The following is a 72,089-nucleotide window of genomic DNA, read 5'->3' as shown; positions in this document are numbered from 1 at the left end:
CTGTATTGTATGCTTTTTTGAGATACTGGTGATGGTTTCATTGACTTCATCATACAAGCTGCTCCACCAGTTGTTATTAATGAAGTCAGTCTAGGATGGTACCAACTTGGATGATGTATCTGCCACATCATCCAAGTCCATGCATCTATTCAAAATGCTGCTCCCCGAATACGAGATTTTCGATGCAGAATTCGAAAGGTTGTAAGAGAAGATGTTCATGCCTCGACAGTAGTAGGTGGGGAGTCAGATGTAGGGCATGTTGGTGATAATCTTTGGGTAGCTGGACGATAGGGAGCTTGTTAAGGCGGCATGAAAGGTATATGCGATGTAGAAGTTCTTCATATACAAGGCCTCCTTCTTCTATTGTTGTGGGAATGGCTTAGGCCCTTCAAATTTAGGCAAATTTGATATAAACGACCCACACCTTTTGATTTGGCAGAATTAGTGCCAGGACAAGATATGATTTCCCAATTTCACAGCTTTTGATGCTTAGACATTAGGCTTCTTCATGGTGGTTAACTTCGTGGCTAATATGTCGGCCAGACCGACGTGTGACAAGATATTATTCCCAAATCTCACAGCTTGGATTGGGCTTCTTCGTGGCTAATACATGGGCTAGGGCGAGGTTGTGTTTGTGTTGAATCCAGAGGTTGTATTCTTTGAGTCAAAGCTTTCTTTAAAACTCAACCAAAGATGTACCTAGAGGGTTATCGTTGACAATGTGTCTATGTGTGATGTATGTAGGAAAAAAATGTGATGCCCTTACTGAAATATGCAGTTGACGTGTATGGGAAATGGGAGGAAGGTGTGCCCCTTGTATGTATGCCTCCAATCTTGAAGATTTCTCCAACTCAACTACTTTCTTTGACTCTCTTTACTACTTTCTTTGACACTCCAACTTAACTGCTCTCTTTGACTCTCTTGACTACTTTCCTTGATATTTATTCGACATACCTTTTCTTGGGGAGTCAAGGTTGTGAGATGCTGAAGTTTGGCAGTGGATTTTGCCCATAACTGTAATGGATGTGTGGCAATGGATTTTGCCCATAACTATAATGGAGCTAGGTGGTCTCTCTTGTTCCAATCATTTCCGATCACTTCCATGTCCTAAGGTTTTCCTTGAGTCTTGAAATGACTTGTTTTGTTTCAACACTTAGTACTAATGACACATGCATCCCAAACGACACATGTCGACACCTTCCTAGTGATTTTTCCTTACTTGGCAGTGCTTAATAGATTTTTCCGAGTCCATGTCTCTGCTACTACTTGCACTTCTTAGCACAATCCCATCAGAGTACCACATGTACATCTTAGCTTAGTAAATAACTAACACCAAAATCAATTGTGACACCCTTCTCCAATGATGTACGTGTCAAACAAAACGTTGCAATTTGCTCTTCTCCTTCTTTATTGTAGGAATAAAGTCAATGAGGATTGACATTCACCATGTCATCCTACAAACCATGCTAAGGATTGAAAATTGTGCGGCTTCATGCCCATGCCCTCTATGAGAAACATAGGTCACTCATGTAAATATACATGCAAAATTCACTCTTCATAGTCATGGTCCTTGATCACAAGTAAACGGTGCGAATTTGACCATACCCATAATCGAGAGCATACGACATGACCCATCCGGGGTTCGAACTCATGACCTCGAGACAGGAGCCGTTTCTGCTCCCTTCTAGTCAGTCTACTGCAGGTGAGAGAGAGGCTATGGCTTCCGTAGCTCGCCGCACCATGGCTCGCACATCCGGGCTTGCCCGCCTGCTCTGCAACCCCGCTCTCCATATGCAGGCTCGATCCTTCTGGGCCTACAACTCCGCCTCCCCCGTCAACGGCTCCGGCCATGTCGAGTGGGACTACCGCGGCCAGCGCAAGGTGCTCCCCGTCCACCACATCGTCCCCTACATTGCTGTGGATGCCTACGTCGCCCCCAATGCAGTCGTGGCGGGCGCTGTGGATGTCTTTGATGCCTCCTCTGTCTGGTATGGATCCGTCCTGCGAGGCGATCTCAACAAGATCACCATCGGCTTCGCTTCCAACGTCCAGGACAAGTGTGTCATCCATGCGGCCAAAACCTCACCAACAGGTACTCTTCCCTGTGCATTTATTCATCAATTCATCTACCCTAAGAGCTTTGCTGAATTTGGCATGATTTGGAAAAGCTTGCCCTGATCCCAACATGAGATGCATGGGGTTGAAGTTTTTTCCTCCCTGTTGAGGGTTCGGTAAGGTGCAGTCAGTGGAACTAATTGCAACATTGTGTCTTGGCTAGGGCTTGGTGGTAGTTGATAGCACAATGGCTGCAACATTGCGTCTAGGCTATGGTGCAATGAGAGCTTTATAATTGCAACATTGTGTCTTGCTCAGGGTTTGGATGGTGCAGCCATTTAAAATGAGAGCCAACTATGTGCCTAAGCAGGCATGGTGCTCTCAATGGAAATGACATGCTAACCAGAAATTCGTGCCTGGGCTCCAGCTTAACATTTCGTGTCTTGGTTGAGTTTGGCATGGTACACTTCAGGGAAATGACATGCCATGACAACATTATGCCTTGGTTAGGGTTTGGTGTTGCTTAGTAGCTGCAACATTTCTGAGTCTTGGCTAGGGTTTGGCATGGTGCACTTAAGAGAAATAACATGCCATCGTGAGGTTAATAACTGCATGTTGTGTCAAGACTACAGTTTTGCATGGTCCACTTATGAGCTGCACTGGTTGGACTCTGGTGTAGTGCATCTAGGGCAAACAAGAGGTGACTTGAACACGTTGTCTGAACATTTACCCTTGTCTTGTTTGATAATTTTACAGGTCTTCCAGCAGAAACTGACATTGGCAAATATGTCACGGTAGGAGGGTTTTCCACTCTGCGATCATGTGTCATAGAGGACGAGGTGCTTATTGGACAGCGATGCATTCTGATGGAAGGCTCTCTTGTGGAGACACATGCCATCCTTGAGTCAGGTTCGGTAGTACCACCTGGCAGACGGATACCTGCCGGTGAGCTGTGGGCTGGTAACCCTGCTAGATTTGTACGGCAGCTGACGTATGATGAAGTACACAATATCAAATTGCTGGCCGAGAAAATGCGAATTGTTGCCAAAATGCATGCATGCGAGTTTCTACCATACTCAACAGCTTACTTGGAGGCTGAAAAGTTGAAGAAGTCACTCTTGCTGCCAGCTTGAATGGTCTGAGGATTGTTTTGCAGAAAACTCTTTGGCAGCTTGCTTTGGAGTTGCTCGTGTTTGCCCTATTGGTACATGGGGAAAAAAACATTAGGTCATTGATATGAGGCTCCTGCCTTTCCCTTCTACAGGGAAAATCTTGGGTTGTCAACTGCAATGCTTTTACAAATAAAAGGAAGTCGTGACTAACATAATTCTGGGGAAACCTTTTCTTGAGATATCCTGAGGGATAAGAATGATTTGAACGTTTTTGTAGTTAGTGCTGTCTTTCTTTTGCAAATTATATAAGTGCCTTTTCCTGTTTTTAATATGTATTATGAGAGAGAGAGAGAGAGGTTCTAACATAGCCAATGCAGCAAACCACATATACATTGTATGATAGCGCAGAAGTGCAAGGAATAGAAGCTGAACCATGGGTTACTTAATCAGAAGCTTGATGTGTACACGGCTATGCCGCCAATACTCGTCCCAAGGGTGGGATGAGAGTGTGGGAGATGTTATGACCTTGGAAGTTTAAATGCAGCCAGGCAAAACTTTCCTTCTACTTCTCCATCTTCAGGGTTAGGTAGGAAGTGCCCATATGAATAATTTATGGTGTGTATGGCCTTCTCCTTATGGATAGGCTTGCATTCATTACTGTTACATGCTATATGGCTGTCTCTGAGTGTGCAGGCAGGAATGATTCCGGTTTTGCAAGCTTATATAAACATTTTGTATGCACACTTGAATGACTAGTAAGGATGGGGGGGGGGGGGGGGGAGAGGGGGCAAGCTCATCAACATCAGCATTGTGGCACAGTGGCATCTCCTCTGAACAGCTGAAGGAGATGCCATAGATGGTCCAACTTGACAGAGCTCGAATGGCGGAGGGAAGAAGTTTTTTTTGTGTGGATTATAAATACCCTAAGGTTAAGCCTTTAGCAGGAGGGGGCAAGCTCATCAACATCAGCATTGTGGCACAGTGGCATCTCCTCTGAACAGCTGAAGGAGATGCCATAGATGGTCCAACTTGACAGAGCTCAAATGGCGGAGGGAAGAAGTTTTTTTTGTGTGGATCATAAATACCCTAAGGTTAAGCCTTTAGCAAGAAAGCATATGTATAAAGGAACTTCCATAAGGTGTGTTAACATGGGCCTCATTCACATGGTTTTAAAATTGAAAACAAGAGCGTCATTGAAATTGCTGATAGCATCTTCTACGATATGAGCATTGACATGATTTTTCATCAAGCTTTCCTTTTGTAAAAACATTTGTAAGTGGCCAAATGAGCATGCGAGTCTGCCATGATCAATGTTACCATTAGTGATGCACCTGTTGACTATTGAGTCGAGGGCATGGGGACTAACCTAGGCACTAGCACTCTATTATTTAGCTTGGAGATTTGAGGTTAGAAACACATCACCATCCCGGAGTGAGGATGAATAGCTGTCTTGGAAATCTTCTAGACCCTCGTCTTCTATTTTGGTCATTGCTTTGTAACTCTTGGAATAGGATGAGATCTCTGACACCCTAGGATCACCATATCAAGGGGGGTGTTGAAATATTGATCTTGGATCGTGAGTTTGGACATGGGGAAGCATAAACCTTGGGCATAGGGTCATTGCTTGTAGTTCAAATATTAGAATGAGATAGTGTACCTACCCTAGGATCACCAAATCAAGGGAAATTGTTGGAATTTAAGTGATCTTGGATCCTATAATTATTTGATTGAGCATAAACCTTAGAGAGTGTGTATTTGTCTAGAAAGGTTCATTTGGATGGTTGTATCTTCAAAGGTTATTTGCACAATAAAAAAGTGCATGGTAAACACGAAGGGCACATTGATTGACCACATGAAAAGTCCGAGGGGCACATGTCTAGTGTAGGAGTCACATGGTTTGTGCCGTTCACATGCTTTATGCTTAGTGGCACATTTATGGCACACATGCCTTGCACTAGGTTGTCCAAAGTGGAGAGAGTGTTAGAATCTAGGTGATCTTGCATTCATTGTGTGCACATTGGGGACAACTTAGTTGAGCCTAAGGATAGAATAATAGACATGAAGTCTAAGGTTATTCTCTTATGTAAGTGGCCAATTACTAAAGGGAATAGTAAAGCCTAGATGGATCTAGATAAGGGCTAGGTGGCAAGCCCTTGACATCATTGCTTATGTCATTGGGAGGGCTCTTGTAGCCTATATAATTTGTACCTTTCTTTGTGAATAATGAGTAAGCTTGATAGGTCTTTGTGACCTTCCTTTGTGGAAACACTTGTCCCAAGCTTATCTCTTTGCTTGTCACTATGTGGAAACACTTGTCCCAAGCTTATCTCTTTGCTTGTCACTATGTGTTAATCTCTTGCTTCACTTCTAGCTTTGTGCTAGTTATGTTTATCTTAATCTTCTTTGATTGTGTTGATTAGAGTAGCATTAATCTTTGAGGTTAGGATTAAGCTTTGTGCTTGTGGAAATTAGGGTTTCACTCTCTAGTGCAATCCCTAATATTCCAATATGGTATCAGAACCATCTTCCTTGGGAGCTCACTCTATGTGAGAAGTTGTTTAGCTCTTTATTAAGCTCTTTGTGATGCTTGTTTTATGGAGGAGTCAACTTTGTGTTAATGTCCTTATTATCATCTTCTTTGTGAGGAGTTGTGTTTGTATGGGAGTTAGTTATGTGTTAATTAACACCCTAATAATTTTCATTGTAAAGATTTTAGGTGGTGCTAATTGTGTGTTAGTGTCCTCATGATTACCAACATTACCTTCTTTGTGAAGAATATTATGTGTGGAGCTAACTGTGTGTTGGAGTCCACATTATGCTTCTCGTCTCTCTAATCATGCTCTTTAATCCTATGTGGATTATATAATTGAAGGGGATAATCTTCTCCTATGCATTCTCTAAGTTCTATTTCTTTCTACTTTTCATATCGAAGTGTAGTGTCTCTTTAACCTTGGGGAGGTTGAGGGAGATGTTGCTACAATAGATTATGAGTATGTCAACATTAGGGAGAATAGTGTGAGAGAAGTTGAGAAAAAGAGGGATTATTCCTTTCCTTATTCTCTTCCTTCTGGGATTCTCTGCTTGTGAATCCTTGTCTAGTTGAGCTATATACTAAGCTCATCTTAATTGGGAGATGGGTGATATATGGGCCTATGAGAGAAGTTGAGAAAAAGAGGGATTATTCCTTTCCTTATTCTCTTCCTTCTGGGATTCTCTTCTTGTGAATCCTTGTCTAGTTGAGCTATATACTAAGCTCATCTTAATTGGGAGATGGGTGATATATGGGCCTATCTCGTGATTATCTATGTGTAGTGTTTTCTTGTAAATCCATTGACTGACACTCTGGAGAATTGAGAAATGTTTCTACAATAGATAAAGAGACATGTGAAGCCATAGGCTCAATCTAGTGAGAGAGGAAAGGATGGATAAATTTGTTTGAGTGACTATATGTGAGGCATTCTCAACAATGAGAGAAGGAGAGAGTTTCTCATTATTAAGAGAGCGAGAGAGAATGAAAAATTCAGATCTACTACTCTGAGTGAGACAGAGTCTCTTAGAGAGAGAGAGAGAGTTCTTCGCAAAACAGAGAGAGAGAGAGAGAGAGAGAGAGAGAGAGAGGATAATGGAGATTTTCTAAAGGTGGAAATTTTCAAGAACTACTCCAAAACTCTTTGTTGGGTTCCGACCTCTGTCTCACTGGAAAAAGCATCGGCTAAAGGTTCTGTGAGACTGTTGGCATGTCTTGATCTTTTGTTTCTACTGCGGCCATCAGAAGGTGTTGGAGTCATCTCTGAGAGTTGTTGCTAATCGTGTGAACAGTGCCCAAGCACGGTGTGGTGTGCTCTGGTTGGCAGAGGCCAACGAAGTTCATAGCATGGTGGTCATGAAGGTGGCGCTGAGCACGGTGGCTGTTAACAAGCAGTGTCAAGCGTGGTGGCTGTCAAGGTGCAGTGCTAAGCGCGGTGATGGAGTGCTCTTGTTAGCATTTGTCGCTATTTGCAAAGCTGGTGCATTTATTTAACTATGTAAGCGTTGGTGTGTTGATTCCTGAATCGTGATGGAAGGGGTGACTCAACCTTTGTTGCAGGGGTCAAAGGCGTGGATGGCACGTATTTAAGGATTTTGTAACTAATATGTGAAGAGCTATTGCAATTCTATTCCATGAGTGCCTTCACTGCCGTGAATGGTGCATAGTACACATGCCATTTTGAAGGTGGTATATGCTCGAGTGTTTTTTGGCATGGCACGTTGTGCTTAAATATTTCATTGGAGATCTTGTAAGCATGTGTTTGTGCATATAAATGCTATGGCTTCATAATGCTCCTTGGTGAAACACTTCTTCTTGAGCGGCTTTGTGCCTTCTATGACTGTGTGTTATGTATGACATGCTCTAAGGCATGTGTTTCTTGGAGGGATGGTAGCTTGGTGTCATGGGGACGACCTAGTGCCTTCATCGACTTTGTGTCACTATTTGACTGTGTGTCAAGTAGATGTTTGTTCTCAGCATGGCATGAGTAAGATATGCATGTGTGAGATTTACACGAGATTACGTGTGTGATTGGTCTTAACAAATGGTGTCAACATGGCATGCATGAAATGCATGTGTGACATTAGTGAGGGATTACATAAATTGCTTATGTGCATGTAACCTTTGTGGTTGATGTAATCTAACTTGGTTAAGCCAGTGGGCACTAACTATCACTGAGTGTGATGTGTGAGTACTTCATAAGCACACCCTGCATGGTATGGATGCTTGATTAAGAGGGAGTGTTAGAATCTAAGTGATCTAGCATTCATTGTGTGCGAGTTGGGGACAGCTTAGTTAAGCCTAAGGATAGAATAATAGACATGAAGTCTAAGGTTATTCTCTTATGTAAGTGGCCAATTTCTAAAGGGAATAGTAAAGCCTAGATGGATCTAGATAAGGGCTAGGTGGCAAGCCCTTGACATCATTGCTTAGGTCATTGGGAGGGCTCTTGGAGCCTATATAAGTTGTACCTTTCTTTGTGAATAATGAGCAAGCTTGATAGGTCTTTGTGACTCTTGTCCCAAGCTCATCTCTTTGCTTGTCTCTTTCACATATGTGGGCTGATGCTCTTTCACATATGTGGGCTTTTTCATTGAATGTAATCTCAGAGCTACATAAAGATGTCACAAGTGGTACATAAATTATAGCAAGCTACACATGAAGATTTGCCTCATTATGAGCTCAAGAATGGTCTCTTGTACTATAAGGACAAGTTTGTCTTGTACGTAGTTCATCATACAATAGCAAGGTGATGGAGGAAATGCATACAACCCCTATGGCGGGTCATTTTGGTCTATACAAAACCTTTGACAAGATAAGGAAGAGTTTCTTTTGGAAAGGGATGTGGAGAGATGTGCATGTGTATGTCACAAGGTATTTGCCATGTCAATTAAACAAGAATCCAACACATAAGCTGGGAGGTTTGCTTCAGCCCTTACCTATTCCCAAGGAAAATTGGATGTATATATCTATGGATTTCATCACGAGACTTCCTCACACAAGGAAGGGTTGGGATAGCTTGTTTGTAGTGGTGGATCGATTGACAAAGATGGCACACTTTATTCCTACCAAGGTCACCCATGTGGCATCTATGGTTGCAAGACAATTTGTGGCGTTTGTATTCAAATTGCATGGAATGCCTCAAAAAATTGTGAGTGGTAGAGATGCTAAGTTTATGGGTTCAGTTTGGAAGACACTATTTGAGCTCATGTGGGTACCAAGTTGACTCCTAGCACCGCCTATCACCCGGAAACGGATGGGCAAACGGAGAGAGTCAATAAGTCAGTGGAGACATATTTGAGACACTTTTGCCCAATACTCAACATGCATGGGATGAGTGGTCACCTTTGGCGAAATTTTCTTACAATAGCACAAATCATGTAAGCATTGGCATGTCGCCTTTTGAGGCTACTTATGGATACAAAGTGAATGCGCCAATGGTGATTAATAAAGAGGTGATTGAAAATCAAAATGCAAAGGATGAGGTGGAAAGAATGCAAGCTCTCATACAACAATGCAAGTGTTCCTCTCTTGAATTGGTCAAACACACCATTCCAATCATGAAAGATGCAAGACCAATCAAGCAATGACCCTATCTAATAAATCCAAAATATGTACAAATGGACAAGGATGAGCTACAAAAACTCATTGATGCAAGATTCATTTATGAGATAGAGCATACTGGGTCTCACCAATTGTGCCTAAGAAAAATGGCAAATTCAGAGTTTGTGTTAACCTCAAAAAGGTGAATGTAGCCATAGTTTGAGACCACTACCCACTTCCATATCTAGAGCATGTGTTGGAAAGAGTTGATGTGGAGGAGTGTAGAAGTATGTATGAGAGAGAAGAATCATTCTACAAGTCCTACATGGACTAAGGAGAATTTTGACATGTGTACTTGAGGTGTGTGGGCTCAAGGTGTGGTTGAGCCTATCTTCCAAGTCAACAAATCTTTTGATTAAATAGTTCAAGTAGACACATGCTAAAAGTAGCTAAGAAGGATATGTGATAGTGACATGTGTGTTTAGGCAATCCAAAGTTGAAAACTAAAATTCTTCTTCTATCTCTTAATGTAAGAGAGTGAGAAATATCCTATATAAGGAGCTCTCTTGCTCACTTGTAAGACATGTTGGATATGTTGTGACATATAGTAGCATATTACGCCATAGAGTCTCCTTAGATGTTGGAGCTACCCTCACTCTTATATATTATTGATTTCCTAATTGATGTGCTATTCTAGTTTTCTTGGGTCTTGAATGTTTCTTCTATCTCTTAATGTAAGAGGGTGAGCCTTTGATTAAACAGTTCAAGGAGACACAAGAAAGATATGTGTTAGTGACATCCGTGCGCTTAGGAAATCTAAAGTTGAAAACTTAAATGCTTATTCTATCTCTTAATTTTAGAGGGTGAGAGTGGACTTCATTACAAAATGTATATATGAAAGTGTTAGCCTTACATACATGTGGACTTCATTACAAAATATATATGTAAAAGTGTTAACACCAAAATGGTGTTAACAAAATTATATGTTTATTATAATACCTTATTGCAATAGTTTAGCCAGGTTGCGCAAAGGCCAACCTGGCTACCTCGGTGGCTTGTAAACAACCATGAAGCTATAGGCGGCCACGTTAAAGCATTCTTGGGCCCATGTTAAAGAAGGTGAGAGCCTTAGGCTTCTTGATGTTTGCAAGCGCATTGCAAGCACACGGAGGTAGCCAGGTTGGCCCATAAAACGGATTTCGCCAGTGAAATGTTTTCAAGAGATCCTCCAACGCTAAGCAAAATCGTGTAGGCCCAAAAAACAAAGAATTTTGCCAGTGAAATTTGAATAGTAGAAGCTCCAACGCTAGCCAAAAGGCCAAGCGTGCCAGGTCACCATATTTCGCCTACAAAATGTGCAAAAGAAGGGGAAATTTTAAGAGAAGGGCAAGCTTACCTTGTTGAGGCTCCTCCTCTTGACCAGAAGCTCCTCCTCTTGAGCTCAGAAGCTCCTCCTCTTGAGCTCCTCCTTGTCACGTTTGGAATGAGTAGATAATCTAGGGTAGGTGTACCCTTAACTTTCTATCTTCTTTGAAGGCTTATAACTGACACAATATGACACCTCAACCCACTTCAATATGGCTGGGATGGAGCAAAAGTACGATGGACACCTATGGATAAAGCCTATGACAAGCAACATAGTGATGGTGTTGTGCGCTTTTGAGTGCCGTAATCCTTCTTGTCCACGTTTATTAAATGTAGGATCCATAAATGATTATCTTTTCAAGGGTCTATTGGACAAAGAAACCTGAGCCTGGATTTCTTGCAAACAACAAATGGGGGGTCATTGAAATGTCATTTTTGCTAGAGCATAGTGATGTGTGTGGAACAGTGTCCATGTACTGCATACTATGTTATGCCTTCCTTAGATGGCATGCCATGATTAATGATACACTTGGGCCAACACTCCCACAAAGTTCAAGAAGGGAATTCACGAAATCGTCTCCTATGGAAGAAGAAATTGGTCAAAGATACTGTCCAATTGCAAGACAATGCAGGTGCACGAAAGGTTCAAATAGATGTTACAAAGAGGCTAATTGAGGAATTGGTAATGTATAGTTCTACCATGCATCAATTTGGTGAAGCTGAGTTGACGCACATGTTTGAGGAGATGGGGCCTCTTATGCAAACAAAAAGGTATGTTTTTATGTCCATTATTTTGAAAATATTCCAATAAGATGATTAAATTGAGTAGCATTATGTGATATTGTCTCTATAGTCTCCAAATGGATGGTTACAAAGGCTAAGAGGGAGAGCTTGTTGGGAAATGGTGGGCTAGACAATATATTGGAACTGAAGCTTCCTATTATTTGTCAACTGGGAAGCATTCAGGTCAGCTGGTTCAGCTGGTTCAGCTGGTTCAGCTGTGTCATATAGGTTAAAGATTAGAGGTGTTGGAGGTGAGATCTGACATGGGAGGACTAGACGTTACAAATTTGGCTAAACCAAGAACGAGACTCCCAAGCGCTACTTCACCTTAGAAGAATTGGTACATCTTAAGGTGATGATGGCAAAAGAGAGAATTGGTGCTGGGATGAAGCCATGGTATGACATTCCTATGGTGGTTATTTCACAATTTGTTTTAAGGGTAAGCTCCTAATGGTTTTCTACTTTCATAAGATCTATTGTACACATGTATTTTGTTAAAATTGATGGGTCTTATATTCTAGGAGGAATATGACAATAAGTATCATGAGGAGCTTAGTAAGGTAAGCTTTTCTACTTTGAGTCTTCAAAGAGTGCATAGAAGCACAAGAGAAGTCAGCAAAGAAAGCAAAAGACAAGGTGAAGAATAGAGGCTACAAGCTCCAATCTATTGCAAATCTAGCCAATGGCGAGGACTTCTTTCAAACTCTCTTTTCAATTGATTGGGCGAAAAAATCTTGCGTAGTAACTGAAGACAAACTTGGAATGCTCTCCTTAGCTAAGATATCACCTGAAAGGTACTCACTTGTCTTATTTTTAATTAAATAATTTGTATTTATATTTTTACTCTACCATATTCTTGTGATATGCAAAAAAAGTGTGTCCATAAAGAACGAGGTGTTAAAGATCCTGGGGGGGGAAGAGAGGTTGCAAAGTAGAGCTTGTGCCCAAGGATGACAAACAATGGCGACGTTATATTGCTAAGGAGACCTACTAGAGTCAAATTATGGACATAGCACATACCTTGGTTGTGGGCCTAGATATGGAGGTGGCATCTAGTGTGCAAGTGCATGGTGACGTGCTAAAGTTTTTTAGAGCGTGTCGCCAATTGCAGTTCACTTATGCATTCCATTCTCTACAAAGTGAGACAAGGAGCTCCCTACTTCCTCAGAAGCAAGCACAAATACACCTATCTGTTAGTCATCTAGTGTATAGGTATGGTTCCATTTATGTCAAGAAATCATTTACATCTTCTTTTTTATAAACTCAATCATGTTTGGTAGATGTCTGGTAGCAACTGGATAAGAGAATGTGCATTTAATGAGGCCAAAATGAGCAAACATGAGCGAGTGCATGAGCGTGGAGGTGCTGAGAGACAAATTGACCTTTAGTAGGTAGCACTCAAACCCTAAATAATTTAATGTTTCCTTCTTCAACATGTTTAACTTATTGGTGAGATCACATTGGATCCCATATGCTTCCACATTTTTGCTACATTGTTTCACACAACCCAAAGATGTAGTTGTAGATGTGCTTGCAGGGGGAACATGTCCAAAGCATACAAGGAGCTTGGAAGACATTGTGTCTCTATGGAGTTTGATGATGTCATGTTGGATGTATTCCTTAAGCATGCAAGGAACTTGCAAAGAGTCAAATAAAAGAGGGTGGAAATTGAGTAGCCCTCTAGGTAGCACATAAGTTTTGTTCTCTTTTTTTGAGGTCTATGTGTTGATCTTTTTGAGAGCCCATATGTATCCCACCATGAACTTAAATGGGGATCTTGAATTTGATTTTCTCATCTACAAACAAGGACTATGTTTTGTTTGCACATAAGAATGGTATAGTAGCTTTTCTATGCTTAGATCTCTACATCATGAAAACATGATAGTATGTATTGTAGAGCTATTCTTTGTACAAATAAGCATGGTGTAATAGGATTTCTATGCATAGGTTTTCATTAAAATTAATGATACACATGCTTAGATTTATACATTATGAAAAACTGATAGTATGTATTGTAGAGCTATTCTTTATACAAATAAGCATTGTAGAGATATTCTTTGTACAAATAAGCATGGTGTAGTAGGATTTCTATGCATAGGTTTTTATTTGATGATATAAGAGGGTACTACATTTATAAGATATCATTTCACATTTAGCCACCCACCCATGAGGTTGCCAAAGTACAATTGGTGTAACCACTCAGCTCACTAAACCTAGTCAAAATAAACTTAATGTAGCCAAAAAGTTTGCCAGAATATAAGTGGCGTAACCAGGAAGCTCACCAAATTCATTCAAGCTCGCTAAACATAATTATCCCTATTACATGTGTGAAGAAGTAAAAATCCATGGACTTCTCAAGATTTAACTTCACCATATCACTTGTAAGATAACAACATATATGGAAGGCAAAATAATGACTTGGAATGGTGCATTAGTTGAGAAGCTTCACAACATCAACACACCCACTTTTGTGTTAGGCACTTGATGGCCTCAATATACTTTGCCTTAAGTAGACTTCAAGTTATTGCAATGAAGAACAAATAAGTGAATTTGAGTAGGAGAGAGCTAGGCCCCTCAACATATAATATTCATACCCATTGTGCTTTTCTCAAAGGATTCTTGTGAGTGATCCTTTTCTCATACAATTCTTGTAAGTGTGATCCTTAAGGTTTTCCTTTGATGGTTGTCTGATCTAATACTACATGCCTCCTCTCTCTGATTGATGGCTCCTTCCTAGTTGATGCCTGAAACCTTGTAGTGTCCTTTCAAACATGTCCTTTTTGTGGGAGGGGAACACTTAGGTAATAACCTTGAAAATGGTTTGCTTCTTATAGAGTTATAATGCTAGGTTGTAGACCGTTAAGTTGTAACTTTACCTTATGGTGGTGGCCATCCTTTATTCACCTTAAAACGCAATAATGAGCATTCTATAAAGCAATAACACGAGTCGTAGTAGGTAACATTAAACCAAATGACATAAAATTGAGATGATATGGAAGGCTATCATGGTGTATTAGATTAAGGCATCTCAATAATGGCACAAGTAAACAAGCTTTTGGGACAAGTAAGCCTAGCAAAATATATATTAAGGAAAAACATTAATCTACCTTGGCCAAATGTTGTTGACCATAATTGTCATCATAAAAGTGGACAAAGGTAAGACGGATTTCACAGCTAATGGCTAACTACTATATGCTATACAATGAATTTGTCATGTAATGATAGCATTGGGTGAAGCTAGTTAAAAGTTAAATTTGGCATGCAAAAGATAACATTGGGTAAAGCTCGGAGTTAATACCCCAACATGTCATGTGTCAAGTAAGCACGCACATTGTCATGTCTAGTTATGATCCCATGTTAGCATGCTATATCAAGACTGGATTTTGTGAGGTGGCACAACGTACTGAATATTCGATTGAACGAGGTTGTGTTTGCTTGATCTGATGGGTGGGCCCCACCCAAAGGAGACACAGGCGTTCTTAACATGGTCAGAAAAAGGAGTTGGTTTCACTTGGCCACCAACATTCCCTTAAAAAATCTATATATCAATGGATTTTGTAATGAATCTATTTTGTGGAGAAGGTGGATTTGTGCGTATGGTCCGTTGTGTAGTCCCTTCAAGTCGGTTTCACTTGGCCAACATTCCCTTAAAAAGTCTATATATCAATGGATTTTGTAACGAATCTATTTTGTTGAGAAGGTGGATTTGTGCCTATGGGTATGGTGCATTATGTAGTCCATAGGCATTGAACCCAAATCCTTCTATATATCAATGGATTTTGTAATGAATCTATTTTTGTTGAGAAGGTGGATTTGTGGGTATGGTCGGTTGTGTAGTCCGTAGGCATTGAACCCAAGTCCTAATCGTGGAACCAGATTGTTCTACCAGCTGAGTTTTGTAACTAATCTAAACAAGGCTAGCCATGGCGTGAAAAAAAAAAACACTAAAAGGCTTTTTCTTCCTACCCAGGCAGCAGCAGGTGATGTTTGATAAGGTCCACGGAGTGAAACAAGAGGGACATGATGGCTGCTGCTTCCCTCATGCCATCTCTTACTTTACAGCAGGCACCTTCAATCGAGCGCAACAATGGAGTGCTCAGGCCCTGCATCGCGCCGTCCACCTTCCTTGGAGGTACCCATTTCTTCATTTAAAATCAAACTAATTGAAACTCTTGCGCTTAACTGTTTGATTCCATTCATATTGATAACCCTAACCTGCCCTGAGTTATCCAATGGTAGAAAGCAAGTACAACATACACACACGCACACATACACTCACACTTCCATTCCTATGTTGGAGAACGTGCCCCGTAATGATGGTCAGATTATGTAACCTCTTTCTGTGGGCAAGACTATGGTTCTGTAGGCTGGGCCAACTCTGCACATTTCTACCCCTCCCCTTCAGTCCTGGTGGAATGATTGTTTTGGGACACACAGGTTAACTCAACAAATGATCGTTGTTTACCCTGATTAGTTGGCAAGTCATCCAGTCATTGATCATTGGCAGAGTTTAGAGTAAATAGCTTTTTGTTCCATTTCAATGGATTTGGTGTTGTTGGATTCCGAAGACTGTAGCTGCACTGTGGATGGGTGCAATCGGCCTCTATGATCACTCCATAAAGCAGACCCTTGTGTGGTAGACCCTCCTCAAAGGGCATGCTCGCTTGCCATGGAAAACAAGGAACTTGGTTTTACATGATTACCCCACAAAGCTCACTGTTGTGTGACACACTTCCCCCATGCCAATTTCTCCTCTGAAACTTGTTGAGTATGGCTGAACTTTCCCTCAGTTTGCCATCCGTTAGGAATAATAAGTAAATGAGAACTCAATTACCACAAACAACCATTCACTTTCACGCCCTTCCCTTGCACGCTGTGTTCACACACATTTAAAACATTGGCTGGACATTTGCTTTAATGTGGGTGCCCAACATTATTAAAGTTTAATAATAATAATATAACATGTATTGCATGAAGAAATACTTCTTCCCCACACGTGCATGGTTGATGGGAGGGTGATTGATGGAAAGTACCCGCCTGGAAGCGGGCTCACAATGAGGCCACAGCATACGACAATTAATCTTAAAAAGGTACTAAACATCAAAATAAGTATAGCACTATTGATGAGCCAGTTTGTCACACTGCACCTCAGTGCATGGTGCATGTGACATGTAAGGCATTCACCAATTCTTTTTATGGGATTTTGGTAATTTGTTGACAACGACAGCAGTCAAGTACAGGTAGGGGCAGTTCCATGAGCCTATAAATAGGCAAGTGCACTTCAATCAGTATTCGTCTAATCCCTCATAGGTTGGACAGATCATAGGCATAGATGTTACCTTTTGGAGGCCATGATTGGCTAGGATGTATGTACATCTTGATACATATACACAGAAAATACTATTTCAACGACATATATTTCTCCTCTTTGTTTACCTTTGCGATTTTCCTTAATTCTTAAGGCACGCAGTTCTTCCACATGTTACACGTCCCCCAAGCCATGGGCTAAGGCTCACTCCCACACATCCATGCCAGTCAACCCTGGCGTCCCATACCACCACCGTCTATCCGTACAAACCCTTGCCAAAACTATCTGTGATCTGCCATGTCTACGGTAGGATTATAATAGTTCTTGGTCCAAGCACAAATCAACTTACTCGTTGGTTTGATATCTGCAGGATGGACTGAAAAGATGTGTCTGCTCCTCTGAAGAGAGTAGGGTAGGTGGCTCTGATCCCATCATAATATGGACATCTGCATACAAAGTGTGACTTTAGTCCTGGTGGTTGGAATGATTGTTTTGGGACACAGGTTAACTCAACAAATGATCGTTGTTTACCCTGATTAGTTGGCAAGTCATCCAGTCATCGATCATTGGCAGAGTTTAGAGTAAATAGCTTTTTGTTCCATTTCAATGGATTTGGTGTTGTTGGATTCCGAAGACTGTAGCTGCACTGTGGATGGGTGCAATCGGCCTCTATGATCACTCCATAAAGCAGACCCTTTTGTGGTAGACCCTCCTCAAAGGGCATGCTCGCTCGACGCTTGCCATGGAAAACAAGGAACTTGGTTTTACATGATTATCCCACAAAGCTCACTGTTGTGTGACACACTTCCCCCATGCCAATTTCTCCTCTGAAACTTGTTGAGTATGGCTGAACTTTCCCTCACTTTGCCATCCGTCAGGAATAATAAGTAAATGAGAACTCAATTACCACAAACAACCATTCACTTTCACGCCCTTCCCTTGCACGCTTGTTTTTATAAAATAAATGAGCCTTGTGGATCATAGTTACTTAGGGAAATGACAGAAACAGCTACTTAGGAGGGTTGAAATGCGTTTCAGGACAGGTAGTAGGGCCAAAGCGTTTCAGTCATTGAAACGTTTTGGTGACCAAATGACTGGCTGAAATGTTTGAGCTGCTAGGGAAACGTTTCATATTGCCATTTCCCACTCCACCTCACGTTTCGGAGTTTTTCGCACACAAATCAACATCAAGTCATATCCCTTTTTCTGCTCCTTCCTTTCTCATCAACCTTTAAAGTCATGCCCATAATGTGATCGTTTGTGTGTACAAAAAACCATGCACTGTTCTGGTTTCCATCCTCCTCCCCCCTGGAATTCCCAGTTCTCCGTTCCCATTTTCTTTTCCGTTTCTGAGTTTTCCTCAACTATGCTGCAGACAGTTTCGAGACCTAGCACCTCCTTGAAGACAAGGAGCCACCCACACCCATTGTCACCATTTGGTCCATCTCCATTTCTGGAGCCACTTCTATGGGATTGTCACTCCATAGACCGGCCAGATTTGAACCATGTTCACATGTGGCCAAGCCAGTGCCCCATGTGAAAGGGTCAGTCATTTGGTGTCACATGGACGGGAACCAGTTTTGTGCGACCCGTGTGTGACCAGCATTGTGCCATATGGACGGGAGCATGTTTGTTGCCACCCGTGTATGACCAAGATTGCGTCTTATCCATGGGACTGTCACTCCATGGTAGAACTGATATTTGTGCCGACCTTGTATATGGGATTGTCACTCCATAGGAACGCCCATGCCAGGACTGTCACTCCATAGGAAAACTAGGACTTCACATTTGTGTTGCGCTAGTTTTGTGCCCGACAAGAAATCCTTGTACAAGTTTCATGAAAGGGAGATTTCGTCCATTACATGTGCATATGCGTTTATGTTTGCATGCTTAAATTTATTTTTGCATGACCTTTTTTCGTGTGTTTGCCTGCTATGCCGTGCCAGTATACTGGACGGGGACGCCCCCATCGTACCTTGGGTGTGCTGGTTGCTGATGAGTTAGTGTGGCGTGTGAACAGGTGGTAAGTATTACCCTTTTTGGCCTTTTCAAATGTAAAATCCCTTAAGTAATGTCAACCTTAATGTTTATAAGGTTGGGTGTTCACACATATTTAAAACATTGGCTGGACATTTGCTTTAATGTGGGTGCTCAACATTATTAAAGTTTAATAATAATAATATAACATGTATTGCATGAAGAAATACTTCTTCCCCACACGTGGATGGTTGATGGGAGGGTGATTGATGGAAAGTACTCGCCTGGAAGCTTGTACCCACCTATGTTTTTGCTACTTGGTACCCGACTGCACTTGCTGTACCAGCCTGAATTGCATGTACCTGACTGTACCTTTTGTCCTGTACCCGATTGTACTTGATGTCTTGTACCTGATTGCACTTGCTGTTCCAGTACTCGACTGTACGTGCAAGTGTACGTGCCTGTTGTTGGTGTACCCGATTGTACCTGCAATTGTATCAGCTGTTGTCCAGCACTTGCTGTTGCCAGCACCCGCCTACAGAATCGTACTGCACTTGCAGCCCTTGTACCCGCCTACAGTTTTGGAGTGCATTAAAAAGGGGATGAGCTTCTCTCCTGAGGATTGAATTTGAATCTTTGTTGGGGCTCACAATGGGACCACAGCATACGACAATTAATCTTAAAAAGGTACTAAATATCAAAATAAGTATAGCACTATTGATGAGCCAGTTTGTCACACTGCACCTCAATGCATGGTGCATGTGACATGTAAGGCATTCACCAATTCTTTTTATGGGATTTTGGTAATTTGTTGTCCAACGACAGTAGTCAAGTACAGGTAGTGGCAGTTCCATGAGCCTATAAATAGGCAAGTGCACTTCAATCAGTATTCGTCTAATCCCTCATAGGTTGGACAGATCATAGGCATAGATGTTACCTTTTGGAGGCCATAATTGGCTAGGATGTATGTACATCTTGATACATATACACAGAAAATACTATTTCAACGACATATATTTCTCCTCTCTGTTCATCTTTGCGATTTTCCTTAATTCTTAAGGCACGCAGTTCTCCACATGTTACACGTCCCCCAAGCCATGGGCTAAGGCTCACTCCCACACATCCATGCCAGTCAACCTTGGCGTCCCATACCACCACCGTCTGCCCGTACACACCCTTGCCAAAACTATCTGTGATCTGCCATGTCTATGGTAGGATTATAATAGTTCTTGGTCCAAGCACAAATCAACTATCAAGCCATAACGATAATAACCTATAACTCACTTACCTAGTGACTATTGTTGCTATAAATAACCATCCAATCATAAATAGCAACAATAGTCACCCGTATCTGCTTTTCCTAATCTTACAGTCCCCTAACCCTACCAGATTAGGTCCTAATCTCAAGGATTAGTATTAGCTACGTAACATACCCAAGGCATGACCATACAGGCCCTTGGCAAAACTATCTGTGATCTACCATGTCCACAGTAGGAGTATGACAACACTTGGTCCAAGCACAAACCAATTGTCAAGCCAATGATAATAACCCATTATTCACTTATATAGTGACTATTGCGGCTACTATAAATAACCATCCAGTCATGGATTTACTAATAATGAACCTTAGCCAACCGTATCTGCCTGCTTTTACTAATCTCAGGCTCCCTAACCCTCCCAGATTAGGCCCTAATCCCGAGGATTATTGGAAAATGAGGTTTCTCCAATTGGCCCATGAGTCATAACTCGTAATCTCGAGACTGAATCAAATGCCTTTCGGAATCTGCAAAGCAGCAATAGACCCTCTGTTAGAGTTTCCCTCGCCTCCTCAATAACAGGTGAAGATGTGGTCCAATGTTGAGTAATTCCACATGAACCCAAACTGTCCTATAGCTGTCTGCCTCTCTCTGTGTCTGCCAAGGTGTCAATCTTGACCTCTAATATTGCCCCATAAACCTTGGCCATGGTGTGGCTAATTATGATGGTCTGATAGTTACTAGTGTCCGTGAAATCTTTTGTCTTACAGAATGGAACAATGATGTTACTGGTCTAGGAAGGAGGAAAGCCTTTGGGCAAAACCCTATCTAAGATTTGCACAAGGAGAGAGGCCACAATGCCACATCCATGTGCGAAATGCTCCATGTAGAGGTCCTCGTGATCCTTGGTTCTGTCATCATGCAACTTTAAGAGGGCTGGGGTGACATTGATTGTGGTGAAAAAACTAGTGGATGTGGGTCTCATGGGATTAAGTAGAGGATGATGTGGGACTTTTCATTAAGAGAGCATGCATAAGATTCCAATAGAAGATCGGTAACGGGTGTAACCGCTCCCTAAAGGAGGCCTACAAATCGAAAGATAAAATACACATATTTTAGATCACTTAACTAATTCAAACAATGGACAATACTTGCAACATTAAAACTAAAAATAACAAAGAACACTTAACACCATCACTGGGGCCAGAAAGGGTCGCTCCCCCCCCCCCTCAATACAGTTGTATTTCTTGGAGTATTTATATATACAAGTGTTCACGGGCCCTAGGCCAAATTTCTCCATAACAAGGAGTGAGTTTAGTTACTGGTAAACAATAAGATTTTATCGGTGAAGAATCAATTGTCGGAGTAGACCAAGTCCCAGATAGTCTCCCACCTTCACAGGGTGAATACCTGCCCTCACTGATCTTCCGAGACCGTGCACCAACAAGCACACCTGCACTAATGCCTAGCAAGATGAAACACCGCGGAGGGAGTAATACTTGGTGCTCCCAAGTCAGCTTTGCTTCTAGTTTTCCTCATACCCCAATTGACCTTCACTGGCTCCTCAAAATGTGAGGGCGTGGTCAAGGTAATCATGGGAAAAGTCACCATCCCAGTGGCCTTACCCAATGAAGGCATCGGGGGTGATATTTTGCCTGACTAGACTTGTGAAAACAACATTTAATTATAATAATAACTGAATTTGAAAATACAAAAATAAATACCTAGTTCAGGTTTCATGTGCACAGAGTGTATCTACTGTGTGCAGCACGCACACAAGACTAGCTTCGAGGCTTGGGGTAGCTTGGAGCTAGGCAGGCTAATTGGCGAGCTGGGCTAGGGATGGGGACTGACGGGCAGGTGCCCAAGAGTGAGACGCCCGGTGACCGGCCAAGAGCCTATAAAGGGTGGCCAAGGTCAGAGTCTCGCGAGTCTTTGCAAGAGCTCTACGGTCAGGAGCTTGGATCTAGTGGAGATGTGCACTTGCTTCTTGCAGCCGAGGCCGGCAGCAATCTCGAGACCCAAGAGGGTAGCTCCGTGGCGGTATGGGACGTCACGGGGTAGAGAATGGTCGGTGCGTCTTGCTAATTAGCTCAGCTCGTGGCTTGGTGGGGACAGCCAGGTCTTGTGGGTTTTGCCCACGACTGTCATGGTTGGGAGGTGAGTCAGGCCTGCACCCCCTTCATGTTTAATGGCTTTGTTTTGCAGGTTTCGAGTCTCGTTTCAGGATTGTTCTACGAGGAGACCCTTGGGGGTTTGACAGTGGTATCAGAGCATGCCTTGAAGAGCGTGCAAGTTGGTAGGTAGAGAAGAAAGAGGTATGAGTTCAAGATGACTGCTGTTTTTTTTCAGAATTGAGCATATGATGCCTTATTTGCATCATTGGAACCCGAGTTGGGTTGTGGTCATGGAAAGGGTCGATTTGGACAACACGTGAAGAGTTGTTTTTTTTAGCAAGGAGAGAGCTTGTCGGCTGTGTGAGAAGACAAAACCATGTACAATGTATGTGGTATCTTTGAGTATCAGATGGTGCTCAGTGCACAATACAACAACTGGAAGAAAACTGCTACTGTGAGGTTGGGATGTATGTACATATATAAGGATGGAGCACTACTGGGGTAAATGCACAACTATATGCCAGGGTGATACAACGATGCTCAATGCAGGCATGCTCCTAGTCAGCTCCATCTTGTGGTGAGGGGGGGGGTGTAATATGTCATACATGTCAGCGCCAGTTGTAATGATATGCAAGATGGCCGCCAGATCAATGGGTCCCGGCTGTCCTCTCTCCTGTAGTCGCCTCTGGTGTCGTGCCCGATGTCCATGATCATATGTCGATGTCTGTGGGAAGGTCGGTATCCGGGCGCTCTTGGATGCCGCAATCCTCTGCTCTCCTCTGCTCTCCTCAAAGCGACTCCTCGGCCCATCACTGTGGGATCTGGCATGGCTGTCCTCTGGAAGAAATCGGTCAGCTGAGTCTGTCGGATCTGGGCTCTCCTCTCTCCTGACTGGAGTAACTGCTCTCTGTGTCTGTATATCTCTAGTAAGAAGCGCCCAAGTACTCGTTGGTTTGATATCTGCAGGATGGACTGAAAAGATGTGATTGCTCCTCTGAAGAGAGTAGGGTAGGTGGCTCTGATCCCATCATAATATGGACATCTGCATACAAAGTGTGACTCGCTCTCCACATCCTCTCTGCATAATCTCTCCTCCCGCGGGATACGGGCTGCTCGTCCAGCCTCAATCTCCAGGGAGTGTGATGAAACTCGGAGCTGTCCAATCTGTGCCGAAGAAATCTGTCAAGGTCCTCTGTCTTGGTACATCATGGCTCGGTCTCCTGTCTGCAAAGAGGGTCTCTCTATGTCTCCTGAGCTAAAGTAGAACAGTCCCAGGTATCTCTGATCCTCAAACTCCATGACCTTGCGTAACGGCCCAAAACCCTCTTTGAAGAGGCAGTGATATCTCCCTCGGATCTCATAATAGACTGTACATCGGCAAATGTAGTGCTCCTCTGTCTCTGCCTCTTGGTAGCATAGCTGACAAATGTGGTCATCCAAGATCTGAGAGAGAGAGAGAGAGAGAGAGAGAGAGAGAGAGAGAGAGAGACGGTTGTGAGAAACAGGAAGCAGTTGGGTGACGAATGTTTTACTCTTCTTTGCTGCTGTTCATGGGTGTCGGAGGCGACCTTCCCCAAAGTTGACGGGTGGTGAGCAGCCAGTTTTTTTTAGTCCATGTCTTTTTTAGCGACACATTGCTTTCCGTTTTTTAAAGAACTTTACATTGTTTTTACAAAAACATAGCAACAAAAAACAAAATGACCGTATGCAAAGTGGTTTAAAAAAAAAAACGCGTGGCTTTTAGCTTTTAAACGCTTATGCATGGCTTTTAGCTTTAAAACGTTTATGCGTCGCTTTTACAAAAGCCATCCGCGTGGTTAAAAAAAAAAAAACAAAAAAGCAAAAAACTAAAAAAAAAAGCTATCCTAGGCTTATAAAGAAAACCTAGCGTGGACTTCTAGCAGCACATCTCCTAGAGTTCTCTTGCACCATCTCTTGCTTGCAGCCAAGCTTTTCTCTCACTTTCCAACTTTTCCACTTTGCGATGTCGACCCAAGCTTCGGAGTTGGAACTTCCACTTTGCGATGTTGACCCAAGCTTCGGAGTTGGAACCTGCTCCCGCTCCCAAACACGAAGACTTGTCGGCTACTGAGGTTGCCGCCGATGGCGATCTTTTCGAAGATTTCCTGACTAAATCTGATTTTCGGGAGTTTGAAGTTACTTTCGAGGCTTCTTTCATGGAGCATTAGGCACAAGTCGTCGCGTAGATGCAGACTTTGCAAAATTCTCTCTCTTTATTGATCATTACTCTGTCTACTCTTTCGGGCATGGATACCTTGGCGTCTGAGTATAGATGCAGACTTTGCAAAATTCTCTCTCTTTATTGACCATTACTTTGTCTACTCTTTCGGGCATGGATACCTTGGCGTCTGCTTTAGGCCCCAACATCACTCCGGAGCAGTGCAGGAGCGAGCATAAGCAGCGTACCAAGTAGATTGTGGACATGTGGCTACATAAGTGGCAGGTCCACTTCCAGTTTCATCCATATGGCGATGACAAAAAGATTCAATTGGCAGCAGGTTTCCTCTTAGACAAGGCTTTGCTCTAGTGGAAAGAACTTGTCACGTGCACACCCATCAAGTGTACAAGTGGCATGGCATCATCAAGCATTAATCAGGATATTTATTCAGGCATATATCAGTATGAGCATGTATATGGGGGTGTTTCAGCACCAACATCAGCACTTTAGTCATCATGAGCATTGTAAGGCATTTAGCTACATCAGCCGACAGTATATTTGCACCAGCCGACAGCCTTTATGACCAGCCGACCAGCACTTATGGCATTTTATGTGCAGTCGTGAGCATTCAGGAGCTGGCCGACCAGCATCATGCACACATATAAATAGAGGCGCATCCATTCAGTCCATCTCAGATCAGCGTTTCAGCATATAGCCTCTCATCTCAGTTCAGCGCATCTCATCTAGTTCAGTCCATCAGATTCAGCGAACGCATCCATCTCCTCAGCGTTTCCCTCCCAGGCAACAAGGAGAGCATCTGCGTTTCAGCATCAGTTCAGCATCACATTAGTCCCAAGCCATCCCTTCAGCGTTTCCTTCCCAGGAGACAAGGGAAAGTTAGTGGGACAGCAATTCATATCAGCATTTCAGCATATAGGCAGCATATTCAGCATATAAGTCATCATTCCTATCTCCTTTTCTGCCTCTTGGTGACAATCTTGTTGGCAAACCCTTGAGAAGGAGCTTTATGCTGTCATTTACGCTCTCAAGGTTTGGAGGCATTATTTATATGGCTCTAAGTTTGTGGTATTGACTGATCATTAGTCAATCAAGTATGTGTGTGTGATGCGGATGATTTGAGAGAACAAAAAGCTCGATGGGCAAAATTAATGCAAAATTTTGATTTTGGAACACTCTATCGAGAGGGGTCCATGAATAGTGTAGCAGATACGCTCAGTCGGATCAGAGAGGTGAATACTTTGTCGTTCACTGAGATTTCCACTAACTTATTTCAGTCATTTGAGAGGGCTTTGCAGGATTGATAGTTATTTTGTATTGGCAGAGGATCCAGGACGGGAGCTCATTGATTGACCAAGACTCAGTGACAGAGTAGCCTACCATTTAGGCTACGGGAGGCCAGTGGATGATTCGGAATGGTTTACTGTTATGTAATGACAAAATTTGTGTACCACAGGTCTCGGACATTAGGTCCAAGATTCTTAAGGAGTGTCACGACGTCCCTTTTGCAGGACATTCCGGGGTACACAGGACATTAGCTTTAGTGAGACACTTTCTATTGGCCAAAGATGAGAGGGTATGTAGAAGATTATGTCCTCAAGTGTCAGATTTGTCAAGCAAATAAAGTTGAATGCTTTAGACAGGCTAGATGTTGCATCCTTTGCAAATCCCAAGCAATAAGTGGGAAATTGTTTCCATGGATTTTATTACCGGATTGTCAAGAATACGTCAAGGCTACGGTTCTATTTGGGTTGTGGTAGACCGCTTGACAAAGATGGCTAGATTTTTACCTACACGGAAGACTGTTATAGCTACGCAATTTCAAGCAATTGTTTAGACTGTACGGTTTACCGTAGACATAGTCAGTGAAGTGACTTTTGGAGGCTTGTTTTTGAGAAGTTAGAAACAACTTTGAATCTGAGTTCCTCAGATCATCCTCAATCTGATGGCCAGACTGAAAGGGTGAATCAGACTTTGGAGGACATGCTTTGTGCATGTCTCCAAAAGACAGGGTTCATGGGAAGATTATCTTCATGTGTTAGAATTTGCATATAACAAGACTAAGCATACGAGTACAGGTTTTAGTCCTTTTATGCTTATGTACGGATTTCAACCTAGATCACTTGTTATCGTGGGATTTTCAAGACTTTAGTATGATGCAGTATGTACTTTTTTTGCAGTACGTACATTTTGCAACACGTACTTTAGAGTCCAGACTTAAGGAGTACTAGGTGGAGTAGATCAGCTAGTTACTCCTCAAGAAATCATAGATGTCGAGGATATGACATTTGTGCCACACAAACCAGAAAAGATTCTTGGATTTTGTGAAAGACCTTTGCGGCATATGCTACTCAGAATACAAGATCAAGTGGAAGGATCGTGTTGAGGAGGACACTACATGGGAGACATTGACTACCCTTCAGAGGGATTACCCGAGTTTTTACCGAGCTCAGGAGTGAGCTCCTAGAGGAAGGAAAGTATGTCATGTGCACAGAGTGTATCTACTGTGTGCAGCACGCACACAAGACTAGTTTCGAGGCTTGGGGTAGCTTGGAGCTAGGCAGGCTGATTGGCGAGCTGGGCTAGGGATGGACTGACGGGCAAGCACCCAATTGTGGACGCCCGGTGACCGGCCAAGAGCCTATAAAAGGGTGGCCAAGGTCAGTCAGTTAGTCAGAGTCTCGCAAGTCTTTGCGGTCAGGAGCCCAGATCTAGTGCAGACGTGCAGCTGCTTCTTGCAGCCGAGGCCGGCAGCAATCTCGAGGCCCGCGAAGGTAGCTCCGTGGCGGTATGGGACGTCATGGGGTAAAGATTGGTCGGTGCGTCTTGCTAGTTAGCTTAGCTCGTGGCTCGGTGGGGATAGCCAGGTCTTGTGGGTTTTGCCCACGGTTGTCATGGTTGGGAGGTGAGTCAGGCTTGCACCCCCTTCATGTTTTATGGCTTTGTTTTGCAGGTTTCGAGTCTCTTTTCAGGATTGCTCTACGAGGAGACCCTTGGGGGTTTGACATGAGGACATGTTAGGCACGAGCTACGTACGTCAGTCTCCTAGCCTTAGATGTTAGGGTCAGTCCCTTAACCCACTTGGAGAACAATCATTTAGGTCATTTGAGGTTAGGCATGGTAAAAGTCAGTCTTTTAGATGGATATGTAGAGCATGTAGTTACATTGGTACATGGACCAGCCTATTGGCCAGCCCACAAGGCATGATAGGGCATGGGCGTATGGCCTAGACCATTGGCCAGCCCATGGGAGAGCCCTAGGTACCAGTCCGCAGCCTGTATGGGCTAGGAAACTTGTCGGCCAGTTGGGGACAGCAGTCAGCCAGCATCAGTAGATTTTACAGCAGCCAGAACCTCAGAAAAGGCCAAAGCACAGCATGCGCATTTGATGCAGGAAATAACTGGTTGTGAGCTTCTGAAAACAGGCCGACAGCCTGTTGTCTCCACCGACCAGCAGCCTGAACCCATATAAAAGTAGGCCCTCATTCCATTGCATAAAATCATCTCATAAATCAGCATTCTCTTAGAGAACCCAGTGCAGATATGTGTGCTTGAAGACTTTGATCTTTGCAAGCTTAATTCACAGCAAAGCACCTTGTGCTTCAGTCCCAAGGCAGCCCCGAAGTTTGCTTCAGCAGTGAGCATTCAATAGTGCATCTCCCTCAGCAGATCTAGGTGTGCATAAGGCTATTTGCAGTGGCTTCAAAGTTGGCTTCCTACTCCTTGATGGTTCAGTAGACCTCTGGTCTAGAACGTCCTTGCGTTTGGCCGTCTCCAACATCAGTCAAGTCTCAGTAAGTTCTCTGCATTGGAACAGTTCTATGATCTAGCAACTTGCATGTTACATTGGTATTAGAGATTTTGGTTGACCCAGCTTGACTACTTAAGTGAGAAAAACCGTGAATGGTAAAACTGAGGTTAGGGAAAACCACTCAACCATTCACCATGTTAGGAGAAGAAGAAAAAAGTTACCAAGAAGACATCACTACGGAAGAATGTGTCCCGGAAGACACAAGAAAAGAAGAAACACTTCCTCAAAGCACAACTATGATCCTTCAAGAGCTAATGAAACAAAATAGGTTACTCAGGCTACAGTTACAAGAAGCAAAAGAAAGAAAAAAAAAGAACAGCCTAGAGAGCAACCTAAAGAGTAGATTATGGAGCAGGGTCCCCAAAGTTTTCAGCATATGCTTCTTCTTATGGAGCAACAAAGAAGACGGGAACTTGATGAGATGCGACAGATAGAGGAAACCAAACGCAGGGAGGTGGAAGACCGGTGCCAGGCAGAACGCATGGCGGCAGAATACCAATATAAGCTAGATCGGGAAGCCATGCAACTCTAGCATCAGCAGATGCTAGCAACCTTTTAGGCTAGTCTTATGGCAAAACTTCCAAAACGGCACCTAGTCCTAGCACCTCATCCGCTCCATCAACCATTGTCATACGACCTCAATCAAACTTCAGCAAGTATGATGGTAAGTGCGATCATTCTGCAGTTACATAGTTTATTCATCAATTTGTTGCATATTTCCCTTTAGCTAAAGTTTCAGATCCACAAGAGAAATTCCATCTGGCGGCTCCATACCTCACAGGAGAAGCTGTTACTTGGTGGCAGCATTGGTCAGCTCTGCACACAGACCTAACCACAGGCACGAGCCATTACATATGGGAGACTTTTGTGTCCGACCTCAAAGCAAGATTCCCTCCACCCCAATACATGATCAATTCGGAGGATGAGTTTTACAAACTCTCCCAAAATGGGTCACCCATGTTGACTTATTCCAATAAGGTCATCACCATGGCACAACAGTTGGAGAAGATGTAAGATAAGAAGCTGAAACAGTTTCTCAGGGGGTTAGATACGAACATCTGGTTTCATGTTCGCAATTTCGAGCCTCAATCTTATGACCAAGCTTTGACTCTGGCACAGAATCAAGAGATGATGCTGAACGGAGGTAAGCCTAAATAAGTCCATGTCATGTGCACAGTGGGTATCTACCGTGTGCTATACGCATGCAAGACTAGTTTCGAGGCTTGGGGAAGCTTGGAACTAGGCAGGCTGATTGACGAGCTGAGTTAGGGATATACTAACGGGCGGGCACCCAAGTATGGATGGGTGGGCGGCCAAGTGTGGACGCCCGATGACCGGCCAAGAGCCTATAAAAGGGTGGCCAAGGTTAGTTATTGTATTATATAGAGAGTCTCGCGAGTTTGTGAGAGCTCTATGGTCTTGGAGCTTGGATCTAGTGCAGACGTGCACTTGCTTTGTGCAGCGGAGGCCGGCAGCAATCTCGAGGCCCGCGAGGGCAGCTTCGTGGCGGTATGGGACGTCGCGAGGAGGAGATTGGTCGGTACGTCAACCTAGTTAGCTCAGCTCGTGGCTCGGTGGGGACAGCCAAGATTGTGGGCTTGCCTACGGCTGTCATGGTTGGGAGGTGAGTCAGGCCTGCACCCCCTTGCTTGTTTGTTCGTTTGTTTCCAGGATTCGAGTTTCGAACCAAGATCGATCACGAGGGAAGATCCGTGGGGATTTGACAGTGGTATGAGAGAAAAAACTAGAGAAAAAGCACGTTGCTTTCGTTGAACGCATGAGAGAGAGAGCGAAAGAAGTGCTGGCGAGTGGGTTGCTGGCCGAGTTGTGTTGACGTGGCAGGCGGGCGGGTGCGTAACCAGGCGGCTTAGGCCTGTAGGCAACCGGGCGGCCAAGGCAGGCGGCTTGCGCAGCCACCCCAGGCCGGCCAGGCTTGCGTAGCCAGGCGGCCAGGCAGCACCTACGCCAGGCCAGGCCAGGCTTGCGTAGCCAGCCCAGGCCCAGTACTGCCGGCGCCCAGACCACGTGGCTGTGTGGCGAGGCCTACGCAGCTAGCCCAGGCGGCGCCTAGGCCAAGCGAGCGCGCACGGTAGGCTACGCTGCCACAGACCACGTGCGAGTTGGCGCAAGGAAAGCACAAGCTGGCGTGCAATCTGGCGAAGGTGTTGGTGATGGCGACCACTTCAGGTGACGTCAGCCAGGGGAAAAGCACGCGATGGCAGCTCACCGTCGGGCTAATCCAGGAGGGAAGCGAAAAAAAAAAACCCGCAAGGAAAGCATTCCGTTTTTTTTAGTGCTTTCGTTTTTTGTTTTTTTTTTTCGGAGTTTAAATTTTTTTAAAAAAAGTTTTAAAAGAACCCCCTCTCTCCAAGGTTTCAAAGGTTTCAAATGTTTCAAAGGTTTCAAAGGTTTCAAAGGTTTCAAGATGTTTTTTTTTTTTTAAAAGACAATAGAATATATATATCCATATATATATATATATATTCATATATATGAATATATATATATTTATTCACGAAAAAAAAAACACAAAAGCTAAAGCAAAAGCTATATATATGAATATATATATATATATATATATAGTTATTAACGAAAAAAAAACAAAAAAAAACACAAAAGCTAAAGCAAAAGCTAAGCCTAGCTTTTGCAGATTTTTTGCTTTTGGGAAACCTTTATAAACCCCTCAAGTGGGCTTCTTGCCACACATCTCTCAAGTTCTCAAGTTCTCAAGTTTTCAAGCTCTCAAGCTCTCAAGTTCCCGTGCACTTTTATTGTGCAAAGATCGAATTTTCTCTCCACGTACCCTCTTCAAGATGTCGACCCAAGAATCAGAGATGGAGTCCCTCGTGGAACGCAAAGGCTTGCCGGCTACGGAAGGAACCGATGCCAATCTTTTTGACGATTTTGTGTCAAAAACAGATTTCCAAGAGTTCAAAGTAGCTCTGGAAGCTTCTTCGACGGAACGTCAGGCACAAATCGCAGCCTAGATGCAAGCTTTGCAGAACTCCATTGCTCTATTGACCACTACCCTCTCTACTTTCTCGGGTATGGATACCTTGGCTTCAGCTTTAGGCCCCAATATTACTCCGGAACCGTTCAGGGGCGAGCAAAAGCAGAGAACCAAGGAGATCGTGGACACGTGGCTACACAAGTGGCAAGTTCACTTTCAGTTTCATCCATATGATGATGGAAAGCAGATCCAATTAGCAGCAGGTTTCCTGTCCGGCAAAGCTTTGCTTTGGTGGAAGGAACTGAACCCTAAGCCAACGACGTGGGCACAATTCGAAGATATCTTCAAGAAAGAATTCCTCAAGAAAGAGAATGATTACGATGTTGTTGCCCGGTTTTTAGCTTTGACCATGACCTCGCAGCACCTCACTTATGAGGTCTACCTCTAGAAGTTTCGTGACTTGCAGATGAAAGCTACAAAGATGGATCCCACTACTCTTTTGGGGTTTTTCGTAGCTGGTTTACCAGACTCGTACCGATTACAGGTTAAAAATAACAAATGTAAAACTTTGGACGAGGCCATTCATTCAGCTCGTATCTATGATGATACGATGGTCTCTTCCAAGTCGAAACCCGTTACCGAGCAGGGGAACAAGCATAAAAGAAAGTTCTCCGCACCTATGGCTAACACGACTGAAGGAAAGTCTTCGAACCAACCTTCGAAGAATTCCAGTTCGACACCAGCGAAGAAGAAACGACTCCTTAGGGCTTTGAAGCTCAAGAAGGAAGGACGTTGTTTTATTTGCGAAGAAAAAGGACACATGCGTAACGAGTGCCCAAAGCAAAAGGGTACCAAGTCAAACGCAGGACCCAAGCCAAAGGCAGCTAACCAGTTGTCTTTGACAGGTACGTCAATTACTGTACTTTCTCGCTCTAGTACTTGTTCTGATTGTCTGTTCAATTCTAAGGTATTTGGCTTGCATGATCTTCTCCGAGTTTATGGAGAAGTGAATGGCCATAAGGTTCACATTCTTTTAGACCCTGGCAGTTCGCATAACTTTGTTAACTACAAACTTGTGCAGAAATTGAGTCTTGATACGACACTCAGCGACCATACCTATGAGGTACGTCTACCTGCGGGAAGACAAGTTTGGGATCGCAAGGTGGAGATGCTTCCAATCCAAATTCAGGACTACAAAGATACTCTGGAATGCTATGTTATGCATCTGGAAAATGTAGACTTGTTATTAGGGATTGAGTGGTTTAAGACTCTTGATGTCCAGATAGATTGGTCTAGTCATATTTTTTCTTTTCAGCATAGGGACGCCAAGTATAGTATTTTAGGTGATTGTATCCATCCCTCTCAGGGATCTCTTGTAAATACAATTGATTTTGGAAATATAATGGATTCATCGTTGTATACCGCTTTCCATTGTATATTGATTCCACTTTCTTCTTTTCTCATCCCTTCCATGGATGTGAATTAAATAAGTGTGTTTGAAAGCAAAGAATTACAGAAGATACTTGATTCGTTTCAAGATGTATTTCCTAAGGAATTGCCATCGGGTTTACCACCTGAACGGGCAGTAGATCATCGTATTGACTTGATCCCTGGTGCTCATCCTGTCAGTATTCCACCTTATCGGATGAGCCAAGCTGAGGAAGATGAGTTGGCTAAACAACTCGAAGATTATTTGAGGATGGGCCAGATTCGTCCAAGTAAATCAGCTTGGGGTGCACCTGTGTTGCTTAGGAGAAAGAAGGACAATACTTGGAGAATGTGTATAGATTACAAAAGATTGAACAAGCTGACCATTAAGAACCGTTATCCTCTCCCTAGATCAGATGACCTGATTGAGCGGTTAGCAGGAGCGAAATATTTCACGAAGATAGATTTGCGTACTGGCTATCACCAGATACGTATTCATGAAAGGCATGTCGAAAGAACCGCCTTTCGGACTAGGTATGGCCATTATGAGTTTCTTGTATTACCTTTTGGGTTAACCAATGCTCCAGCCACTTTCCAGCAAATGATGAACGATCTTTTTCGTGAACATTTTGGGAAATTTGTGGTGGTGTTCCTGGATGATATTTTGATTTATAGTCGTACTCTTGAGGATCATGTCAGACACCTCACGATTATCTTATCTATTTTAAGATAGAATCGACTATATGCTAAATTGAGTAAATGTGAGTTCTTTATGACCGACATCATTTACTTGGGACACAAGATCACTCGAGATGGATTGAGCATTGACTATGACCGAGTTCAGAAGGTTTTGAACTGGCCTATACCACGAACAGTGAAACAACTTCGTTCTTTTCTCGGTTTTGTTGTATTTGAGAGGAAGGAAAGCTCGTTGGGCAGAGTTAATGCAAGATTTTTAATTTGAGATCCGTTATCGGAAAGGGTCCATGAATAGTATTGCAGATGCGCTTAGTCGGATTAGAGAGGTGAATACTTTGTCGTTCACCGAGATTTCTACTGACTTATTTCAGTCATTGAGAGGGCTTTGCAGGACTGATAGTTATTTTGGTCCATTTTGGCAGAAGATCCAGGACGGGAGCTCATTGATTGACCAAGACTCGGTGACTGAGCAGTCTACTATTCAGGCTGCAGGAGGTCAGTGGATGATTCGGAATGGTTTGCTATTCCGTAATGACAAAATTTGTGTACCACAGATCTCGGACATTAGGTCCAAGATTCTGAAGGAGTGTCATGACGCCCCTTCTGCTGGACACCCTGGGGTACACAGGACACCATCATTAGTGAAACACACTTTTTATTGGCCGAAGATGAAAGGGTATGTAGAAGATTATGTTCTCAAGTGTCAGATTTGTCAGGCAAATAAAGCTGAACGCTTTAGACAGGCTGGGTTGTTGCATCCTTTGCAAATCCCAGGTAATAAATGGGAAAGTATTTCCATGGATTTTATTACTGGATTGCCAAGATCACATCAAGGCCATGATTCTATTTGGGTTGTGGTAGATCGCTTGACAAAAATGGCTAGATTTTTACCGACCCGGAAGACTATTACAGCTACGCAATTAGCTCGGCAGTTTATCGAGCAATTATTTAGACTGTACAGGTTACCGCAGGACATAGTTAGTGATAGGGACTCTAAGTTTACGAGTGATTTTTGGAAACTTGTTTTTGAGAAGTTGGAAACAACTTTGAATTTAAGTTCCTCAGATCATTCTCAATCTGATGGCCAGACTGAAAGAGTGAATCAGATTTTGGAGGATATGCTTCGAGCATATGTATCCAAAAGACAGAGTTCATGGGAGGATTATCTTCCTATGTTAGAATTTGCATATAACAGCATACGAGTACAGGGTTTAGTCCTTTCATGCTTATGTATGGTTTTCAACCTAGATCACCTGTTACAGTAGGATTCTCAGGACTTCAGCATCATGCAGCACGTAATTTTTTGCAAGATATGCAGGAAATGTTACAAGTTGCAAAGGAATCTACTAGAAGTGCTCAAGACTGAGACAGGTTTTATTTTAATAGACATCGTTCACCTAGAGAGTTCTCTGAAGGAACGATGGTGTATTTGCGAGTTCCGAAAGATTCGGAGACTTTACGGACAGGTAGATCTTCGAAATTATCCCCTAGAGAACAACTGTGGCCTGCCTACGAACCTCGCCTCCTTGCGCCCCCAGCTCCCGCCTTTCCTTCGCTCCCTCTCCTTCTTGTGCAGCTGCGCTAGCCCCTCCCTCCTCCTCACTGCGCCATCCCCACCACCTTCTCTCAGCCTGCGCATGCCCCCCCCACCCCCTCGCTGCCTGTCGCTTGCCTCTCCCGCCCCCCCAGCCCTTCCCTCCCCCTCTCTCCGCCTGCTATACTGATGTGTGTGCAAGCCCTTCTCCTCTCCCGCCTTAGCTCCCCCCTCCTCCCCCCCCCCCCCCCCCGCTCCGCCCCCGCTATCCTCTCTCCTTCCGCCTCGCCGTTTCCTCGTAGGGCTGTGTCCCTCCCGTTGGTGACCCCGGTCTCTGGCCTTTTCCCTATGGAGGACTCCATGGAAGCCGCTCCGACTACCCCTGCCGATTCCGGTCCTTGCTGGAGTTCACAGATGCAGATCATCAGTTGTTTGTTTCCACAGTATCCGCTCTTGAGGCCTCCTCCTTGGTCTGCAAGATAGTGGGTAGCCGTCCGATGCGGAGAGAGCTTCACGACCTTCTGCAAGGCAGCCTCGTTGGCGTGCCTGCCAAGATCGTCAGCGTTGATTTTTTGGGACGTAGCTACTACCAGGTGGATTTCGAGTCCCCCCCAGGCAGCTCAGACGGTGCTGGCTCGGAGCCCCATTGCCCTCCGCTCATCCCGGGCGTTCCTGGCGCGATGGACTCATGGTTTCGACCCCGCTTCTGACCCGCTAGCAGGCGCGGCAGGTTTCCCCATCACTATCTGCTTTCCTGGACTCCGCAGGGAGTACTTGCCCCTCTTGTCATCCATTGGCAAGGCGTTCGGGCAGGTGGTGGAGACGCCTCAGACAGCGGCTTCAGTGATAGCTCGGGCAGCAGGACTCCCGGCCATTCGTGTTGTGGTTCCGTCACCGGAGTCCCTCTCGAAGACGATCCTCCTCCCTTGTCTTTCTGGAGGACATCTGATACAGCGCGTGGAGTATTCGGGCCTCCCCGGCCAGTGCTACATCTGTCGGGAGATGGGCCACCTCGCACGCGCCTGTCCCCGCAAGGGGGTTCATCCTTCACGTTCTGCTGCCTCTGGACCCCCTTCAGGAGGCCCGAGGGGTGGCCATTCACCTCAGAGACCGGATATCCCTGGCTCGTCTCAGCAGGCGCCATCATCTGACGAGCAGCCCCCCCCCCCCCCCCCCCCCGGCGGAGGATGCCGCGCAGACCCAGGAGGCTGGCGGATGGCAGGAGGTTTGCCGGCGGAAATGCCTGGCTTGCAGGGACCGTCGCAGACGCCAGCAAGCAGCACAGGCTGGCGGACAGGCGACTCCGGCTGGCGTCCAGGCACCTACCCGCACTTATGCTCCAGTCAGGGATAGGCGGCCAACAGGTCCCACCCCGATGGACGAGGATTCAGTCTCAGTGCCTGTTGAGGCCACCGGTGGAGCCCCCCATGTGGAGACCCCGCTCCCGCCTCCCCCCGCGGGGGGCCCCGCCCCCTCCATGGAGCAGATTCCTAAGGATCCCGGGCCGCACTCCGCGACCCCCAGCCCCTCTTCCCCTCACTCGGAGAGCACTCCTTCCACCCCCCCCTCTCCCCCCCAGCCCCCCCCTCCCGCCTCCCCCGGCGGCCCCCCCTGACACCTCTCCTCTGGCAGATGCCTCTCCATCCTCTCCCCGCTCTCCCCCCTCCTCTCCGCGAGCCACCATCCCTCCCTCCGCCTCTCCAGGATACTCCTCTAGACCACCCACTGCCCCGGGGCAGCGCAGCTGGGTAGGCCAGAGTTTAGTTCAGCGACTGTTCCACCGCCACTCCGGGCCGGTGGAGATGGCGATCCTAGCTTCGCCCGCCCCACAGAGTTCTCTCCAGCCTCCCCTGGGGGACCCCCGCGAGTGATGGGGCTCCCAGTGGATTACGGTTTCTTCAGGTGTCTCTAGCTGGATGCTGGCCCGTTCGAGACACTGGTCGCGCCCTTGCGAGTATGCGTGGTGTGCCATCCATCTCGTTCTCCTTCAGTGGTGAGCAGCATGGTGGCCTTCTCCTTTCCTCTTAGTGTTGCCCCAGGCACAGCATGGGATTGCAACTCTGTAGAGGAAGTTTTGCGTGATCAGATACTGGAGTTTTCTCACCACTTCAGTGACTTGGGGCTCACGGACCTATTGCAGACCCGATTACACTCAGCCCGCATGAGCTTGTTTGGTATAGGAGATTGGCGGGCGGATCCGGTCCACACCTCAGTTGAGGCGGTGCTGCTGATTCTTCTCCATGCCGCCCCGAGGATGCAGCCTACCTTTAGATACATATATGCAGAGGATTGGTCTCACGCCTATGCCCTGGACAGGGCGAAGGTGGAGTGGGGCTGGACACAGAGACAGGTCACCCTCTTTTTGGAGAGACTCCGCACCCGGACAGACAGTGACTATTCTCCCTCCAAGCCGGCGCCCAAGACTCACAGAGTGGAGGGCAGCTCATCCGGGCCGGCTGAGAGGGGTGAGCCAGTGGCGGCTGCTTCACTTGCCATAGCTCATCCATGAGGATCCTCTCATGGAACATCCAGGGTCTTGGTGGACCTCGCTGCTACATTGGTCGGGGCAGACTTCGCCAGGAGATCCAGAGGGCTCTCGTTGGAGGGCCCATAGATATCCTTTTCATCCAGGAGCACCACCTTTCTGCCGGGTGCACCCGCACCTGCGGGAAGATCTTGCCAGGCAGGAGTCACACTTTTTGGTCACCGGCATATGGCTCCCAGGGGAACCAGGGTGGAGTATGCATCTCAGTCAGCGAGCAGCTTCTATCCGAGGTTGTGGATTCTGGCACTCTGGTTCAGGGTCGAGCGCAGTGGATCATCCTTCGGGTTGGGGAAGACCGCATTGGCTTCCTCAACTTCTACGCCCCTAATGGGGCGACCGGGAGAGCTGAGTTCTGGAGCACCATTAGGCAGTCCCTCCCCATGGCAGACCATTGGTGCCTAGGGGGGGATTGCAACATGCTGGAGGATGCAGAGGACAGGATGGGGGGCAGCCAGGAGACCATTCATGGGCCGGAGCTCACTGCCTGGGAGGAGCTAGTGCTGCAGGTGAGAGGCCAGGATCCGTGGACTCTCTCGGAGTTTGGCAGGAAGTAGGGGAGTTTATCTTTCTCGCGCTCGGATAGACGGGCCACAGGAGTTAACCTTTCCCGCATCGACAGGTTTTACATCGATGAGTGGGCTTGCGATAGAGGTGGCACTGTGGGTATACTTGCAGGCTCTTCTTTTTCAGACCACTTTCCAGTGCTTCTCCAGATCGAGGACCCTACGAGAGGAGAGCAAGGCCAGAGCGTCCGGATTCCAGGTTGTCTCATAGAGGAGCCCGAGATTGCGACCAGAGTTGAGCAGGTCTGGTGGGAGCTTCAGTTCAGGAGAGGATCGACAGCCAGCGATCTTGACAGGGGTTTGCAGGAGATCAGTAGGATGCTCAGACAGGCTGCCCTGGACCGTCTGGAGGCTTTCAGAGAGCAGGAGAGGAGCCTGCGGAGGAGTCTAGCTTCCCTTCAGAGACTTCAGGAGAGGGATCCTACGAGCCCTTGGATTTCAGAGCAGATGGAGTCAGCTCGCACAGAGATCAGATCCATCGAGGAGAGGAGGGTGGAGTTCCGATTCCATGCTCGGGCATCTTTTTGGACATAGGCTGGAGACAGAGTGACTCGGGATTTCTTTGAGGTGACAGGGCCTCGCTTCAGACGAGAGGGTCTCAGGCGTCTTCGGCAGGCTGATGGCCAGGTAGTGGTGGATCCCCCCAGGGTTCGGGCGATCGCCACAGATTTTTACAGGGATCTGCTCTCTGCTGAGCCAGCAGATGACAGGGTGAGAGAGGCTCGGGAGGCAGTCTGGAGCTTCACGAGACCGGTTGTGCCGGCCCATTTGCAGCACTCCCTTCTCTCCCCCTTCTCGGATGCGGAACTGGAGGCGGCTCTTCAGGCACTTCCTCGGGGCAATTGCCCAGGAGAGGACGGTCTCTCAGTGGCTTTCTTCCAGAGGTACTGGGGTCTCTTGCATAGGGGTTTCAGATTGGCATTCCAGGAGATCATGGAGTCGGGAGACATGCCAGACAGCATGGCAGAGGGGTTGATTCACTTGATTCCCAAAGAGGGAGGAGACAGACTGGAGATTAGACAGTGGAGACCAATCACCTTGCTAGGCACGGCCTACAAGGTCCTAGCTAAGGCGATCAGCGGGCGGCTTCAGCCTCACCTTCCGGACATCATCCACTCCACGCAGACAGGCTTCATCCAGGATAGGAGCATCCTGGATAACATCTTCTCTTTCTGGGAGGCTACGGCTTTGGCTAGATTTCGGCAGGAGGATCTGGCAGTGCTTCTTCTCGACTTCGAGAAGGCATATGATCGGGTGGACTGGGCCTTCTTGGAAGGCACTATGGCGAGGATGGGCTTCCCCCCTCAGTGGATCCGAGGGGTCTCTGCACTCTACACATCGGCTCATAGCCAGGTGCTGATACAGGGCGTGCGCGGAGAGAGGTTCCAGCTCTCGCGCTCGGTGCGGCAGGGGTGCCCCTTGGCGCCTTTTCTTTTTCTTTTTGTGGCGGAGGCCATGAGCACTTGCTTGACGGCACAGGATACAGGTTTGCGGGGCCTCCAGCTCCCCATCCGCACCTCGGAGGAGCTCCTAGACTCGGAGTTTGCGGATGACACTGCTGTCTATCTTCAGGGAGCGGAGGAGAACCTCCGCCGCTTCGCCTCAGCCATGGACAGGTTTTGCAGAGCTTCGGGCGCTTTGATCAACTGGCACAAGTCGTGTGGGTTGTGGGTCAGTTCTGGCCCCCCCCCGACTTGGAGGCCAGTTGATGGGTTTCAGTGGCTGGCCCCTGGACTACAGTGCGCTATTTGGGATGCTATGTGGGCATTGACATATCTCCGGAGCAGCAGATAGCCCCCCTTCTTCTGAGCATTCGGAAGAAGCTTCTGTATTGGAGTATCGCTCGTTTATCTCTGGCTGGCCGAGTGGTTGTGGCCAACCAGGTTCTGCTTGCTACCATGTGGTACATCACTTCTTGTTGGGCCTTCTCTCGGGCGTGCATTGGCCAGGTGCAAAGGCTCATCAGGAACTTTCTTTGGTCCGGTGGCGACGGGCGGCCCGCCAGGGCCAAGGTGGCATGGGCTGTGATCACTCAGCCGAGGGAGAGAGGCGGCTTGGGCATAGTTGATCCTATTTGTCAGAGCCGAGCTTTGCTTGGCAAGTTGGTGGTTCGTGGCCTCCTACCAGGCGCTGAGCCGTGGAAGGAGTTTCTTGTTTCCAGGATTCTCAGCCGCACTCCTTCTCTTAGCGGCCCCTGGACCCCCAGCATTAGGTGGATCTTTACAGAGCAGCGATCCAGAGGAGTGGGCCTTGGTTTCGAGGAGCGTTTTGCAGCTAGCCTTCTGAGGGCCTGGGAGCATCTGAGGCCGTCACTCTTCCAGACTTCCCCGGGCACCGATGAGGAGCGCCTGAGGCAGCCATTGATCTGGAACCCCTTGATCCGACTTCCCAGTGGTCATATGGTTGGATCGCGATCTCATGTGTCGTGGGGCCCGTTGAGCTCCGGCCCAGCCCAGTCCTTAGACGACTGGATATGTTTTCAGCAGCTGCCTCTAGAGGTTCAGGAGAGGAGACTCAGCGGGATGAGGGGCAGAGAGTTGATGAGGCGGGACATTGAGGCGGCCATCCCCCGGGAGTGGCGGACTCCAGTACAGGACCCTCCACCTCCACAGTGGATGGGCGTCTTTACTCGGCATGAGATCCTTCTAGCGGTCTGCGGCTCAGCAGAGAGAGTCGCCCCACTCACCTTCGAGGTGGGAGAGGGAGGCCAGCTTCAGAGGACCCGACTAGATTTGGATGAGTTCCAGGGTTGTATCTTTCAGAGGGTGCGGGTGGTCAGCTTTCATCAGAGACAGTGGCATATAGACCCCTCACCGGCCTCGATAGGGGAGGACTATTCTTGGAGATTATGGGCTTGGGACAGCAGGCCTCTTATTCGGCTTCAGTGGGATCCAGGCGAGTGGCTTTGGCGAGATCCCTATTCGGCCCCTACCAGCCCAGGCACCCCCTTTTTTTAGTACACAGCGAGGCTGGGGCGGCGGATCCAGAGGCACAGGATAGCGGGCACCCCGGCGGTGGCCGAGCATTGGCGACGATAGGGGCTCCCCCCTGCCTTCCTTAGGGACTTCTGGCAGCGCCTTTGGGGCAGCTTCCGGCCCCGGAAGGTGACGCTTTTTCTCTGGCTTACAGCGCATAGAGGACTGGCTGTGGGGGCTTGGCTAGCTTTTGGTAGACACCCAGCGTCCTGCCCTCGGTGCGGCCATGCACTGGAGTCGCAGCGGCACTGCTTATGGGATTGTCCACAGGCACAGCAGGTCTGGCAGCGCGCTCTCAGGATGGTTTTTGCAGGCTCGCCAGGTGAGATGATGGTGACGTGGGGTGCGGTGGCTTGGGCCACGGACAGCGGCCCGGCCCTTGGATACGAGGACGTCCCTGGCAGTGTGACCATCCAGATCTCTGACAGGGCGATGGCGGTGGTTTCGACGCGAGACTTCTCTTCGGCAGTCTCCCAGGAGGGGGACGGGCACAGATGGGAGATGATCAGCAGCATGACGGCTTGGCACATATGGAGAGCCCGATGCAGGGAGGCCATAGACCGCCAGGCGACTCCACCGGCGGAGGTCATACAGGCTCTCTGGGTGGACATCATTCACACCTTGAGAGGACACTGGGGGAAACTTCAGGGCGACTCGGATCGCATGAGAGATCGCCGCAAGGCGTTCCTCCGCACTTGGTAGCCTGGCCCTTTCCTCACCGCGAGGGGCGAGGATGTCACTTGGCACTACAGGCCTCCAGTTTGGCTCTTCTCACCTCCCGCATGTACTACTAGGTAGCCCTCCCCAGAGAGCGGCCAGCCACGGGGTGGAGCTCCGGTGTTCACTGTATTTATTATCCCTCCTTGTGAGGTGAGCTTTGTAGCCTTATGGCGTCTTCTCATTAACTAATAGAAGGATCGTTTTTCCAAAAAAAAAGAAAAGAAGAAAAAAAAAGAAGAAATTATCCCCTAGATACTGTGGACCATTTCGTATTACACGACGGATTGGTTCAGTTGAATATGAATTCCTTCTCATGTGAAAGTTCATCCTGTATTTCATGTCAGTAGACTTAAGGAAGTACTGGGTGGAGCAGATCAGTTAGTTACTCCTCAAGAAATCATAGATTTCCAGGACATGACATTTGTTCCGCACGAACTTGAAAAGATTCTTGGATTTCGTGAAAGAAGATTGCGTAATATGCTTATCACGGAATACAAGATCAAGTGGAAGGATCGTGTTGAGGAGGACGCTACATGGGAGACATTGACTACTCTTCAGAGAGATTACCCTGGCTTTTTAGTGAGCTCAGGAGTGAGCTCTTAGAGGAAGGGGAGTATGTCATGTGCACAGTGGGTATCTACCATGTGCTATACGCATGCAAGACTAGTTTCGAGGCTTGGGGAAGCTTGGAACTAGGCAGGCTGATTGACGAGCTGAGTTAGGGAAATACTAACGGGCGGACACCCAAGTATGGACGGGCGGGCGGCCAAGTGTGGACGCCCGATGACCGGCCAAGAGCCTATAAAAGGGTGGCCAAGGTTAGTTAGTTGTATTATAGAGAGTCTCGCGAGTTTGTGAGAGCCCTATGGTCTTGGAGCCTGGATCTAGTGCAGACGTGCACCTGCTTTATGCAGCCGAGGCCGACAGCAGTCTCAAGGCCCGCGAGGGCAGCTTCGTGGCGGTATGGGACGTCACGAGGAGGAGATTGGTCGGTACGTCATCCTAGTTAGCTCAGCTCGTGGCTCGGTGGGGACAGCCAAGATTGTGGGCTTGCCCATGGCTGTCATGGTTGGGAGGTGAGTCAGGCCTGCACCCCCTTGCTTGTTTGTGTGTTCGTTTGTTTGCAGGATTCGAGTTTCGAACCAAGATCGATCACGAGGGGATCCGTGGGGATTTGACATTTATGTCATGTGCACAGTGGGTATCTACCGTGTGCTATACGCATGCAAGACTAGTTTCGAGGCTTGGGGAAGCTTGGAACTAGGCAGGCTGATTGACGAGCTGAGTTAGGGATATACTAACGGGCGGGCACCCAAGTATGGACGGGCGAGCGGCCAAGTGTGGACGCCCGATGACCGGCCAAGAGCCTATAAAAGGGTGGTCAAGGTTAGTTATTGTACTATATAGAGAGTCTTGCGAGTTTGTGAGAGCTCTATGGTCTTGGAGCCTGGATCTAGTGCAGATGTGCACCTGCTTTGTGCAGTCGAGGCCGGTAGCAATCTCGAGGCCCGCGAGGGCAGCTTCGTGGCGGTATGGGACGTCGCGAGGAGGAGATTGGTCGGTACGTCAACCTAGTTAGCTCAGCTCGTGGCTCGGTGGGGACAGCCAAGATTGTGGGCTTGCCCACGACTGTCATGGTTGGAAGGTGAGTCAGGCCTGCACCCCCTTGCTTGTTTGTTCGTTTGTTTGCAGGATTCGAGTTTCGAACCAAGATCGATCACGAGGGAAGATCCGTGGGGATTTGACAGTGGTATCAGAGCATACCTCGTGAACGAGCAAGTCGGTAGGTAGAGAAGAAGAGGTCGAAGAACGGTATGTGTTAAAAGCTTGCTTTTTTTCTGTGCATACTGCAGTTTTCAGATTTGGTATGTGTTTTTCCTTCATCAAAGACACCCATGTTGATGGGAGGTGGTAGTTAAGGGCCTGTTTTGTTGTGCATACGCATAAACTGCAGGGAGAGAAACAGAAAAAACTAGAGAAAAAGCACGTTGCTTTCGTTGAACGCATGAGAGAGAGAGCGAAAGAAGTGCTGGCGAGTGGGTTGCTGGCCGAGTTGTGTTGACGTGGCAGGTGGGCAGGTACGTTGCAGGCGGGCGGGTGCGTAACCAGGCGACTTAGGCCTGTAGGCACCTGGGCGGCCAAGCTTGCCAAGCCAGGCGGCTTGCGCAGCCCACCCAGGCCGGCCAAGCAGCACCTACGCCAGGCCAGGCCAGGCTTGCGTAGCCAGCCCAGGCCCAGTACTGCTGGCGCCCAGACCACGTGGCTGTGTACCCAGGCCTGCGTAGCCAGCCCAGGCGGCGCCTAGGCCAAGCGTCCACGCACGGTAGGCTACGCTGCCATAGACCACGTGCGAGTTGGCGCAAGGAAAGCACAAGCTGGCGCGCAATCTGGCAAAGGTGTTGGTGATGGCGACCACTTCAGGTGACGTCAGCCGGGGGAAAAGCACGCGACGGCAGCTCACCGTCGGGCTAATCCAAGAGGGAAGCGAAAAAAAAAACGCAAGGAAAGCATTCCGTTTTTTTTAGTGCTTTCGTTTTTTGTTTTTTTTGGGAGTTTAATTTTTTTTATAAAGTTTTAAAAGAACCCCCCCTCTCCAAGGTTTCAAAGGTTTCAAGATGTTTATTTTTTTAAAAAGACTATATATATATATATATATATATATATATATATATATATACACGAAGAAAAAAAACACAAAAGCTAAAGCAAAAGCTAAAGCAAAAGCTAAGCCTAGCTTTTGCAGATTTTTGGCTTTTGGGAAACCTTCATAAACCCCTCAAGTGGGCTTCTTGCCACACATCACTCAAGTTCTCAAGTTCTCAAGTTTTCAAGCTCTCAAGCTCTCAAGTTCCCGTGCACTTTTATTGTGCAAAGATCGCATTTTCTCTCCACGTACCCTCTTCACGACGTCGACCCAAGAATCAGAGATGGAGCCCCTCGTGGAACGTGAAGTCTTGCCGGCCCTACGAAAGGAACCGATGCCGATCTTTTTGACGATTTTGTGTCAAAAACAGATTTCCAAGAGTTCAAAGTAGCTTTGGAAGCTTCTTCGACGGAACGTCAGGCACAAATCGTAGCCTAAATGCAAGCTTTGCAGAACTCCATCGCTCTATTGACCACTACCCTCTCTACTTTCTCGGGTATGGATACCTTGGCTTCAGCTTTAGGCCCCAATATTACTCTGGAACTGTTCGGGGGCGAGCAAAAGCAGCGAACCAAGGAGATCGTGGACACTTGGCTACACAAGTGGCAAGTTCACTTTCAGTTTCATCCATATGATGATGGAAAGAAGATACAGTTAGCAGCAGGTTTCCTGTCCGACAAAGCTTTGCTTTGGTGGAAGGAACTGAACCCTAAGCCAACGACTTGGGCACAATTTGAAGATATCTTCAAGAAAGAATTCCTCAAGAAAGAGGATGATTATGATGTTGTTGCCCGGTTTTCAGCTTTGACCATGACCTCGCAGCACCTCACTTATGAGGTCTACCTCTAGAAGTTTCGTGACTTGCAAATGAAAGCTACAAAGATGGATCCCACTACTCTTTTGGGGTTTTTCGTAGTTGGTTTACCAGACTCGTACCGATTACAGGTTAAAAATAACAAATGTAAAACTTTGGACGAGGCCATTCATTCAGCTCGTATCTATGATGATACGATGGTCTCTTCCAAGTCGAAACCCGTTACCGAGGAGGGGAACAAGCATAAAAGAAAGTTCTCCGCACCTATGGCTAACACGACTGAAGGAAAGTCTTCGGACCAACCTTCGAAGAATTCCAGTTCGACACCAGCGAAGAAGAAACGACTCCTTAGGGCTTTGAAGCTCAAGAAGGAAGGACGTTGTTTTATCTGCGAAGAAAAAGGACACATGCGTAACGAGTGCCCAAAGCAAAAGGGTACCAAGTCAAACGCAGGACCCAAGCCAAAGGCAGCTAACCAGTTGTCTTTGACATGTACGTCAATTACTGTACTTTCTCGCTCTAGTACTTGTTCTGATTGTCTGTTCAATTCTAAGGTATTTGGCTTGCATGATCTTCTCCGAGTTTATGGAAGACAAGTTTGGGATCGCAAGGTGGAGATGCTTCCAATCCAAATTCAGGACTACAAAGATACTCTGGAATGCTATGTTATGCATCTGGAAAATGTAGACTTGTTATTAGGGATTGAGTGGTTTAAGACTCTTGATGTCCAGATAGATTGGTCTAGTCATATTTTTTCTTTTCAGCATAGGGACACCAAGTATAGTATTTTAGGTGATTGTATCCATCCCTCTCAGGAATCTCTTGTAAATACAATTGATTTTGGAAATATAATGGATTCATCGTTGTATACCGCTTTCCATTGTATATTGATTCCACTTTCTTCTTTTCTCATCCCTTCCATGGATGTGAATTAAATAAGTGTGTTTGAAAGCAAAGAATTACAGAAGATACTTGATTCGTTTCAAGATGTATTTCCTAAGGAATTGCCATCGGGTTTACCACCTGAACGGGCAGTAGATCATCGTATTGACTTGATCCCTGGTGCTCATCCTGTCAGTATTCCACCTTATCGGATGAGCCGAGCTGAGGAAGATGAGTTGGCTAAACAACTCGAAGATTATTTGAGGATGGGCCAGATCCGTCCAAGTAAATCACCTTGGGGTGCACCTGTGTTGCTTAGGAGAAAGAAGGACAATACTTGGAGAATGTGTAGATTACAAAAGATTGAACAAGCTGACCATTAAGAACCGTTATCCTCTCCCTAGATCAGATGACCTGATTGACCGGTTAGCAGGAGCGAAATATTTCACGAAGATAGATTTGTGTACTGGCTATCACCAGATACGTATTCATGAAAGGCATGTCGAAAGAACCGCCTTTCGCACTAGGTATGGCCATTACGAGTTTCTCGTATTACCTTTTGGGTTAACCAATGCTCCAGCCACTTTCCAGCAAATGATGAACGATCTTTTTCGTGAAGATTTGGGGAAATTTGTGGTGGTGTTCCTGGATGATATTTTGATTTATAGTCGTACTCTTGAGGATCATGTCAGACACCTCACGATTGTCTTATCTATTTTAAGACAGAATCGACTATATGCTAAATTTGAGTAAATGTGAGTTCTTTATGACCGACATCATTTACTTGGGACACAAGATCACTCGAGATGGATTGAGCATTGACTATGACCGAGTTCAGAAGGTTTTGGACTGGCCTATACCGCGAACAGTGAAATAACTTCCTTCTTTTCTCGGTTATGTTATTTTTCTTCGGAAATCTGTACGGGAGTACTCTCAGCTCACACTATGTGTGTGATGCAGATGATTTGAGAGGCAGGAAAGCTCGTTGGGCAGAGTTAATGCAAGATTTTGATTTTGAGATCCGTTAACGGAAAGGGTCCATGAATAAGATTGCAGATGCGCTTAGTCGGATTAGAGAGGTGAATACTTTGTCGTTCACTGAGATTTCTACTGACTTATTTCAGTCATTGAGAGGGCTTTGCAGGACTGATAGTTATTTTGGTTCATTTTGGCAGAAGATCCAGGACGGGAGCTCATTGATTGACCAAGACTCGGTGACTGAGCAGTCTACTATTCAAGCTGCAGGCGGTCAGTGGATGATTCGGAATGGTTTGCTATTCCGTAATGACAAAATTTGTGTACCACAGATCCCGGACATTAGGTCCAAGATTCTTAAGGAGTGTCACGACGCCCCTTCTGCTGGACACCCTAGGGTAGACAGGACATTATCTTTAGTGAAACACACTTTTTATTGGCCGAAGATGAAAGGATATGTAGAAGATTATGTTCTCAAGTGTCAGATTTGTCAGGCAAATAAAGTTGAACGCTTTAGACAGGCTGGGTTATTGCATCCTTTGTAAATCCCAGGTAATAAATGGGAAAGTATTTCCATGGATTTTATTACCGGATTGCCAAGAACACATCACGGCCATGATTCTATTTGGGTTGTGGTAGATCGCTTGACAAAAATGGCTAGATTTTGACCGACTCGGAAGACTATTACAGCTACGCAATTAGCTCGGCAGTTTATCGAGCAATTGTTTAGACTGTACGGGTTACCGCAGGACATAGTCAGTGATAGGGACTCTAAGTTTACGAGTGATTTTTGGAAACTTGTTTTTGAGAAGTTGGAAACAACTTTGAATTTGAGTTCCTCTGATCATCCTCAATCTGATGGCCAGACTGAAAGAGTGAATCAGATTTTGGAGGATATGCTTCGAGCGTATGTATCCAAAAGACAGAGTTCATGGGAGGATTATCTTCCTATGTTAGAATTTGCATATAACAGTACTAAGCATACGAGTACAGGGTTTAGTCCTTTCATGCTTATGTACGGTTTTCAACCTAGGTCACCTGTTACAGTAGGATTCTGAGGACTTCAGCATCATGCAGCACGTAATTTTTTGCAAGATATGCAGGAAATGTTACAAGTTGCGAAGGAATCTATTAGAAGTGCTCAAGACCGAGACAGGTTTTATTCTAATAGACATCGTTCACCTAGAGAGTTCTCTGAAGGAACGATGGTGTATTTGCGAGTTCCGAAAGATTCCGAGACTTTACGGACAGGTAAATCTCCGAAATTATCCCCTAGATACTGTGGACCATTTCGTATTACACGACGGATTGGTTCAGTTGCATATGAATTGGATTTGCCTTCTCATGTGAAAGTTCATCTTGTATTTCATGTCAGTAGACTTAAGGAAGTACTGGGTGGAGCAGATCAGTTAGTTACTCCTCAAGAAATTATAGATGTCCAGGACATGACATTTGTTCTGCACGAACCTGAAAAGATTCTTGGATTTCGTGAACGAGAATTGCGACATACGCTTATCACGGAATACAAGATCAAGTGGAAGGATCGTGTTGAGGAGGACGCTACATGGGAGACATTGACTTCTCTTCAGAGAGATTACCCTGGCTTTTTAGTGAGCTCAGGAGTGAGCTCTTAGAGGAAGGGGAGTATGTCATGTGCACAGTGGGTATCTACCGTGTGCTATACGCATGCAAGACTAGTTTCGAGGCTTGGGGAAGCTTGGAACTAGGTAGGCTGATTGACGAGTTGAGTTAGGGATATACTAACGGACGGGCACCCAAGTATGGACGGGCGGGCGGCCAAGTGTGGACGCCCGATGACCGGCTAAGAGCCTATAAAAGGGTGGCCAAGGTTAGTTATTGTATTATATAGAGAGTCTCGCGAGTTTGTGAGAGCTCTATGGTCTTGGAGCCTGGATCTAGTGCAGACGTGTACCTGCTTTGTGCAGCCGAGGCCGGCAGCAATCTCGAGGCCCGCGAGGGCAGCTTCGTGTGGCGGTATGGGACGTCGCGAGGAGGAGATTGGTCGGTACGTCAACCTAGTTAGCTCAGCTCGTGGCTCGGTGGAGACAGCCAAGATTGTGGGCTTGCCCACGGCTGTCATGGTTGGGAGGTGAGTCAGGCCTGCACCCCCTTGCTTGTTTGTTCGTTTGTTTGCAGGATTCGAGTTTCGAACCAAGATCGATCACGAGGGAAGATCCGTGGGGATTTGACAGTCCAGACTAGTCCCAAACCCCAACAGTCTTCATCCCAGCTCGGTAAGGGTACTAAGGTACACTAAGTCCCAGAGCACCTAAGGCACGAAGAAAACTACTAAGGCTAAGCCTAAAAAGACGCTTGAGGAGAAGGCCAAGGGGAGGTTATCTCCAGCCAAAGTAGCAAAAGCTGTACCAGATAGAGAATCATTGTTTTTTATGTCATTAAGTAGGCCATGGTAAGAGGGATTGCACTAAGTTACAGGCTTATAAAGCCTCAAAAGCTTCCTCCTCTACTGTAGCCGCCGCTCCTCTAGCTTCAAACACTAATGCCGTACAATTGTTACCCTATTTGATTCTAGTACCCCCTGTCACAAGTCAGGGGGCGGGGACCCGGAATGATAGAATAATGGATCAACACTTCAAATACCAAACAGAGCATGATATCGCAGCGGAAGAACCATAAACAATATAAAAACACAGCATTGAGTTGGAATGGCCAGCCCCCCATAGGAACTAGTTTATTCAAATAGAAGCTTTTACAAGACATCAAGGTGCGGGTGCATACAACACCGGATTTTCCACAAAGCATTAGCACATCTCTTGCCTAGATCTCAGTCTAGAGCCAAGATACAAACATAGCTCCAAAAGCCATCCGATAAACTGTCTCAAAACAGTCCCATAATCAGCCCATGAAAAGCCCTTAAACTGTCCATAAAACAGCCCATAAATTGTTCATAAAACAGCCCCGTACGGAGCTAGAAGCTGCCTCAAATTCTGTGCCAAAACAACCTCAAAACCGAGCCTCAAATCAGTCCCAGAAGAGAGCTTCAAATCTGTCCCAGGTTCATCCAAAACAGTCCACGAAAAAGCCTCAATCTCAGCCCATTGTACGGCCAGATTTGAGAGCGAAAACAACAGCTGAGAATTGGCTCTGTACGGCCAGCACAAGAAAACAGCACTAGAGGCTGCTGTACGGCCAGCGCAAGAGAGAAGGGAGAAGATTGCAGTCGGCCAGCCCTGTCAGCTTCTATGGAGGCAGTCGACCAGCCGTGTAGCATCTTTGGAGCAAGTCGGCCAGCTGAAAACAGTCCAGAATCTACTGTATGGCCAGCACAAGAGAGAAGAGAGAAAAATCTGCAGTCGGCCAACAGAGGAGAGAGAGAAAGAAAGAAAGAAAGTGTAAACCGGCCTTCAGAAAACCAAAAGGGCGGTGGAACAAACACTCGCACATAAAACACTTCAACACCATTGAGGACCTAGAAAAGGAAAACAAACAGGGGGAGCTAGAGTGCTCCTGCAAATAGTACACGGACACCGATTGGCCCCAAATCGCAGTGGCGCCCCTTGCGGTATTTCTTTAATTGATTTTAAGAGCTTTGATTACAATATAAGGCTGGTAATTCAGCCGTCCCAGTAGAACTCCTGAAGCCTGCAAAGAACCTGCATCTGGCTTCTTGTCCACACGGCATCCACAAATAAGTCCAGCCATTGTTCATATCGAAAGACTCTCACATTGAGTCTGCATACAGAAGCTTTCTCCCATGATCAAGGCTGCCACAACCATCCATAGCCTCTCACACTATGAACAGCTGTCAGCATCACACCTTGTGCTTCTGCATCACAACACAGACTCCCAAACTGTCTCTCAAAAGAGTATCACAGCACAGCATACCCTACAGTCGACACACCTGTACAAACCCTCTCTACCTTCCAAGGGTACTATCCATCTCTGTCATGGATTCCGTGTCCCCTGTCCTATCAGTAGCAAGGCTGTACCAAACATGTGTCCATTCCTGTACCTTCTGCCTGCATGTGACCTATCTCCTGGAGAAACCCAAAAACATGCTTCCTCGAGAAACCTACGACCTGTTTCCACATGAAACCCTTAGGCTTGTTTCCCTTTGAAATTTCTGTCCTGTTTCCATACAGAACCATTCATGGCACCATTCAACAACAGTGCCAACAACGGCATACATCTAGTTACCTGTTCCCTCATGAAACATCTGGCAACATAGAGATGCCCATATCTGTAGGTCCCTCTGTTCCTTTCTAGCAAGAGAAAACAATCTGCTCCATGAGCACACAGCCATGCGAGCTTGCATCACTCCCATGCCAAGAAACACTACCAAAAGACCTGTACTTGTAGCCAAAAACCCAAGCACACAGCTGAATTTGCAACCAAACAAAAACAGCCCATAGACTGTCCCAAAACAGTCCCGAACCAAAACAAAAAGAAGCTGAAAGTTCCATCAGTTGAACACCATCGACATGATGTCTATGTTCATGAATATCCAGCCCTCCTTTCTGTATCAGCTGTCGTACAGCAGTCACCTATATCTCCATACAAATATGCCTGCAGCAACTCTGTTCAAGGCATCTTCTGTCAGCCCTGTCCGTACACTGTACGGCTGTCGTACAGGGCTGTACGGCCTGTACCTGAACCTACAGCCGCCTGTTGACAATCGCCTGCTATGGCTGCCTCTGTCCCACAGCTCTGCGCCACCTGTACTCAGCAGTACCTGCAGTCGTACAGCACTGTACGGCTGCTGTACGGCCTGTTACAGCACTCAGCTTACAGAAAACAGCCACCACCAGTCTTCAGCAGCAGCCGCCAGTAGCCTCTGTATCTCTTGCCCCGCCCTTCACACGAGCATGAGAGAGGATGTTCAGCGTGCAGCTCTATGCGCCCAGCCAATCAGCCCGCTTTCCAACGAAAAAGCCAGCCCATGGGTCTTCAGGCGACCAGCCCTTCTCAGCGAAGAAGCACACCACCCAACAAGAGTTAGGCGCCTCCTTTTCCTGGCAGCCCCTCCTTTTCCCCAAAAAGCACACGTGGCCCCAAAATAGCATAAGGGCCACGTCTTTCTTTAATGAAGGGCTTTATATTAATTCTTAAAGGTTTTTAAACCTTTAAAACTAAAATCTCTTTGCCCCCTTTCACACATGGGGTTGTCCACACATGGGCTCCCATCTTCACTCCCACCTGATGCCATTCACACTGTCCACCATGTCCCCGTGCACACCTGCATCTTGTCCACATACCCCCCTCTTGAAAAATGGCAAGCGTCCTCGATTGCACTCAATGGCACAGTAAAGCATCTCATGAGCAAAAACACCCCATATGGCAAAAACAATGGCCTTCCAATGCATCTGGGTGATAAAATAATCATCCTGCACAATAAGCCACATTGTCCTCTTGCTTGTTCCTTCAGAACCTATAGCAAAAGTCTAAAACCAAATGGAAACACGTTAACTGTGTTAGCCAAAAACAAAACCATGCATCATTCTACATATGACACACATATGCATGACACACATGCATTCGCAAACAATATGCTCCTCAAAATGCTCTACCTACTCCAAAGTAACAGTCTAAGGGCTGCTCGCAAGCCTTACGCCCATGGGCATCCCGCAGGACCCACGACTGAAGATAAAACATGAGCATATGAAAGCACTCAATGCATCCAAACACTACATCCACTAAGTACTTTCCCACATATGTCTCATGGCCATCCCGCAGGAGTCACACCCAGTGGTGCATCCATGCACATAATAAAGTACTTGATGTATCATACCAACATACATGCAGCACTCAACACAATGCAGAGTATTTCCCAATGTATTCTCAATGGTACGAGGATCCAATGGCACAAGAATACAAAAATACCTCTACCTCAAAAAGTGTATGCATACATGCACAAACAGAGTTCGATCCATATTTCCATGAACCAAACCAACTCTAGGACTGCTCGCAAGACTTATGTCCTCCATAGAGTTTTCCATAGTTGCAGTTAGAGTTCAAGGTGCGCGCGGCTGTGAACCATACCCAACTTTACCATCTCATGTGACTAGTACACAATATCATAGAAGTCCCATAAGCAGATGTACTGTCAGCCTCAGTACCTTCGGGTGAATACAAAGATGTCACCAAGCGACTCCTAGATAACAACTGAGCTTGTCTGTAACAACAAAGGAGCGGAGGTGCTACCCCCCTCTAGAGCATCAGGCAATGCTCCAGACCTATGCTCTGCTGAGCCTGAATGAGCCGTAACTAGAGTCGACTCCAACTCATAGGCATCAGGATAAAGCTGCAACTCTTGAGGTGAATCTGCTAAGTCACCCTCCTCCATCCACTTCGCATCCATCAGTGAACCTCCTCCATCCACTTCGTATCCATCAGTGAACAGCTCTTGAACTTCACAGGATAGCGATGGGAAACTTTACCCTGTACCTAATGTGCCAGTATATGCTCGGGAATAAGAACCTCGTCAAGTTCCTCCACTTCCATCTGAGCCTCATCTGATACATTCTCAGGCACCCAAAACCTGCTTGCACTCCACCCAAGTGATAAGCACAAGTCCTCGATGAAGCATAGTAGATCACCAAAAACTGTCTTCCGAACCCATGAAGCCTCTATGAAGATACCACCGGTGACAAACTGTCGAAAGCCATAGCCTTCAACGCATCTCCTGCACCATAACACTTCAACTGCTTCTTGTTCCTGGCCGACTACTTCTTATCCTTGGTGTCTTTTCTCCTGAACTTCATCTTCAGCTCTTGCTCTTCACCTCATATAGGCAAAGACACAAAATCCTGTACTGCCTCTTGCAGTTCCCTTTCACTTTCCACATGTTGAAGCTTTTGATGTGACTCTCATGAGACAAGCACGAGCTCACCCCCTTAGGAAAGTTGACGATTGTCCCGACCAAAGCAATCACGGACTCGCCTCCTTGAGAAAGTCGACGATGTGTCCCGTCAACGGAACCTTGTAAACCGGCCTTCAGAAAACCAAACACTCGCACATAAAACACTTCAACACCATTGAGGACCTAGAAAAGGAAAACAAACAGGGGGAGCTAGAGTGCTCCTGCAAATAGTACACGGACACCGATTGGCCCCAAATCGCAGTGGCGCCCCTTGCGGTATTTCTTTAATTGATTTTAAGAGCTTTGATTACAATATAAGGCTGGTAATTCAGCCGTCCCAGTAGAACTCCTGAAGCTTGCAAAGAACCTGCATCTGGCTTCTTGTCCACACGGCATCCACAAATAAGTCCAGCCATTGTTCATATCGAAAGACTCTCACATTGAGTCTGCATACAGAAGCTTTCTCCCATGATCAAGGCTGCCACAACCATCCATAGCCTCTCACACTATGAACAGCATCACACCTTGACGCATCCAGTGCTTCTGCATCACAACACAGACTCCCAAACTGTCTCTCAAAAGAGTATCACAGCACAGCATACCATACAGTCGACACACCTGTACAAACCCTCTCTACCTTCCAAGGGTACTATCCATCTCTGTCATGGATTCCCTGTCCCTTGTCCTATCAGTAGCAAGGCTGTACCAAACATGTGTCCATTCCTGTACCTTCTGCCTGCATGTGACCTATCTCCTGGAGAAACCCAAAAACATGCTTCCTCGAGAAACCTACGACCTGTTTCCACATGAAACCCTTAGGCCTGTTTCCCTTTGAAATTTCTGTCCTGTTTCCATACAGAACCATTCATGGCACCATTCAACAACAGTGCCATCAATGGCATACATCTAGTTACCTGTTCCCTCATGAAACATCTGGCAACATAGAGATGCCCATATCTGTAGGTCCCTCTGTTCCTTTCTAGCAAGAGAAAACAATCTACTCCATGAGCACACAGCCATGCGAGCTTGCATCACTCCCATGCCAAGAAACACTACCAAAAGACCTGTACTTGTAGCCAAAAACCCAAGCACACAGCTGAATTTGCAACCAAACAAAAACAGCCCATAGACTGTCCCAAAACAGTCCCGAACCAAAACAAAAAGAAGCTGAAAGTTCCATCAGTTGAACGCCATCGACATGATGTCTATGTTCATGAATATCCAGCCCTCCTTTCTGTATCAGCTGTCGTACAGCAGTCACCTATATCTCCATACAAATATGCCTACAGCAACTCTGTTCAAGGCATCTTCTGTGAGCCCTGTCCGTACACTGTACGGCTGTCGTACAGGGCTGTACGGCATGTACCTGAACCTACAGCCGCCTGTTGACAGTTGCCTGCTATGGCTGCCTCTGTCCCACAGCTCTGCGCCACCTGTACTCAGCAGTACCTGCAGTCGTACAGCGCTGTACAGCCTGTTACAGCACTCAGCTTACAGAAAACAGCCACCACCAGTCGTCAGCAGCAGCCGCCAGTAGCCTCTGTATCTCCTGCCCCGCCCTTCACACGAGCATGAGAGAGGATGTTCAGCGTGCAGCTCCTGACAGCAATCAGGATCTCCAACTGTGTAAAGGCTCCCATCCACCGTGGGGCCACTGGCTCGAGAGGTGTGAACCACTCCTCTGTAAGTGCCTCTTGAATATCATCCCTCATAATCAACCCCCCTCTGAAGTGACTCAGCCTCTCCACCTGGGTCTCCTCTGGTAGACTGCAGAAAGCCTGCCAGTCTCCAAAACTACGAGCTGGGCCTGCCGCTAAAGGTCCCCAGGCTAGACGAGGCCGAGAGCCCAGCATATGACCCTGCTCTGTACGAACCGCTGGGCTCCAGATGAGAGGCTGCCTGGCCCGCTCCTCAACACAAGAAGGAGGCCGCTGAGAGAGCCCCGGTCTCAGCAGCTCCCAAGCTCTCAGGATACTCAAAGCAAATCTGTCCTCCCATCCTCTACTGAGGCCTGTCCTCTCATCTCTATGAAGATCCAGCGAATCTCTGGTGCCCAAGTACCCCCTGCAGGAGGCGCCCGGGCCTGCAGTCGCTGCAAGAGGAGCTCTTTCCAAGGCTCAGCGCCTGGAAGCAACCCCCGAACAATAAGCTTCCCCAATAAGGCTCTACTCTGATCGACTGGATCTATAATGCCCAAACCGCCCTGAGCCAGCGGAAGTGTAATAACTGCCCATGCAACCTTTGCCCGAGCTGGCTGACCGTCCCGCCCAGACCACAGAAAGTTCCTGATCAGCCTCTGTACCTGGCTGATGCAAGAGCTCGAGAAAATCCAGCAAGACGTAATGTACCACATAGTCGCTAACAGCACCTGATTTGCCACCACCACCCTCCCAGCCAAGGATAGTCGAGCTGTACTCCAATATAATAGCTTCTTCCGAATGCTTAGAAGAAGCGGGGCAATCTGCTGCTCAGGTGACAAATCGAGGCCAATCTGGCATCCCAAATACCGCATTGCTGTGCCTGGAGGAATCCATCTAAAACCGGGGTCCGGGCTCCATGCCGGAGTGGGAGCACTACTGATCCAAAAGGCCACTGTCTTGCGCCAATTGATCAATGCTCCCGAAGCTGCACTAAAAACCTGGAGCGACTGCTCTGCCCGAATAAGATTGGCCTCTTGGCCATGCAAAAATAAGCCCGTGTCGTCTGCAAACTCAGCATCAAGCAAATCCTCCCCCCGGACTGGGAGCTGAAGTCCTCTCAAACCAACCTCCTCTGCCGTCAAATACATACTCATAGCCTCCGCAAAGAAGAGAAAAAGGAAAGGGGCGAGAGGACACCCCTGACGGACTGATCTGGTCAGCTCAAAACTCGGCCCCCGACCTCCTGCAATCAGCACCTGGCTGCAAGCTGTGGAATACAAAGCTGCCACCCCTCTGATCCATCCTGGCTCAAAGCCCAGGCGTAGCATAGTGCCCTCTAAGAATCCCCAATCAACTCTATCGTATGCCTTCTCAAAATCGAGAAGCATCACGACCAAGTCCTCGCCAAGAAACCTAGCTCGGGCCGTCGCCTCCCAGAAAGTAAAGATGTTGTCAAGGATACTGCGCTCCTTGACAAATCCTGTCTGAGTAGCATGAATCAACTCCCCCAGGAAGGGCTGGATCCTCAAACTCAAGGCCTTTGCTAAGACCTTGTAGACAGTATTGAGGATCGTAATAGGTCTCCAATGCCGAATGTCATCCGATACTCCCTCCCCCTTGGGGATAAGATAGATCAAGCCCTCTGAAAAGCTCTGCGGCATCACCCCAGTGTCCAAAACATGCTGAAAGCCCCTGCGGAGGCCTGGCCCCAAAAGGTCCCAATAGCGCATAAAAAAGGCCGGCGTCAGTCCGTCCTCCCCTGGGCAACTATGTCGCGGCAGGACCCTCAAGGCCTCGGCAAGCTCAATCTCTGACAGAGGCGCACCTAGAACTGTGCGCATATGGTCTGTGACCCTCCTCTGCACATGGGCCCACACAGTCTGTCTGCACACATCTCGATCCTCAGTGGCTGGCTCCGCTGAAAGCAGGTCACTATAAAAAGCAGTGGCAATGGCTCTGATCTCCCCGAGCTCAGTAGCTATCGATCCATCCGGTCTACCAAGCTGGCGAACTCCTGCTCGCGCATGACGGGGTCCAGTGATCTCAAAAAACTCCCCAGTCACTCTATCACCAAGCTGCGTCCACTGAGAGGCCTGACGACGATAGTAAAACTCATGTCTCTGCTCCTCTACCTCTCTAACCTCCTGGCGTGCCTGGCTCAGCTGGGACGCCACCCACTCACATGCAGGCTGCTGCTCCTGAAGGCGCTGTAGCGAAGCAAGGCTGCGTCTCAGCCGTTGCTCCCGCTCGCGAATCTCTCCCAGTCGTGTCAAAGCTGCAGCATGTAGAAAAGAGCTAAGATCAATGAGTCCCTGGGCACACTGGCCCGCTGCATCCTGGTCAGAGCACTGACTATCATGCCAGATCCTCTCAATGTCCTCAGCGAGACTGGGATCTGCAAGTACCCTCTCTGGGATCCTCAACTGCAAGCTGGGCTCCCGTGTCCCCTCCTCCAATGTCAATATAACTGGCGCATGATCTGAAAATGAGGTGCCAGCAAGAATGCCGACGGAGCCCCCTCGCTCCCCTAACCAATCGCCCACATAAAAGCGATCAATCCGAGATAGATTAGTCCCTCCCTGCCGGCGATCCGACCGAGAGAAACTAAGACTGTCCTGAGACCGGGAGAAAGCCCCATGCTGCCATGCATCAGTGATCCTCAATGACATGCAAAACCGGTCCCAAGCTGCAAGCTCCGTGCCGTGCACTGTAACATGACTGCCTCCCACCCTATCTGCCGGGTCCTCGAGCATGTTGAAGTCTCCCCCAACACACCAATGTGCGGCCTCTGGCAATGCATCTGTAACCTGAGTCCAAAACTCTGCTTTGGCACTAGCATGATTGGGCGCATAGATGTTGAGCACACCCAATAGCTCATCATGCATCCTCAGAATGACATACTGTGCTCTACCAGGCACAATGATCCCTCGATCCACAATGGCCTGCCGCCATACATCTGCAATAACCATGCATACTCCTCCCTGTCCACCCAAAGGACCAAACCCTGCAGACCAAAAAGTGTCCCATCTACCAGGCATCACCGAACCATATCTCCGGATCCTGCTCTCACCCAAGTGGTGCTCCTGCATCATCAAAATGTCAATGCTGCCACCAACCAGGCATCTCTGAAGCTCCTGCCTCAAGCAACCTCGATAGCGTATAAAGTGTGCTCCGCCAAGGCCCTGTACATTCCATGAGATGATCCTCATGGATGCCCTGCTGAGGTGGATGCTGTCTCAGCCGTACGGCGGGCCTTCGCGAGGGAGGTGGAGAGGGAGCCGCTGCCGAAACCGGAGGGGAGGCTGGAGGAGGCGAAGGTGGAGACGAGGCGGTGGGAGGGGACGAGGGTGGGGGGGGTGAAGAAGGGGGAGCTGGCATCTCCTGGTCCTCAGTCGCTGCAGGGGTCTCCTCCTGAAGGGGAGCAAAGCTGTTCCTCACGGGAACCCAGTGAGGCTGAGACTGTGGCTGCTGCTGCAGCGGTCTCTGTGCGTGCTGCTGTGGCTGTCTCCCTCGGCGGCGCCCCTGTCCAGGCTGCCACTCCGAGGTCTCTGTGGCCTGAGCAGGTGTCCCTGAGGCAGCCTGCCGAGCCGAATCTGTGGGCGGGCCATCAGTAGCCTGCTGCTGTGGTGAGGGTCGAGGTCTCCTGCGAGGGCAGGCCTTGGCCAGATGACCGACCTGCCTGCAAATGAAGCACTGGTTCGGGAGCCCCGAGAACTCCACTCTCTGATCTATCCACCCCCCCCCCCCCCCTATCCTAGGTAGCTGAATGACCTTAGGAAGGGAGGAGATGTCAGACACCAACACTCTGACCGAAGGTAGCCCCGCTGCTCTGGCCACCACTGAAGCTGCTGAGGGGCCCGTCTCTAGTACCGAGCCCACCAATGCTCCGAGCCTGGGGAGGAGCGGAAGATACTCCCGGCGGAGACCAGGGAAACAAACTGTAATATGGAAGAGGCGCTCTCCCTGCTCCGCCGCTGCTGGGTCAAATCCATGCTGCCAAGGTCTGAAGAAAGCCCGAGCACCCCTGATGTCCAGAGGACTCATGGCAAGGACCTTGGCAACGCTCTGGGCGGCCTCGAACTCGATCTGATAATGGCCCCGGCCCAGGAGCTGTACATCCAGGATCTTGCCCACATCTGCAAGAAGGCGAGCCTGAAGAAGATCCCTCATCTCCCCTCTGCTGGGGCGAGTGCCGACTATACGGCAGATGGTGGAATGAGCCTGGAGGCGTTCCACCTCTGCAGTGAGGCTCGCTTCCTCTTCCGGCGAAAGAGAAAGCCTGATGGGGATGACCTCGGGGGCGGGCGAGGGGGCTGCGGGTGAGTCCCTCTGAGGCGAGGCGGGAGGAGTCTCCATCAGAGTCTGAAGCTCAGGCGAAGGCGAGGCGAATGCGGAAAACCTGCAAGAAACGGGCTGCACCCAAAGAGGCGGAAGACCGGATGAAAATGAAGAAAAAACAAAACCCCCTGGGGGTGAACAACACTAAAGAGGAGGGAGAGGGGGAAAACGAAGGAGAAGCCCGGGGGGGGGTGGCAACAAAGCGAATGGGAGGGGAGGCGGGGCGCTGCTGAAGGGGGGGGGCGGGCGCGAACAGGCGGCAAGGAGGGGGGGCGAACAGGCGACAGAGGGGATGGGGGGGCGAACAGGCGAAGAGGGGGTTGGGGGCGAAAATACGAAGAGGCGGGGGACGAATGGCGAGGAGGGGGGAGGCGTAGCAGCGAGGCAGGAGGGGGGGGCGCAAAAGCGAGCAGAGGGGAGCGAAGGCAGGCGGGGGGTGAAAAAGCGAACAGGCGGAGAGGTGGGAGGCGCACAGGCGATAGAGAGAGGGGGGGCGTGCAGGCGGGCGCACAATGCAGGGTGGAGGCGGGAGCTTCAGCTTAGAAGCACCACTTTGTAAGCTAGTATCATGGGATGACTCTTTCAAGGTTATCACCGATGCTAGTAACCTTGCCATCGACGTTGTTTTACAGCAAGATGGCAGACCAATGGCTTACTACAGCTGCAAGTTGAATGATGCCGAAAAGAATTATTCAGTGTATGAAAAAGAGCTGTTAGGGGTGATCACCGCGCTTAAGCGTTGGAAACCTTTCCTTTACGGAAGAGAATTCACAGTAAAGACTAATCATTAGGCACTTAAATGGTTGCAGACCATGCCTAGTGCCCAATAGAGTGGTGGGCAAGCCAGGTGGAGTCAGATCTTCCAACAATTTGGAGGTATGATCGAATACGTTCCTAGCAAGAATAACCTTGTTGTTGCTGACGCCCTTAGTCATAAGTCAGCCATTCAGACATTATAAGATCATGTGTGTACTTTCACTAGTTCAATTTCACCATGCGTCCAGCCATCCAGGTCCGCTTGGTGAGAGGATATGTGCCACTCGCCCAATTTTAGAGAGTGTGCTTCCAGGCTGACTTTCAAGACCCCAATACCAAGTGTTGGCTCTTCAACACTTTGGTACCGTGATGCATCTCTACCGCAGACGTGCCACGTGGGAGGCGGCCATTGGCTGGTGGAGCTGCTGGCCAGGTATAACAACAGCCAGGCAGCGCTAGACAGAGGCGGGCAGGCATCTGGACTGTGGTTTTTTGGGTAGTTACTGGTCGGGCAGGCATCCGGACTGTGGTTTTTTGGGTAGTTACTTTTACTTTTTCCTTTTGGCATATAATTAATAAGAGATCACGTGCACTACTTTTGGTCTCATGCCAGGCAGAAGCAGGCTTCTATGATTTGGAGAAACCATGCTATTGCACCTCCAATTGTGTTGAACCCAGAAACTGTCATCCCTGGGGAACATGAGCAGAGGATGTATGGTTACATTTAGATGGTACTACAGACACCCTGCCTACACTTAGGACATTTGATGGAATCTTTTGCAGCTGCTTTCACCACATTTTAAGCCTTAGCCGTGTTGTCCCCACATTTACACATTGCTCTTCGATGTCTTTGAATTTTGGTTGAATTTTCTTACATGCCATTGTGCGTTATTAGTTGGACTATTGATACATTACCCAGGTCTCATAGACTCTGCTTACCAGCTGGTGATTTGCATGACACCCCTGTGTCTTCTGTTTGTTTGTGTATGCAGCAAGAGAAGGATTGGCCAAGTTGCCACAAGTCATTGTGAAGAAAGCTAAAAGACCTAGATTTCAAGTGTTTGTTCAGGTGCTTATGTAGTGATTGATTGATATTTGGTGTCGGTGCAAGTAGGTCTTGAATCGATTTCTTAACCTGCTGTGTGGTTTTTCACCATGGTGATATTTATGCTCGTAGAAAGTCGTCAGTTCAGGGTCGAAGGAGGTTGTGATGGTGGATCCCATTGAGGCAAAACGACTAGCTGCTGAGCAAATGAAGCAGCTACAGGCCAAAGCCAAGTTTAAGGTGAGGTTGGGTTGGTATGATGCTCAAAATTTTGACTAGCGTAAAAAGTAACATGACCTTATTTTGAGTAAAAGTGCCAGCGGCAGTATGGACCAGCTTCAATCCCATAGCTAAATAAGTTGGGATTTGTATGCGGCATGGTGGTTAAGGTCTTATCCTTAGGATAAGTGATGGGAGTCGTAGGACTAAGGTGTGCCTAACAAAGAAACTCACGATATCACATTTATGTAATGCAAATACCATTTTTGATGGAAACAAGCCTAACCAAGAAGCTGGTAGTATCACAACTATGTAATGCAAATGCCATTTTTTGATGGAGGCATTCAAACACTAGTTATTTATTACTTTAATCTCTTTTCCATTATGTAGAGTCAACGCACGATTGAAGCAATCAATGGTGGATGGGCAATGTTGGGACTCACTGCAGGCATTGTTATTGAGGGGTACACTGGAAAAACTATACTTTCCCAGGTAAGCCTCATCCTTTTCTCCTTCACTATACTTCAGGAGTGAGAAATAGTATGGGACAAGGTTGAATATTTATCTGTGATATAATTCAACAGAAGACTGTACTCGGCATGAGAGAGAGAGAGAGAGAGAGAGAGAGAGAGAGAGAGAGAGAGGCTTCTAGATTTCACTGTCCATGCCTCTCAGCTCTCAGCTATGATTAAGGGAGAGGAAGATATATTTCCAAACAGAGAAAATCAATGGAACATTTAGCGTCTAGATTTCACCATTCACGCTTCTAAGCTCTCAGCTGATTCATTTCCAAAAAGAGAAAATCAACAGCGTTGTAAATAGACTCACCACCTAACCTTAATATCCCCTTGATATACAAGGGTGCAAAATTCATTTTATGATTTCACACTTCTCTACTCGTACTGCACATGTCATTTGGGGCTCATTTTGAAGTGTTTTCATGAGACATTTGCAAGTGGTTTCGACATTGACATGGGCTGCCACATCCTTGGGATCTCCTGCCCAGGCCACCTGACCCCTAGCACCCATGCGACTGTGGTTAAGTATCCTACAATGTTATGCATTTCTTAAAGAAATTGTTGCATGCTTATATATATATATATATATATATATATATATATATATATATATATATATATATATATATATATATATATATATTTTTTTTTTTTTCCTTTTCTCTTTTTTTTTGGGGGAGGGGGGGGGGTTTCACTGGCCATTTGGACCAAATGTTGATGTGTTGTGTTCTTATCTCTCTTTGTTTTCTCCATGGTTGCTTTAGGGGTTCACTCATATTCTGTGTGCGCATCTTCATCCAGTGTTTTGACGTTGAGTAAACTCAAGTGAATTGGTCAACTCTTAGTGAATTTGTCATTATTGGTCAAGTTTGGTCAAAATTCCTGTCTAACAAGCATGGTTCGTGACACCTAGTGTCTTTGATGTGTTTATCTCTTCTAGTGATCACAGTATTAAGGATTCTACTTGAGGCTTAAGCTTTTATGGTTGATTCCTATGTTCTGTAAATACAGGTTGCAGGCTATCTACACGTTCTCGCAGACATCTTGGACAAGTACCTTCCATCTTCATTGTGACATTCAAAGATCATTGTAATTGTTAAAAAAGAAAAATCATTATAATCTAAAGGTGCAGACTTGTGTGGGAATTGACCACCACTCCACTTAATCTCCTTTCCACCTGCATTATGGTTCTTTAGTTTAGCATGCAAAGGAGAAGTAGAGACATGTATGTGGCACAGAAACCCCCCAGGGACTTCTTGATTTATCAAAGGAATGAGGCCTTCATGATTATTTTTTAATGGAGAATTTCCCACGGTTTCCTATCATACCAGCAGCTCTGCACTGATTTAGATCTTTTGGCACCGTACCTTTGTTGGTTATCTCACTACAAGCTTTAGTAGTTTGCAAAGAAATTGTCATTTATGTGAAAAAATTGTAGGATGGTATTGCCTTTTGAACTCATGGAATCAGCTTACCCATAGCATGTGCCACTACACATGCAATTTGCTGAGATGTCCGAGTGGGTGGACTACACATGCAATTTGCTGAGACGGTCAAGTGGGTGGACTACTTGGCTTTTTTTTTTTTTTTTTGCTAAGCTGAAGAGAGCACAGGATGCCTCTAGATGTGATACTCAGTGCCATAGAACCCATAAAGATAGTAGATAGGGTAATTACTTGAGCTTGCAAGAGATATCCAGAGCTTGCCAATTATGCAAGCCATGTATGTTGTCCATGCAATGGCTTGGCAGTTGGTTGGTGTTCTGCACATAAGAAAAGCTTCGAGTCAAAAGTGCCAAGCATTACTCTCAACAATAGAAAACATCACTTCAAGGTGGCTTGCCTTGGAACTGAAAGTCTTGTTTGTTAGAATGTATGTTTTGGGTGGTCTTCCTAATAACAATAATCTGAGCCTCTCGGAAAGTTGTGCAATGATTATCAATTGGATGGATTGTTGAGTGCTACATTTTTGTTGGAGGTGCCGTATATTTTGGTCAAGTTTTGGTTGCTCTGCAATTTGCATAGCCTTGGAGTTCTTATTATTAATACTTGAATGCTTGAATATGCAATCAGCTCCCTTCACCAGCTCATCAATTATGTCAAGAATACCAGTACTGTTGGGTTTAGTTTCAAAGTTTTATGTAGTTCCCTAGTTTTTAATGGAATGTTGGGTTTTTGAAAAACCCAAGTAGAGTGATGAATGCCAGATTTGTAGACTATTAGTTGTTTTATAGAAGTTGTGTTGTGTTCTTCCTGGTTATAGTTCATATGGAATGAACATGGGAGCTCAAGGTCAATGGGTGACAAATACACAATCGATTTACGTAGTCTACATGTGTTTCAATGGATACACATTTTAATTTAATGTTTGTGCATACATCATTGGTTGAAGTATCCCTAAGATTGTAGTTTTGCATGCTACTAGGATGAAGAATTGGTTTCCAAATCTGGTGATAAAAGACAACCACCAATTGCCTTCTTTTCTAAGTCTTATTTTGCCTTAAATCCAGGATAGAAGCTCATTAAAAGCATCTTTTTTGCACCTAGACATCTGGGTCCAGAAGGTCCTTGGTGTTGGGCATGCTTGGAAACCATGCTAAAAATCTTCTTTATTTGACTTGCATCAGGACACCTCCATGATGAAATGTATATGACTTGGGCCCCTACCAAAACTCCAAAGAAAGGTCATAGCATGAGTAGCTAGCTCTACAAATACACGTTACATGCTATCTACATCTTCTTATAGACACAGTCTTACAACATTTGGGGCTCCCGTTCACCTGTCACACCCAATACTTGGGCCATGCCTTCAATTTGTAGCTAGTGTTGAGTGGAGAGCTAGTTCTAATGTTTCTTTGTTAAATCTTGAAGTTCCAAACATTATGGTCACTTGGTTAGTGCCTCCCCAACCTAATAAGGGCGCATCCCACAAATCATCAATCTAATAAATACCCCTACTGTAAACCTCCTATTGGATTTCACATTTTGTAAAGCTAAAGGGAGATAAACAAGTGTGTCCACCAACATACATTGTACCTCATTATATAGTTCCATGTGAATCTTGTACACCCTTGCCATTTTACTAGTGTAGATGCGCCATTCAAATAACATTGATAATCACTACCGTAGAGTTGATAGGAAGAAAAACATTATCCCATCTTTTGAACTTGGCATCAATTTCACCATGAGCCAATCAACTTTCTCTCTTCCATTGACATCTACTCCTCTAAACACGTGGCCTTTATTCACCATCTAGCAACCCCATTTTGATACATCAAAAGCATCATCTTTTGATAGGCTAATAATTCTTGACTTATGAATATTACATTAAGACTAGAAGCATCTGCAAAACATTGTGGAGCAATCAACACTCTACTTAGAAAGGACGTATGCACCCTATCATAGGCCTTCACTAGGTCCAACCACAAAAGCACACATTTTTTCTTCTTTATTTAACATTCTAGAGATTATCTGCAATAGATCTACCTTGGATAAAGACATGTTTTCTAGGGGAGGCTATCTTATGTAATAAGGGTGTAATTTTGAGGGCAATCATGGCCAATATTTTGTATAGCACTGTGAGCAATAGCTCTACCTTGGATAAAAACATGTTCTCTAGGGGAGTTTGTCTTATGTAACAAGGGTGTAATTCTGAGGGCTACCACTTCGGCCAATATTTTGTATAGCATTGTGAGCATGGTATGGGCCTCCACTTGGTTAGGGATTAGTTTGATGAGCCCCTCCTTAATACAAGCCTCAAGGCCTTGCTGTTTAAAAACTTTGTTTACAAGTCTAGGCACTGGTTTTTTTAGATTCTCACAGAACTATAAGAATAATTCCACTCTTAAGCCATCCCATCCTAGGGACTTCTCCTCGTTCATTCGCTTAAGAGCTTGTAGGCACTCATCTTCTAAGACATTCCTTTCCACCTACAGAGCTTGCTCATCAACTACCTTTAAGAGGTCCTCCAACATCCAACATTTAACCTAAAATCCTCTCTTTGGAATTATCCTTTACTCAGAGTGTCTCCCTAAAAAGGAAACACAATTACAAGCCAACTTCTTAGGATCAGTAATAGTCCTTCTAGAAACATCATCCTTGAGACTCAGGTAATGATTTTTCAAAGTAGAGCTTCCAAGAAAGCAATCTACCAGCATATGCCCTCTGCTTCTCTAGCTCATCCTATTTTGCCTTGCAGCTTATGTTCAAGTCAAGAGTTTACCTTTAGCGTTGTTAAAGCATGTGTCATTGGGTCTTGCCTTAGAGCCACAAACTACAACTTCCCTATGTGGGTGCACTAGCTTGTTCCACTCCGAGATGCTCCTTGTTGATGGAGTGAAGGTAGAGCTCTCTATGCCTAGATGGAGGGAAAAAGAGATGGTCCTTCACGATGGTTCTCTCTCACAAAAGGCAAGGGCTGAAGAGGAAGCTAATGTAAGAAGAAAACCTACAACCAATCCCATCTAAGAAAGCATCCAAACATGCACACTAGTAGAAGAAACTCACGACTGGTAAAAAATACCTATGACTGGGGAAAAATGCCTAAAAATGTGAGAAGCATATTATCCTCAAAGACGGGAGTAGAACCTTCTCAGGAAAGCTTGGAGTTATGATCCATCAGATAAGAAAAAGGACAACACCCTAGGAGTTGCTGAAGATATCTGTAACTAGCTAAGGAAAACTCCATTAGGATTTTGATAGACCTCCATACCAAGAAAGTAGTGGAGAAGTCCTAAATCAGTCATCTCAAAAGTGAGCTAAATCTAACTGGAGTTGTTCAATCTTGGCAAGATGAGAGCCAAAGATTAACAAATCATCGACATATAAGACGGTCAAACAGATAACATCTTGGGCAAAGACATAGAGATTGCTGCCTGCAAAGCATCTCTAGAAGCCAAGGAAAAGAAAGAATGCATCAATCTTATGATACCATGCCTTGGGTGCCTATTTCAAAACATAAAGGGCTCATGCAATATGTACACCTTACCCTCAGGTCCAGGAACCTAAAAACCTAGCGCTTGTTCAACATAGACCTCCTCATATGCAAGTCGCCATTAAGAAAGGCAGAGTTGACATCCATCTGATAAACCGACCAGTGAGGATGAGCATAGAGAGCAAGAACTGTCCGGATACTAGTGTATTTGACTGTATAGGGGTAATACCCTCAATCCCTTTGTAACCAATTTGGCTTTGTGTCTATTTAGAAAACCATCAGCATGAAACTTGGTCTTAAAGACCCACTTGACCCCAATGACTCGCCTATGCGAATGCCGGTCCACAAGCTCCCATGTACCATTCCTTTCAATGGAATAAATCTTCGGAAGAGCAAGAGCCTCTTTAGTTCTAAATAGGCTCACATGACTACACCACTTTACTCATTAAGTCGAGGTTATAGGAATGACGAAGTTGTTGTAATCTTCGTACCCATGTCAAAGGTCCTGCTGTGAGGAGTCAACAAAAGATGATGAAGATCAACATCTAAGAGATGAGAGTCAAGAATAGTGGCTTCCAACCACCATCAGGGATTCTTGGGGTAATCCTCCCTCACACAAAAGCAGGAGGAGTAGGAGAAGCTGAGGGCAGAGAAACTTGGGGTGGAGAAGCTCGGGGGTGGGGATGCCGATGAAGAAGCAGGGGGATGAGGAACCTCTATGATAAGCTCGGGGTGAAATCGTGAATCATCAGAGGAGGGTTTAACAAAGTGAACATCATGAGAAATCACGAAGGACTTCTTCTCTGGATCCCATAATCTATAAGCTTTGGATTGAGAGCTATAACCAAGGAATTTGCATTTCTTGGATTTGGGATCAAATTTGGACCTTGTAGAATCTGGGATATGAGCATAGACATCACAACCAAAAACCCTAAGATGTGAAATTGAAGGTTTTTGTCATGTGAAAGCTCCTCCGGTGTTATATTAACAACCTCCATTGTGGGGAGAACGGTTGATGATGTAGATAGCAGTGGTCATAGCTTCTCCCCAGAAAGAGGGAAGGAGATTGGAAGAAGAAAGCATGGTAGGGGCCATCTCCTTCTGCTGTGGAATGCTAGGTGTGAAGAATTGATGACTGCTAATACCTTTCTGTGAACAAAAGTTGTGGAAGGCTTTGGAGATGAATTCTCCTCCATTGTCTAAACAGACTTGTTGAACGTTCTGTGTGGTCGCATTCTCGACCAAAGCCACCCACTCATTGAAAGCGTGAGATTTTTTTGCCAAGAGATACACCCAAACTTTATGTGAGAAATCATTAATAATAAGCATGAAGTATGTGGCACCACCATGGGTAATAGTCCACATGGGACCACATAAGTCCATATGTATAAGCTCCAGGATGTGAGAAGCTCGATGAGTAGCCTCATGAGAGAAAGAATCTCTGTGTTGCTTGCCATGCAAATAAGCCACATAAGTGGAGTGGGGGTTTGAGCTGCGAAGACCTTCGACCATATACTGAAGAGAAGCAAGGCACGATGGCTTTGAAGACGTAGCAAATGAGACTGAGACTCATTCAAAGATCCACCAAAGTTCTTCAACCTGTAAAGACTGCCTTCCTGTACACCTATGGCAATAATCTCAAGGTGCTGGTGTCAATGGCCTCAAGAACCGAACTATCAAAGTACACACCGTAGCCTTTCTTTGTAATCTTTCTTTGTAATCCGAAACATTGAGAGAAGATTGCTAGAGAGCTTAGGAACATAAAGCACATCTCAGATGGTAGAAGGCTAGCCACCACGAGAAGAGTTAAGTCGCACGTTACCCACACAAGAGGCCTCTCAAGATTAGAAGCATCGCCAATGGACACCCTCGAAGAGCTAGGTCAAATGTCATGCAGAATGGACCTATCACAAGTCATGTGAAAAGTGCACCAATTGTCAACCACCCAATCCATAAGTGTGAGGTGGCAAGAATAGGTGAGTCCGTAGGAAGCTTCTCAATGCCAATGAAGACAGTCTCCTTGGTGGAAGAGGATCTCTAGGATTGGTTGGTAGTAGACGGAGAGGTTTTATTGGTGGGCTTCTTTGCAAAACCACCTTTTCTATTCTTCTTTGTGAGACAGTCAAGTTGAATGTGACCTTTGTGACCCCCACAATAATGGCAAGTAAGATCCTTATGATGAGCAGGATTGTTAGCAGGTTTAGAGTCAACTTACGGTTGCTATGGAAACCTTAGACTGCCATTTGGCTTTACCCTTGACCTGAAGAAGGGTCTCATAAGCACCCTGGCTTGTTTTCTTCCTCGTATAGCTCTATCTTGAAGCATGCTAATAACAGTATACAGATCAAGAGTAGAGGGAAGAAGTGAAATAGTATCACAGAAAGATGAGAAAGTTTTGAGTAATTTGGCAAGGAGCTGATAAACAAAGTCTTCATCAGTAGCCTTGCTCCCCAAAAAAGAGACCAACTGCTTTAAGTTGTGGTAACAAACTCCGTGATGGAATCCATGATGGAATCCCCAAAGAGACCAACTGCTTTGAGTTGTGGTAACAAACTCCGTGATAGAATCCATGATGTTAGCAGTATCGAAGATCTTCAGGTTGGTAAGCTGATTCTCTAAGGCAATCTTTTGAGTAGAGTTCTCTCTATGATACCTTCTTTGAATGGCATCCCACAATTCTTCTGTGGTCTCATCATCCTTGTCATCAAAGTGGCGAGCAGCAGATGGTTTAATGTTGAAGATAATGAACACGTGCCCAAGGATCCTTCTCAAGCTAGGCACCAATCTCAGCCTGAGGAGAAGTCATAGTTGGCTTGGCATCGGCCTCGATAACAATACCCGATTGCCGATGATACCAGAGTAAAGTTTTCATCTGCAAACACCAATTAAGGTAGTTGATCCCATCTAGGATGGATTCCTTGGGAAGTTGGGGAAGGATGGATTCCTTGGGAAGTTGGGGAATAGATGAAGAGATGATAGTCGGTGTAGAATCCATGAAGTCCTCCTCTTGAATCTATAGCAAAAATGTTACAGGTAGGTACCTAGGGGATGCACACTTCTCCTTAGATGCTAGTTGAGGTGAAAGAAATATGTAGAACTGTACTCCTTCCGAAGATCAATCCATATGGGTGAAGACAGGAGAGCCGACCTGATGCATATGAAGTAAGGGAGGGAGAGGCTACTAATGGAGCAAGTGTAGGTTATCGTCGTTAGTTTGAGGTAGAGACGAAATACCAAAATCAGGAAAATAAAAAATTACGGGGAGGGATAGGCTAATGGAGCAAGTGCAGGTTATCGTTATAGGAGGTAGAGACGAAATACCAAAATACCAAAATTAGCAAAACAAAAAATTACAGGGAGGGAGGGAGAAGCTAATGGAGCAAGTGTAGGTTATCGTTAGTCTGAGGTAGAGAAAAAATACCAAAATACCAAAATTACGAAAACAAAAAATTATAGGAGGGAGGGTTGGAAAAAAAAACCATGGAGTGATAGTCTTCTTATAGAGTGTAGAAGCAAGGACCTGAGAACCACAATGCTCTAATACCATGAGAGAATGGTTGAAGGTAGCAAGAAAAAGTAGAGGAAAGACTTGGATCAGCCAATAATGATGAATTAATTAAATTACAGCATCAAATTAAAGCAAAGGAGAGACTTGGAGCAGCCAACACTTGAGCAAAATGATGAATGAATTAAATGACAGAAAGCATGTTCTTATATACAACACAAATAGCCAAGGGAGCCAGTAGAAGAAACCCATGGCTGGTGAAAAATACCTATGACTAGGAAAAATTCCTAAAAATGTGGGAAAAAACCCACCACCATGACTGAGTAAAATACAGCAAATAAATATGTTACATAAATGGTTCAATAAATGGGATAAATTTTTGAGATGAACATAGTCTAACAAGAAGAGGGAAGAGGAGCGCTCACAACTAATCTATTGCAAGGGCATGATTGTGTATTGATTATTGTAAAAAATGACATATATAATTGACTAGTTTTTTCACTAGTCTGCAAAAATGGTTCGGCCTTTATTACTAGTCTTAAGAAAGTATGTACATGAAGTCCTTAGACTTTCCCTATTTGACCTTAAGCACAAGGTAAGGGCAATCGCTTTATATGTTACATCACTTTCTTACAAATATAAGTGCATGTTCGAGTAGGTAAGATAGCAAAGCGCCTTATAGTAGGTTGGGTGGATGAACCATGTTAATCTATGGAGTGGTTAAATACATTCAAGTCAAGATCTTATCTTAGCCTTGCCGAAGCATATGTCGTTGGGTCTTGCCTTAGAGCTGCACTTACAAATTTCTCATGTGGGTCATCTGTCATGTCCTCACTCTGCTGTCACACCACCAAAATGCTCCTTTGTTGATGGGGTGAAGGGAGAGTTCTCTTCACCTAGATGGAGGCAAATACAGATGGTACTTGGTGATGATTCTCTATCACAAAAGTCAAGGATGAAGAGGAAGCTGACGCAAACAAAAAACCTATAAACAAACCTATTCAAGCAAGCATCCATCTAACATGCATGAATCCAATGGGATACAAGCAAGCAACAAGAGGGAAGATGAGAGCTCACAAGTATTCTATTGCAAGGGAATGATTGTGTATTACTTATTATAAAAAATTAATTAGATACAAGTGACTAGTTTCACACAAGGCCAGCCAAACTTAAAAATGATTCGGCCTCTATTACTAGTCTTAAGTAAGTATATGTACACAAAGTCCTTAGAATTTCCCTATTTGACATCGAGCACAAGATAAGATCGCTTTTATACATTCTAGCACCATCTTGTAAAAGATAAGATGGCAAAGCGCCTATGTGGGTGAAGATTAGCACAATGATGACATAATGGAGGAGCGATTAAGTATATTTCTTCATGAGATGTGTGCCTCTTAAACACACCAAGTACAAGCATCATAATACACCATGGATGATATTAAGCATCTCCTTGATCAACTCCTACATTCTCTCCTCTGATTCTAGGTCCAATAGTCAACATATTTCATGTATTCAA

The 72,089-nt window shown here is 46.1% G+C and overlaps 2 protein-coding genes across 2 annotated transcripts; both read left to right on the top strand.

Moving 5' to 3' along the window:
- The first annotated feature begins 1,614 nt into the window (after positions 1–1,614).
- LOC147609304 (gamma carbonic anhydrase-like 1, mitochondrial) lies at positions 1,615–3,491 on the top strand. The gene is made up of 2 exons (XM_086787844.1): positions 1,615–2,092; positions 2,812–3,491. Exons 1-2 carry the CDS (start codon positions 1,627–1,629, stop codon positions 3,186–3,188), a joined length of 843 nt encoding a protein of 280 aa, XP_086643970.1. The 5' UTR covers positions 1,615–1,626; the 3' UTR covers positions 3,189–3,491.
- Positions 3,492–15,263: 11,772 nt separating this feature from the next.
- LOC147609303 (uncharacterized) lies at positions 15,264–63,461 on the top strand. The gene is made up of 5 exons (XM_086787748.1): positions 15,264–15,517; positions 61,347–61,423; positions 61,532–61,639; positions 62,009–62,110; positions 63,148–63,461. The coding sequence occupies exons 1-5, from the start codon at positions 15,406–15,408 to the stop codon at positions 63,208–63,210; spliced, it is 462 nt and encodes a 153-aa protein (XP_086643874.1). The 5' UTR covers positions 15,264–15,405; the 3' UTR covers positions 63,211–63,461.
- The last annotated feature ends 8,628 nt before the right edge of the window (positions 63,462–72,089 follow it).

The sequence above is a fragment of the Cibotium barometz genome, chromosome 51 (assembly GCF_041138505.1).
Source record: "Cibotium barometz isolate CiBa-2024 chromosome 51, ASM4113850v1, whole genome shotgun sequence".
In the NCBI taxonomy this organism is placed as follows: Eukaryota; Viridiplantae; Streptophyta; class Polypodiopsida; order Cyatheales; family Cibotiaceae; genus Cibotium; species Cibotium barometz.
The sequence above is the reverse complement of the archived record's forward strand: the minus strand, read 5'-3'. Positions and strand labels throughout refer to the sequence as shown.

Excerpts from the sequence above, each read along its gene's own strand:
- LOC147609304 (XM_086787844.1), top strand. The coding sequence starts at position 1,627 with ATGACCCATCCGGGGTTCGAACTCATGACCTCGAGACAGGAGCCGTTT. Across the intron at positions 2,093-2,811 it reads GGCCAAAACCTCACCAACAG|GTCTTCCAGCAGAAACTGAC; the intron begins GTACTCTTCCCT and ends ATAATTTTACAG.
- LOC147609303 (XM_086787748.1), top strand. The coding sequence starts at position 15,406 with ATGATGGCTGCTGCTTCCCTCATGCCATCTCTTACTTTACAGCAGGCA. Across the intron at positions 61,640-62,008 it reads AGGCCAAAGCCAAGTTTAAG|AGTCAACGCACGATTGAAGC; the intron begins GTGAGGTTGGGT and ends TCCATTATGTAG. Across the intron at positions 62,111-63,147 it reads GAAAAACTATACTTTCCCAG|GTTGCAGGCTATCTACACGT; the intron begins GTAAGCCTCATC and ends CTGTAAATACAG.